At 39.4% G+C, this 58,006-nt stretch overlaps 1 protein-coding gene across 1 annotated transcript; it reads right to left on the minus strand.

The window, feature by feature from the left end:
• Positions 1-671: 671 nt before the first annotated feature.
• LOC149828425 (glutathione S-transferase zeta class-like) lies at positions 672-54,323 on the minus strand. Its single transcript, XM_090017048.1, has 8 exons — positions 54,267-54,323; positions 54,024-54,066; positions 53,716-53,801; positions 38,743-38,796; positions 38,573-38,645; positions 3,919-3,980; positions 3,569-3,625; positions 672-984 (listed from the first exon to the last, which is right to left on the minus strand). Exons 1-8 carry the CDS (start codon positions 54,321-54,323, stop codon positions 883-885), a joined length of 534 nt encoding a protein of 177 aa, XP_089873174.1. The 3' UTR covers positions 672-882.
• Between the last annotated feature and the right edge of the window lie 3,683 nt (positions 54,324-58,006).

Genomic DNA, 58,006 nt, shown 5'->3' on the forward strand with positions numbered 1-58,006 from the left:
ACGAGCTATTCTTCTAGAGACCAAGCTCTGATACCATGTAAAAATGTCTTCAAAAAGACTGTGAACAAAGGCACTAGATTCTCAATATGAAATATGTGCACAAAGGCATAAAATAAAGAGAACTTTTATTGAATAAGTGAAAGAGCTTTACCATTTACAAAGGGGGGAATCCCCTATTTATATACAAATGAGGACCCTTAGAGGGGCTCCCTCATATAGACGTTGGACCCCTCCAACGGTCATATTATTGACCATTGGAGGGGCCCAACATCTATATGATGTGGGCCCCTCTATGGCTAAAAGACAAAAAGTAAAGAATAAAAAATAAAAAGAAGAGAAATAAAGAAATACAAAAAAGAAAAGAGCATATTCAAAAGGAATATGCGAGAAATAAAGAAAATACTGTTTTACCCCTAGTGGGTATTACAAAAATTATATATATATATATATATATATATATATGTATGTATCTCTCTCTCTATATATATATAGAGAGAGAGATATATATAGATTACATTTTAACAAACATTATCCAGAGACCTTCCATTCTTTAACTAGTTGTAATACCTAACGAAGAATTAAAAGGTCTATGCTTGTTTTGTGCAACCTGCTGAAAAATGAGGCATTATTCACAATTTATTTCAAAATCCCATATTGGAGCAAGAGAGGAATTTGAAAATGATCAAATACTCCAACCTTTTAAAGATGAAGGAAAACACCTGATTCTTTTCGAATCACAGTTTAGTAATCTTCTAGGAATGCATAGAACATAAAATCTATTGATCAATATTTTAGCATTCATATTTTCCTGACATCATCATTCCAGCATACAACTGCAAATGCAAAGACTCCATCTAGAGTAGAAAGGAGAGAAGAATTGGCTCATATCATTGTAGCATCAGGTTGTCTTTCCGGTAAAGCAGCTTGAAAGGCTGGCAGCTCTCTATACGCATCATTGATCCGACTTAGAGTTGGAAATCTGGACTGTACATGCAAAAGTTTTAAACAATGCCCTCAGTGCAAAGCCTATCATCAGTAGTTGAGAAATAAAAGATAAATAATGTATTTCCTTTTAGTTCCAATGGTCTATTTTGGCAACTGAACAGCAAGACCTTCAAGAATTCAGAAATACAAAGTCCAACAAACATATCAATTGATGAGAATTACCTCCGACTCCTTTATAGTATCACCAGTAGAAATTAATAAATTAGTTACAATTTTCTGCCATCCTGTTACATGAATAACAAACTGTTGCTCGTATCTGTCAACACAAGCTAGAAGAATACATTTTAAGAGTAAAAGATGCCTTAATCACCAATTCACCAACTTAGAGTTCCTCTAAAAGTTCGAGTGAGCTAGCCATGTGGAAGCGAAGTATCTCTAGATAGACAAGCTGTGGGTTCTCAAAAGTATCTCGGTGAATGCTGAATGGAATGAAGACAGAGAAGCAGCAAATCTAGTGGATCATGACTTGGATAAGCTATCAGGATTAAAACAATGTTCACCGACTTAACTCACAAAAACAGGAGAAAAGAAACCATGAGGTTTCTTGGAACCAAAAGTGGATAGATTATGCCTCCCTTCCAGATTTACTAACTTGGAATATCTTCCACTATGTAACATGAACACTCCATTTAGGGTGCTGTACCCGTGTCGACATGGGTACCGCCACAGACGCAGTGCGGGTACGCCGCAGATCAGGTCCCGCACTGCATCAGGTCGGTCCAAAAAACCCGACCCGTGTCAAGTTTTTTTAAAGAACCCCCCCCCCCCCTCTCTCTCTCTCTCTCTCTCTGCCCTAACCCCCTGACTTGCTGTCTCTCTCTCTCTCAGCTCTCTCCACCCCTCGCAGCACCGCCCCTTCGCAGCTGTTACTCTCTCTGCGCAGCTCAGGTACTCTCTCCCTCTCTCTCTTCCCCCTCCTTGTTTCCCTCTCTCTTGTACTTGTCTTCCCCATCTCTTTCCCCCTCTCAATTTCCCTCTTTCAGTTTTTTTTTTTTAAGTTGTTTTTCAATTTTTTTTGTTTTAAGGTGTTTTCCAGTTATACTTATATATATTATTAGATATTCAAACCGAATATAAATTGTCTATTTTCAGACAGTATAGTTATTTAGATGTTTTCTATTGAATATATTTAATAATCTAGATATTTTCAGACTACATATAAATTATTTAGATATTTCAGACTGAATATATTTTGATATGGGTGATGAAGAAACAGACAAACCTCGATGTTTTTGTTATGGACTTTTGGATTTTTGGACCTTTTTGTCTTTTTGGTAAGCGTTCTATTTGTTAACTTGATAGTTGATACTTGATACTATGTTTATGAATGTTTTTCTATAGTTCTGTTTGCTAAGTGCTAATTGTTAGGTATTAATGTCTAATATCTATTTATCTGAAATTGTTATTAGCTTGCTATAAATTGTTTCTTAAATGTTAATTTGTTAGTTATAGTTGTAGCTTTACTTGTTATTGAATTTTGATTCTTTGAATAAAAGTTGTTTACTAGTTTAGTTGGTTGTTAAATGTTAATTGTTTAAATGTTAAATTAATTTATGTTGTCTTGTTAGAATAATAGATTTTGATTTTTGAAATTTATTTTATATTTATGTAATATTTAATATATATATATATATTATACATATATATATATATATATATATATATATATATATTATACATATATCGCTGTGTCCCCGTACCCACATTTTTAGGAATTGTCGTGTTGTACCCGCACCCTTACCTGTATCCATGTGACATAGATCTTCCATGAAAGACAAATAATATAAGGGCATCTTAAGTTGTGGATACATGGAATTAATACATGTGAAGCATTAGATTTTAAAGAAACTCAAGAAACCAAGTAGAAAGTTGAATGAAGTAAGATGATCCAATCGCATAGGGAGGTCAACATACAAACTACCGAGATGATGATTACCTCTAAGTGTGTTTTGGAGGAGAGGAGCATTCATAGTAAATCTACTAAAAAACTACTAGTCTGCCAGCATTTAGCTCTATTTAACCATAGTAATTATATGGTAAATTCTTGTACACAAAGCTTTATCAGTTAGGCCAAAAGTGTTATTGAATAAAATACTTTATAAATGAAAATTAACCAAAAAAGCAGCATGATTAGGTTACTACTAATCAAAAGTAGCTGCATGAATAGAAAATACCCACCATTTATGCATCATCAGGTGATCAATGTACTTCAAAGAAACAAGGCACTGACCATGGCAACTAGTCAACTTCGAATTTTTAGAGACAAGGGGATGTTTAACGCCCTTGGAAGAGAGAAATATTATAGAAGAAATAAATGATGCATATTTCAAAAGATCACACAAATAGGAAGAATTAAACCCTTAACTGACAAAACTGTGAGAAACCTACATCATTAACTTAATTCCCATAGTTTGAAGTGCACGTCATTTTTTTCTTCATCCTTTAGGTTTTAGGAGTATTATTAGCAAGTTAGCACCTTCCATCTTCCTCCAGCTACAATCTTATAGTATAGTTAAAGATTTTAATATTGAAGAAATACTAGGTTGAAGGAAGAGAAACTAACCATATCAATGCCAAAACGCTCTGCATTACTGATCTGTGGGGCCAAAAATATATCCGCCTGTATAAAACAACATTAATTCAAAACCATAACCCTCCATTAAGTTATATAATACCAAAAATGTGGTTAAAACAAGTTGAACGTTTGCTCTCATGAGCACGTAAAAGAAATGAGGAATATCATAGTCAAGTAAAAGGAATGAGCATCATAGTCAATGACTATGGGAAATTAATTACTTTTCCAGAAAAGCAACAAAACAGGCAGAACACAATCATTGCAAGAACATTTCATATTCATGGAGAAGAAGCATTTAGAGGATCAACATGTTAACCAGGAAAACAATGAAAACTAACCAGATAAACATCATCACCAGTGGCATATCTACCAGAAAGTTTCTCAAGCAGCTTCTCAATGGCTTCAGAAGTAAAAAACAACTTTAGATAAAATTGTGAACTAAAAAATATCATTGCAACTTTACTCCATCTTACTGATAGAAAAAAACTAAAGCATAAGCAATCAAAAGAAAATCCGACAACAACCAATTTCAATATACTCCATTAATTCAGGTGGATACATAGGAAGATGTGTCGGTATGTATGTAGTACATGCATGCTGAATACAAGTAATCACCTGAGCAGAAGGAATGCTACTAATCAATCATTCAATACAACTATCAGTGCTATGTATAATAGAACAGCAGAATAGTTTGTTACAATCATCCATGCTTTCACATCAACTTACAAACTGTAGTTCTATTGATGCAAAAAAAAACGCTTCCCCTCTCCTTGTCTTGCATCCTAATTGCTCAACCTTTTTTATCTTTCACATCAAGGAGCATGGTCCCAGCATTTCAGAAAAAAAAAACACATCCTTCAAATAAAAAAAGAGAAAAAAATGTTTTGTTGCACAAAGTTACGTACACTAAGCTGTAGAGGAAACAGAAGGCACCAACAAGGTCCACCAAAAGCCACAAATGGGCTTACTCACAAAACACACCAAAAGCCACAAATGGGCTTACTTACAAAACCCACACAAGGGGCAAGACAAGAAGCTAAAAATAAATAATATTTTATTGATAACCTTCATGCAAGAAGCATTCCAAAACGTGGGGGTTTTGCCCCATATTTATACACAAAAGAGGGGGGCTCCATAGAGAGTCGTTGGGACCCCAAAGACTTATGTTGTTGACTAGTCAACATGTGTTGACTAGTTCAATTACAAAAAGAAAAAAGAAAAAAGGAAGAATAAAGAAAGAGATAAATATATATTTATATAAATAAATATACATAATAATATATATAAATATATATTTTTACAATTTTTAACTCTCCCTCAAACTTACAGTACAATATCTAAAAGTTTGTCTAATAGAAAGTGGAAACGAGGAGCAACGAGAGGTTTGGTGAAGAAATTTGCTAACTGGTATTTTGATGTAACATAAGGCATCATGGTCTCATGTAAATAGTCCTCTCGAACATAGCAACAATCAATTTCGATATGTTTAGTACGTTCATGAAAAATATGATTAGTGGCAATGTAGATCGCACTCTTGTTGTCACAACACATGTGGGAGGCTCCTATCACTTGAGCTCTCATATCAGCCAACAACCTTCTGAGCTAAACTACCTCTATCGTTGTAATTGCCATGGCCCGATATTCAGCCTCTGATGATGAAAGTGAAACCTTCTGTTGCTTCTTGCATTGCCATAAAATCAGAGATTCACCTAAAAAACACAAAAAACCGTGGTTGAGTGTCTGTTATTGGGATCAACTCCCCAGTCATCATCAATATAAGCAATTAAATCTAAAGAAGATGAAACAGACCTAAAGAGGCCTCGAGAAAGAGAAATCTTAATATATCTAATAATACGCAAAACTGCATCCATGTGAATAGAAGTGAAAGTATGCTGAAATTGACTAGATGTGTGTACAACGTGTGTTATGTTAGGTATAGTAATTGAAAGGTAAAAGAGTGCTTCAATAAGTTATCTGTAAGAAGTAGAATCTTCGAAAAGTTCTCCATCATCAATTTGCATCTTGGTGTTGGCAATATCAGGGGTATCAACTATTTTATCATTTGTGATGTCAGACCTAGAGACAATGTCAAAAGCAAATTTAGATTGAGATAATAAATATCCAATAGGAGAGTAAGCAACTTTGATTCCTAAGAAATATTTTAAGAAGCTTAAATCAGTCATTTCAAAATGTTTTTTGAGAAGTTTTTTAATATTTTTAACTCCCGATTTATCTTCCCTGGTGATGATCATGTAGTCCACATAGACAAGAATAATAATAATACCTGTATTAGAAATCTTAACAAACAATGCAGTGTCAGTCAAACAAGTTCTAAATTCAATATCAAGCATAACTGGACTAAACTGGTCATACCAAACCTTTGGGGCTTGTTTAAGTCTATAGAGAGCCTTTTTCAAAGCGAAGAACTTTACCCTTAGAAACACTTATACTTGGTGGTGCCTCCATATAAACTTCTTATACTAGGTTTCTATTAAAAAAATCACTTTTAACATCCATTTGAAATATAGGTCATGTTGAAGATGTACCTACCACTCAAATCGAGAGAGAAGAGAGGGAGAGAGAGAGAGAGAGAGAGAGAGAGATGGCTGCACAAAGGAAAAGGAGAACCCGTACTTTCAATTAGGGCTAATCTCTATATTAAATAGAGATAGTCCAAAGAGCAAAATTACACCCAGGTCCCTCATTAAAGAATAAGTTTCAAATAACCTCTAGTTTAGAAAAACTTATTTACTAAAAACATCTTAGTCTCAACACTCCCCCTCAAGCTGGAGCATAGATATCAATCATGCTTAGCTTGTCACAACACTTTGAGAAATTTGGTCTTGCCAGGGCTTTGGTAAAAACATCAGCTACTTGATGTTCGGAAGATACATGATCGGTGCAGATATACCCAGCCTGAACCAAGTCGCGAACATAGTGACAGTCAACTTCAATATGTTTAGTTCTTTCATGAAACACTGGATTGTTGGCAATATATGTAGCCGCCCTATTGTCACACATCATCAACATAGGTAGGGATACTTTCTCCTGAAGCTCAGTCAAGATTGATTTTACCCACATAATCTCAGCTGCAGTCTGGGCCATTGCTCGGTATTCAGATTCAGCACTTGACCTGGCTACAACGGTTTGTTTCTTACTCCTCCAGGTAACAAGATTTCCTCCCACAAACGCACAAAATCCAGATGTTGACTTCCTATCTTCAACAGATCCTGCATAATCTGCGTCAGTGTAAGCAACAACGTCCAAAGATGGATTTCGTTTAAACAACAAACCTTTACCAGGAGATGCCTTTAAGTACCGGAGAACCATCATAGCTGCATCCCAGTGAACTTTTGTAGGTTTGTCCATGAACTGACTGATTTTACTCACAGCTAATGAAATGTCAGGTCTAGTAACAGTCACATATAGCAACTTACCCACCAAGGATCTAAAGCTGGCACTGTCCACATACTCAGACTTCTCATCGAACATGTGAGTTTTGGGATCCATTGGAATATTAGCTGGCTTGGCTCCTAGCATTCCAGTCTCTTTTAATAAGTCCAACACATACTTTCTTTGAGACAACACTAAGCCCTCTTTGTTTCTTGCAACTTCGATACCCAGAAAATATCGAAGGTGACCAAGATCTTTAGTAACAAAGTGTTTCTGAAGATGATCTTTTGTGGCAGAAATATCTTGGGCATTGCTCCCTGTTAATATGATGTCATCGACATATACCACCATAACCATTATTCCAACATTGGTTTTCTTGATAAACAAGGAGTGATCTGAGGCTGACCTGACAAAGCCAAAACTCGACATTACCTCAAATAATTTGTGAAACCATGCCCTTGGACTCTGCTTCAGGCCATAAATAGCCTTCTTCAACTTGCACACCTTCTTACACTCCCCCTGAACCTCGAAGCCTGGGGGTTGTTGCATGTAAACAGTCTCATGCAAATCCCCATACAAAAAGGCATTCTTGACACCCAACTGAAACAAGGGCCATCCATGGTGCACAACAACAGAAAGAACAAGACGAATAGTGCCAAGTCGAGCAACTGGGGAGAAAGTTTCAAAAAAGTCAACACCATAAGTCTGAGTATATCCTTTTGCAACCAACCGGGCTTTGTACCGTTCAATTGACCCATCCGAGTTATATTTAATGGTATATACCCATTTGCAGCCAACAATATCTGCATCAGTTGGAGGATCAACCAAATTCCAAGTGCCCCTAGAACATAGGGCATCCATCTCATCCTGCATAGCCTGCATCCATTTGGGGTCGAATCGAGCCTGACTGTGATGAAGCGGAACAGAGGAGGCAGACAAAGCCGAAATAAAATTCTTCATAGAAGCCCCAAGATTAACTTCAGAAACAAATTGAGAAATGGGATGAAGGGTGCACTGTCTTTTCCCTTTTCGCAGAGCAATAGGAAGATCCTCATCAATAGCAGAAATTTCAGGATCCTCAGAGTTACTTGCCTCAGGAGAAGGAGATAATGGGGGCATGGAGGTAGGTGGTAACCTGTGAGTATACACTATAGGAGGGTTTTTGTATCGAGACTCCCCAGAGGATGGAGCCACAGGCTTTGGAGTGAACGACTCTAAAGGAAAAGGGGGAATTGGCAGAGGAAAAACATCACCCTGACTCTCTTGTAACCTTGGAGTAATACTCGAAAAATAAGGAATAGACTCAAAGAAGGTAACGTCCGCACTGACATACTCTTTATGAGATATAGGATCATAGCAACGATATCCTTTTTTATTCTTAGGATACCCAAGGAAAACACATTTAATAGACTACGCAGCAAGTTTATCTCGATCAGGACCCAGCTTATGCACAAAACACACACATCCAAAAACTTTAGGGGGAATAGGAAAGAGAGGAGTCTCTGGACGGAGAATTTGAATTGGGATCTGGTCTTCTACAGAACTTGACGGCATGCGATTTATAAGAAACCCGGCTGTCAAAACCGCATCGCCCCAGTATGTAGCAGGCATATTGGATTGAATCATAAGGCACCGAGCAACATTAAGGATTTGTCTATGTTTCCTCTCAGCCACCCCATTTTGCTGGGAGGTATGGGGACATGTAAATTGAGGTTGAATCCCATTAACAGAATAGAATTGAAGTAAGTCTTTGGATTTGAACTCAATAGCATTATCAGTGCAAACAGTTTTAACACATATGTCAAATTGAGTTTTTATCTCTGCAATTAAAGATTTAAGAATGACAGGACCTTGAGACCGATCTTTTAATAAGAACACCCACGATAGTCTCGAGAAGTCATCAACAATAACTAGATAATAACGACACTGAGACCTATTCGGAATCCTACTCGGACCCCACACATCTACATGAAGAAGATCAAACAATCCTTGACTTGATGGACTCTGACTGGAAGGAAAAGAGCTTCGACAATGTTTTCCTAATTGACATGTTTCACACTGAAAAGAAAATGAAGAAGGTACATGAGGGATGACACGACGAAGTTTTGTCACTGGAAGGTGACCCAAACGATGATGCCACAATAGAGTACTTGAGGATGATGTAACAGCAGAATAGGCCGAAACTTCTGGTTGGTGTAGGTAATACAGACCACCTTCCTCATAGCCACCACCAATCCTTCTCCCCGTCAACAAGTCCTGAAAGGTGCATCCCATAGGATCAAAAATCACTCTACAATTCAACTCTTTTGTCATTCGACTGACTGATAATAAATTCTGTGGAAACGAAGGAGCATGAAGAACATGTGACAATTGAAGAGTAGGGGTAATAGACATGTTTCCCTGCCCTACAATTGGGGAAGAACTACCATCAGCAAGACGTACCCCTTTTTGACCTGTCACAGGTTTTAAACTCAAAAAATTGCTCGAGTTTCCGCACAAGTGACCAGAGGCTCCAGAATCAATGACCCACCTACCACCTTGAGCCGATTGGCCATTACCTGCCGAGCACACAACCTCCGCAACAGAAGACTTCGAATTGGATGATCGTAAAGAAAGGAGTTCGTCATATTCAGCCCTGCTAAGAGTTACACAATCATTGGAGGAATCTACATCTGATTTAACCATTTGAGCCATAATATAAACTGATGTGCTTGATTCACAAAATGCAGGAGCAACCACGACCGCGCATACCCACAATCAACTGTAAGCCCGACTATATCAAATTTTGACTTCACCAATGAAATCTCAACCAAGGATGGCACCAGGTTGCAAATCAAGATCACACATCCAACACAACCTAGTGTGTTTTACCATCACATCAGCCTCTACGACAACCAGTAGCAATACCCAACACAGAATCCCACTCCAAAAGACAAGGTTCCCACAAATAGAATAAATATTTTTTTTTCCCAACACCGCAGGGAATCACGCCTGCTGATTAAAAAAAATTTATTAACATGCTGTTTAAAAGAAAACAGCTAAGTTAAATGGATCACGACACAGCACCCAGCTGCTTGCTGAGTCAAAAGAATCACGATAGCTGCTCACTAAATAGAATCTGAGCACAACCAGTGATAACATAAAAAAATTTTAACTCCCGACCATCTCCCAGCCATATACATCATGACAGCAAAAAGCAATCAGATTCACGACTTTTAAATAGAGCACACAGAGTACAGAATCACCAACAACAATCCACTTCCAGCGTAGGTAGTCACGAAAACTCACAGCGAAATGACAACCAATCATTTTCAGAATCACCAACAGCAACCACACTTTTGAAGGATCACGGCAGGACAATCATTTTCAGAATCACCAACAACAACCAAACTTTTTAAGGATCACGGCAGGAACTACCAACTCGGCAGTAGGTAATCACAAAAAAAACAGCACCAAGGGGCTACGAAACCCACAACTAGCATCCACGACCAGATCTGTCATCAGATCTTAAAAAAAATTTAATCACTGACCTGATTGAAAAATATTCATTGAATCAACGTTTTTTTTTTCTACACGATCACGAAAGCCTCCACGATCGATTGTGCTTTGATCACACTCGATCACGCTCCCACGATCGGCTATTGCTCTGATACCATGTTGAAGATGTACCTACCACTCAGATCGAGAGAGAAGAGAGAGAGAGAGAGAGAGAGAGAGAGAGAGAGAGAGAGAGAGAGAGAGAGAGAGAGAGAGAGAGAGAGATGGCTGCACAAAGGAAAAGGAGAACCCGTACTTTCAATTAGGGCTAATCTCTATATTAAATAAAGATAGTCCAAAGAGCAAAATTACACCCAGGTCCCTCATTAAAGAATAAGTTTCAAATAACCTCTAGTTTAGAAAAACTTATTTACTAAAAACATCTTAGTCTCAACAGGTCATTTTCGAAAAGTGGCTAATGCTACTAGAGTTCGAACAGTGGTCATTCTAGCAACTAGAGCAAAGGTTTCCCCATAATCTATGTCATATTCTTGAGAATATCTCTAGGCAACTATTTGACTTTATATCTTTCAAGAGTTTCATCAATCTTTGTTTTAATTTTGTATACTCACCTACAACCTATAGGTTTTTTTCCTTTTGGAACATCATGAATGGTCCGAGTATTAGCCTTTTCTAAAACTTCTAACTTTATTCTCATGGCTTTTACCCATTCAAAATGTTCTTTAGCTTGAGTATAGTTTGAAGGTTCTACATATGAATGAATTGATGCAATAAATGCCATGTATTTTGGAGAAAAAGAATTATAAGATACAAACTTTTCAGGTGGTTTGGAAATCCTAGATGACCTTCTAGTAGGAACTTCAGGTTGTTCAACATATTTCTCCAATGCACATGGTTTTTCTAAGGTCCCTACGCCTAGAATATTGTAAATAGTTTTTGTTCCTATGAGGTTGCTCTTCAGTAATTATATCATCATGACCATTATCAAGAACACTTACATCTATTATATGAAGACCACTATCCAGATCACATTCATAATCACATTTTTCATGACTTGAACTTAAATCAAATAAAAAGTACTCATCTACTTTCTTCACCTTTTCAAAGTTAAAAAAGCTTTCTTTTTCTAAGGTCATAATACGTGAGCCATAAGTTTTTATTTTTAGGATCAAAGCACCAATAGCCTTTTTGGTTATCTGCATAACCCAAGAAGGCACAAGGAATAGCACGAGAAGAGAGTTTATCATTTTTGTTAGTAAAAACAAAACATTTGCACCAAAAAATTCTCAGTGTAGCACAATCAGGAGATACTTTAAAGAGTTTTTCAACTAGTGTTATATTTTGTAAAGAAGAAGAAGGCATTCTATTGATGAGATATATTGTAAAACCCACGTTTTAAAAAAAAACATCCGGACCCAGGTCACATCCGGACCCGGACCCAAACCCGAACCGAGTCCAGGGAAAACCCTAAGGGTTTTCCCTTTAAACATTTTACGCTTGCCTCTCTCTCTCCCCTCGCAGCCGCGGGTCTGCGTTTTTTCCCCCTCTGCTAAAAAGGGAAACCCCCGATCTGCACCCTCCCGCGCCCTTAAAATCACGCAAAGGGTGAGGGGGAAGCCCTCACCCCTGCGCTCCTCCTCCTCTCCCTCTCGATTGTGCTCTCTCTCTCTCGCTCCCGGTGTGCGACTGAACCCCGGAGCCGCCGCCGCCGCCGACGACGACAACTCTCTCTCAGGTACACACTTTCTCTTCCCTTCTTTTTCTTCTTCTTCCCCTTCTTCTCCTTCTTCTTATGTTTGCCGGAGGGCCGACAGGAGGCCGACGGCTCCCTATCGTACCCTCCCCCATTCTTTCTGCGTTCGCTGAAAAACCGGCAGGAGGCCGACGGCCCCCTGCCGCGCCCTCCCCCTCTCTGTGGCCTGTTTTAGAAGGATCGGCAGGGGCCTATGCCCCTGTCCCTTTGTTTCTCGATAGGACGACGAGGGGAAACACCCCCCTACCGCTTGTGCATGGCTTAAGCAGGGGTTGTGCCCCTGCCATTTTGGGTATTCGGTTGGCAGGGGCGATCGCCCCTGCTGCCGTGCGTATCCCGACAAGCAGGGGCACGCCCTTGCTGCCGTGGGTCTTTCGGCAGTCAGGGGCACGCCCCTGCTGCTGTGTGTTCTCGATAAGCAGGGGCAAGGCCCCTGCCATCCCTTCTAACTTCAGCAAGCAGGGAGGAGAATCCCTGCTATTCTAGAATATCGTCAGGCAGGGGCCTTCTGTAATGAAGTGCCAAACGAGAGAGGCGAAATCTCCAAGAGTAAGCACGGAAGCACGCACATACACAAAAGGCCACTAATAGGCAAAATAAACCACAAAAGGTGGTCAAACACACAAAAAGGTAAAAAAATATATTTCACTCATAAAATGCTTCATAAGAAGCTTAAAGAATACATGGGGCCAAGCCCCTTATTTATACACACTAAGGGACCCAAGGAGGGGCTCCCATAGAGTCGTTGGAGGGGTCCAACGACTCTATGGGGACCACTCTCAATCAAATAAAAAAAGGAAAAACAAAAAAGTAAAAATGAAAAAGAATAAAAGAGGAAAAATACAAAAGAAGCATATCTAGGATATGCGTGTACAAGTGAAAAGACAGAATAACCCCTATTGGGTATTACAAAATAAATATATATATTTATATATGTAGATAGACATATATATGTTAATATATATGTGTACGTGTCATAATCTCTCTCTCTCTCTCTATATATATATATATACATCATATTTTAACACCCCCCCTCAAACACACGATGAAATCACCGAGAGTTAGCTAAGGAAAAAGTAGAAGCGAGGCGATGGCAAAGCTTTGGTGAAGAAGTCCGCCAACTGATATTCGGTAGGAACATATGGGAGTTGAATGGTGCCCCGTAAGAACTCATCACGAATATAATGATAGTCCATCTCAATGTGTTTTGTTCGTTCATGAAAGGTGTAATTGCTAGCAATATAGATAGAACTCTTGTTGTCGCAACACAACTTTGAAGGAGTTGAGAATGAGACACCCATATCTTTAAGCAAGCTTCTTAACCATACAATCTCTCACCAAGAAACACACAATAACCTGTGGTAGAAATACGATCATCGGGGTTACCCCCCCAATCGGAGTCAGTATACGCAAGTAAAGTAAGAGGTGAAGAAGAGGGTAAGAATAATCCTTTAGTTATGGTATTTTTCAAGTATCTGATAATCCTCATTACTGCTGCCATGTGAATAGTAGAAAGAACAGTCTGAAATTGACTTGCACTATGAACTGCATGTGAAATGTCAGGCCTCGTAATAGATAAATATGTCAGTGATCCAATCAACTGACGGTAAGGCGTGGGGTCTGCTAATGGAGTGCCATCACTGGCTCTCATCTTGGCGTTGATCACTTCTGGAGTCTCCACCCTTTTATCATCTGTCAGCCCAGACCGGGCAATAATGTCGGAGGCAAGCTTCATCTGAGATAGGACATACCCTTTGGGGGAGTATGCAACTTCAATTCCTAAGGAATACCTTAGAAAACCCAGGTCAGACATATCAAAATTTTTCTTAAGAATATTTTTAATAAGGTCAATACCTTTCTTATCATTACCTGTGATAATCATGTCATCAACATATAACAACAAAATTGTTATGTATTCATTAGAAGATTTAATAAACAAAGCAGTATCTGTGTAACATGAGGAAAAACCATTATCAAGAACTACTTTGCTAAAAAGATCATACCAAGCTTTTGGTGTTTGTTTAAGACCATAGAGAGCTTTATTCAACTTTAGAATATATACTTTCCTAATTTCAAGACCTGGCGGAGGGTCCATGAGAACTTCTTCACATAGAGTTTCATTTAGAAAAGCATTTTTAACATCAAGTTGATATATCGGCCATTGCTTGATGGAGGCTAAAGCAATTAATGTTCGTACACTAGTCATTCTGTCTACAGGAGCAAAGGTTTCTTCATAATCAATCCCATATTCCTGGGTGTAGCCTTTTGCAACCAAGCGAGCTTTGTATCTTTCTAGAGACCCATCACATTTGGTTTTGACTTTATATACTCATCTACACCCAATTGCCTTTTTTCCTAATGGTTGACGAATAATGCTCCAAGTTTGGGCTTTGTTAAGAGTCTCTAATTCGATTTTCATAACTTCAATCCAATGTGGATGATCTTTAGCTTCTTTGAATGAGGTAGGCTCATGATACAAATGTATTAACATGAGACAAGTCCTATAATTCGGAGAAAAGGATTCATAAGACACAAATTTTTGAGGTGGCCTACTAGTACGAGAAGATCTCCTAGGTGGATTGTTATCAATAGATTCTTCTAAAGAGAAGTCTTGAGAGTATCTGTCAATAGCAGGTTGATGTTCATTTCCTAACTGTCGGGTATATACATTTATATCATTAAGGTTTTCATTTTGAGAAACATTATCATGTTGTGGTATATCATTATAATGTAAGATGTCATCACAAGTAGTATCACAAATAATTGCATCAGGGGACTCAATTCTAGGAGCTAAGTCAAATAGAAAGGAATAATCGATGTCTTCTCTAGATGTGTGAATATCAAAACCATTTTGTTCTTCAAGAAAGTTTACATTTCTTGACACATACAGTTTATTGTTTCGAATATCATAGCATCTATAGCCTTTTTTATTCTCACCATAGCCAATGAACATACATTCAAGAGCTATGGGTGACAATTTATCTTGTCCTTGAATAAGTACAAAGCATTTGCATCCAAAGATTCTTAGTCTATTAAAATCTGGAGTAATTTTAAATAATTTTTTAAAAGGTGAAACATTTTTTAAAGAAAAAGAGGGCATACGATTTATAAAATATGTTGCGGTAAGAAGAGCTTCGACCCAAAAGTTTTTAGGAACATTTTTAGACACAAGAAGAGTTCTTGTGGTTTCGATTAAATGTCTATGTTTTCTTTCCGCAAGACCATTTTGTTGCGGAGTTTTAGGACAAGATCGTTGGTGCAAAATTCCATTTATTTTAAAATAATTTTGAAAATCTTTAGACATGTACTCACCTCCAGAGTCAGATCTAAATATGGCTATATTGTTTTGAAATTGATTTTGAATAAGAACATGAAATTCTTTAAAATTAGTGAAGACATCGGATTTATTTTTAATAATGTAAACCCATGTATATCTAGTAAAGTCATCAATAAAAGAAACATAGTAAGAATAGCTCCCTTTGGACATAACGGGTGTCGGTCCCCATACATCGGAATGCACAAGTTCAAAAGGTCTTTTTGACACAAAATTACTATGTGAATATGGAAGAGAATGAATCTTCCCAAGAATACAATCATTGCATGTAAATGTATTTGTATTACAAAATTTTTTCAAAAACGGAAAGAGGTACAACTTGGAAATACTAGGGTGTCCAAGCCTCTTATGCCAAGTCTCAATATCTTTAGATTGAACATGATTACAAAATGATTTGGATGGCAAAGACAAAAAATTCATATAATAAAGGTCCCCTCTTCTATGGCCTTGCCCAATCCGCTTCCCGAACCGAAGATCCTGCACATAACAATGGGTTGGTGAAAAAGAGACATTACACTCAAAATCGGTAATTTGAGAAACTGAAAAAAGATTTAGATTAAGTTTTGGAATAATTCGTATTTTGGGAACAAAACATTCTTTGTTTGGGTCATAAGTTTTCTCAAGATTTCCAATGCCTTTAACATTCAAGGATGTTCCATCGGCAGTGGATACATATGATTTGAATTTATTGAGACTTTGTTTTGACAAAAATGATGCATTTGGAGTCATATGGAAGGAGGCACCCGAGTCAAGAATCCAAGAAGTCATACCTGGAAAAGAGATGGCGGCACCGGAAGTGGAAGGTGAAGAGGATGATGTAGAGGAGTTCATCTTTATAAATTGTTGAAGAGTTTTGGTTAGATGAGCGATGGACTCCTTTATGTCTCCATCCTTCTTTGAATCTTCATTTGTGTTTGGAGGAGTTTCAACCAAGGAAGCCACCTTCTTTTTGAATTTAGGGCAATCCGGACGAATATGGCCCGGTTCATTACAATTATGACAAATGATTTTTCTTCCTCCACCACCATTATTCTTCCAAAAATGTGGTGGTTTATATGATCTTACATTGTTGCCGGGTCTAGACACGGCATGTACTTCATCAACATCTCTTTTCAAGGCCAAACGAGTTTCTTCTTGACATAAGTCAGCCAAAATGTCACTTAAAGGGGTAGAGGCCCTATGAAGAAGGGATCCTCTAAGTTGCTCAAATTCGGGACGAAGCCCATGAATAAATTGAAAGAACCTCTCTTTTTTCATTTGCTCTTGTCGCATGGCAATAGCACTACCTTCACATTGAGGTTCGAGAAGAACAAGCCCATCCCATAAAGAAGATAGGGCACTATAATAGTCCATAATACTCATATCACCTTGCTTGGTAGCTCTTACCTTTTCTTATAGAAAAAAATGCCTAGCAAGGTCTCTTTGAGTGTAGATGCCTTTCATAAAAAACCAAACTTCATTAGCCTTCTTGAATTTTGCAAGATTTGCACAAATCTTTAATTCGACATTATTCGTGAACCATGCTAGAATTTTAGCATGCTCACTTTCCCAATCTTCCATTTTAGAAGAGTAGTCAAGAATAGCCTTCTCTTTTTCTTCTTCGTTCAATGCTTTTTCTGCATCTCCTTCAAACTTAGTTAACTTCAATTGTGGTTCTGGAATGGTTCCACATACATAACCCCAAAGTTTTTTACCTTTGAGATTATTTTCCATAGCGGCCGCCCACATGCGGTAATTGGTCCCATCCAATTTGAATGAGAGATCGATTTTTACATCTTTGTTGGCCATTTATATAAAAAGAATTTTGAAGACAAGAGAGAGGAGAGATATTACTTGTCAAGAGAGGATCCGATGAAACCTTCTCAACCAAGGCTTTGATACCATGTAATGAAGTGCCAAACGAGAGAGGCAAAATCTCCAAGAGTAAGCACGGAAGCACGCACATACACAAGAGGCCACTAATAGGCAAAATAAACCACAAAAGGTGGTCAAACACACAAAAAGGTAAAAAAATATATTTCACTCATAAAATGCTTCATAAGAAGCTTAAAGAATACATGGGGCCAAGCCCCTTATTTATACACACTAAGGGACCCAAGGAGGGGCTCCAATAGAGTCGTTGGAGCCCCTCCAACGGTCATATTTATGACCGTTGGAGGGGTCCAACGACTCTATGGGGACCACTCTCAATCAAATAAAAAAAGGAAAAACAAAAAAGTAAAAAAGAAAAAGAATAAAAGAGGAAAAATAAAAAAGAAGCATATCTAGGATATGCGTGTACAAATGAAAAGATAGAATTACCCCTATTGGGTATTACAAAATAAATATATATATTTATATATGTAGATAGACACATAGACATATATATATGTTAATATATATGTGTATGTGTCATAATATATATATATATATATACATCATATTTTAACACCTTCCCCCTTGTCTCCCTTCTGTTTGTAGGGCAAGGTCCAAGCCCCTGCAACCGTGACCTGTTGATAGGCAGGGGCCGGATCCCCACCTGCGCGCTTAGTTCGAAAGGCAGGGGCGCAGCCCGACCGCTGTCCTTTTTCTGCAAGCAGGAGCTTTGTCCATGTCGATGTTTTCTTTCTAGCAGGAAGTCTCTGTCGTCCGACAGAGAGCCCCTGCCGTCTCTAGTCCTTTTTGACAGACCGGCAGTGGCGATGCCCCTACCGCCAAGGCCTGCTCTTTCAGGCAGGGGTTCGACCCTTACCTCTTGCGTACTAATCAATTAGGGAGGGTACGCCACCCTCCCATCGTTCCTGTTTTAGCGAAAGGGTGCTATGGCACCCTCTCCTGTTCGCTTGGGCCGACGACCGGTGAACAGGGAAGTACCCCTGCTCCCTGCCTCTTCTTTTGTCGCTTTTATATTAACATTGTACTTTTCATAGATTACACGATGGACCCCGCTCGTGCCTCGCGGCTCGAGCCCTTCATCACCTACACTCGTAGGCGTACACAGCGACGTAACCTCCCGAGGTAGGGGAAAGTTGCACGAGGACTTTGGATGAATTAAATAAAGTATTTGGATATTGAGATAATGACAAGTGATATTTACATCCATATGACTTTGTGATCTCCTGTTATTTACTTGTCTTTATTTTTCTGAAATTTACATGTTTTTCGTATTCTACATGCATAGGCTTGTTCTATAGTAAATTCCTGTTACTATGTACTTGCTTTCTGTTGACGTTGCACCGTAGATACTTAGTATTGCTAGTACATGTTTGTTCCTTTACCGCCCTCAGGCAAGCTTCGCAGGGTGTGCTGGTGCACGTACAATAATTTTCACATTTCAAAAGGGGTGCAAAATTGAGTACAAACACTGTAGTGTTGAGAAAAGGACCTTGGTGCAAGGTTCAATTTCTCGAGCATGAAAGCCTACTTTTAAAGCTAGTGTTCTCTCTGTGAGTAGCTAGATGCAATTATCTGCACCCTGAGTCGGTTACTCGAGAGAGATACTCGGATCCACGACGATCCTAAGACTTGTGTTCTTGTTTCATAGAAACTAAGTTTGCTAATTGAAATCACTTATACTATATCCTACGGAACACAATGTTGGGTTATCCTTCGAGAAACCCATGATCTACTATCGTAGCCGGACCTTTAGACAGGTACAGTACGCACACTACAATGAGAAGTATGAGAGGTCGTTGAGCACCTCGAACTGTGCAATGAGCACTCTGTTAAAATAAATAAAGGTAATGATGTTCGCCTTCATAGGCCAAACACTCAAAGAGCAATACATGTCAAATTGTATTAATTGTTACCCTCTTATCGTAGTCGTGCCTTTAGACAGGTACGGTCATACTTTTGGACAAGTACGTCGCGTTGGTGTTACGATGTTTGGATGATGAGGTTGTGGCAACCTCGAAGCGTGCATAGAGCACAATGCTGAGATCACATAATAGTGATAATTCGCCTTCACAGGCAAGATGCTCGAGTGAGTCTAGCAAACCAAAGCACGTAGAATGAGGCGATGGTTAAGAAACCCTCGTCGTGACAATTCGACTCTCACGGTTCATCAAGAGAGAGGATGGATGGTACAAAAACTCTGATAGACAGGTTGTTAACAACCACTCTACGAGCAAAAGACTTGGCTTCCTGAGTCATCAGAGTTAGGGAAAATGAGACTACCATAAATTATCATAGGTAGTAGCTCCCAGGTACTTATGTAGAAGTTGGATGCATTCATAGGCTACGAATGCCTTTGGGGATTTACTCTCTGTCATTGACCGTTTCCTTAGAAGTGGACTCAGTCAGCCATCCGGGTTAATGAAAACACTTGACATAATAAACCCCCGGATCGGTCTCGGCTATTTCTACGCTTCGTGTTTGTGCATACCCACAAACCAACTAATATCAGAACTTAAAGAATACCCTGTTCACAATAGTTGTAGATTAATGAAATTCATACTGCTTATGATGTTGCTTATATCTTGTGATAAATACCTCTTTCAGTACAGTAGTTCTTTGCATATGTTGCACATGCTAGAATAAAATTACTTTCTCGCATTTCAATTACACATTTTAATTACTGCTTCTAATGAAATAAATTACTTATCTTGTGAATGTCCTACTTTATTTTATTCTTCCTTGTCTATTCCTGCACCTACCAGTTTGTTATGGAACTGACCTATTGATGCAGGGCAGGACCCGAGTGGACCCATAGTGCCACCCGATCTACCACAAAGGACAGATGAGCTGCCTCGCGTGTATGATCCACTTGCAGGGACGGAGCCACGACGCAGGGAGGTACCCCTGCGCACCTACTCCAGGTGTGGTGGAGTTCGCACGACCCAGAACCAGCAGCAGATGGAAGATCACCCGGATCGCGGGTCGGATCCAATTCTGGACCCGCGACCCGGGTCCACTAATTAGCCTTTAAAAGGCTCACGCCTAGGGTTGCATGGGCAGAGAATTTGGAAAAAAGGCTCAGCCGTCACTTTCTTTCAGCATTCTTGCTTTCCTCATTTATTATTTTTGCATTCTGCTTCTTTTCCTTTCAGTTCTTTACTGTTGATTGCTTCCCCATTGATTATTGAACCTTATTGAGATTAATAAAGAGTTGGAGCCACACCGATTCACGGTGGGTTGCTGTTTTTTCACTCCTCCACTTGGACTGCATCAAAGTGGTATCAGAGCTTGTGTTCCACCTTCATCAGCAGTATGGCTCTTGAGGCTGGAACCGATCCGGTACAAGGCGAAGCGCGTGAGGAGGCGAGCAGCGAAGATCCAATGTTGCGTGTCATGGAGGTGTTGACGAAGATACAGGAGAATATGTTGCGCATGAGTCGGGATATCGCCGGCCTATCGAAAAGGCTGGATGGGATGGATAATCGTATGGCGGCATTCGAGTCGCGCAAGGGGTCGCACACAGTACCAAATGCAGGCTTCGCTGAGGGTGCGTCTGCAAATTTTCCACAGGTTGTCGAGTCGTCTCAGCCGACGCCCCTACAACAAGGACCTACCGCTGCCTTCCCAGCAGTTCCAGCGTCCATGCCTGGCCCGGACATTCTTCAACAGCACCAGGGGATCTCGGCGAACAGCGAATCCCTGGTAAGAGTGCCTCATTCCCGGCAACGAGTAGTTGCGTCTGTATCGCAGGTGGACCCGAACCCGCAGGGCCCCAACAGTACGCTGGGTCCACCTGCAGGCCAGAGTTCGTGGCCAGGCGTAACAGCGATTGCGCAGAAGGTCAGCCCGAGCCTGCAGGGTCCCAGCGTTGCGCTGGGTCCACCTGCAGGCCCGGGATCGTGGCAGGGTTTCACGCGGGCTGCGTCGCAGGGGGAGTTTAGTCGACAGGGGCCCAGCGTCACGCTGGACCCTGCTGCTGGCCCGGTTTTATCAGCCCGGCTTGGGAGGGACTTACCTTTCTCCCCCGACCCCACACGGGGAGGCTCTGTAGTCGTATCCCTATGAGCTGGAGTTGGCGAACCCTTGTTGATCGGGCCAGACCGAAGAGGAATCAATATAGTTTTTAATGCAACAGGACCCAGGCCTGTTTCGCTGGGACCAACCATTGAGTCTCAGGGAACAGGTTTGGGTCTAGACACCCCTTACCCAGCCTACCTAGTTGGTTCCGGTTCGCGGGCAGCCCCGAACCAGAACCAACCCATTAATTCCGACCCTCAAAATATACCCCATGCCGACCATAACCCATATCGGACCCGGACGGAGCTCCAGTTTGGATTTGAGCCGGGTCAAAACCAAACCCATAATCTAATGGATCGGGGATCGAGTTCAAACCAAGCCTATTATCCCCACAACGCGAACCCCGATCCAGCCCACCCCTATCTGGGTCCGACGAGTAGTGTAGGAATCGGCCCGATCCATATCCCATCGGGCGAGTCAACCCATCCATATACCCATCAAGCCCCATACCCATACCCATACCCATACCCAAACCCAAACCCAAACCCAAACCCACCTGTTTACCCAACCCTGGCCCAGAACCCAACACAACATCCGACCCAACACCATACTCCTAACCCACAACCATATTATACCAATTCTACCCGCCAGGAACCCGAACCCTCCCCCCTACCTTGGACTTCCCGTCATTCCAGTACCACAATACCGACCACAGGTGGTGCCCGCCCACGGGCAAACCAGACCGAGGCAATGTCAGCAGGAACCGGCGCGCCCTGACCACCGACCCCCCATCGGGCGAGTTCGACAGCACCAGCATTCCGGCGAGCAATACCGTACTACGGACAATGAAGCAGTATGGGACGACGATATTTTCTGGAACGAGCATCCTGCAGGAATGGTGGAGTCGCGACAACAACGAGCACCAGAACACTCCTCCACTTATGGCGTGAAACTGGATCTTCCGGAGTTTGCGGGGCGATTCGACACAGAGCAGTTTTTCGACTGGTCTTACGCAGTGCAGTTCTTCTTCGACTACCACGCCGTCGCTGAACATCGTCGTGTCTCGCTAGCGTCTACGCGATTGAGAGGCCTAGCACAGATATGTTGGGTGGAGCTACAACGATCGAGGGAGCGTCAGGGATTAGAGCGCGTACAGTCGTGGGAGGAAATGCAAAGACTGATGCAGTCAAAGTTCGTGCCTTCGGATCACGCCGAGCGAACCTACAAGGAATACCTGACCCTGCGCCAAGGTTCCCGAACTGTAGCAGAGTACACCGCGGAGTTCCATCGTCTTTCCCTGCGTGTGCAGATTGAGGAAACAACTCGTCAGCAGGTCACGATGTACATTTCGGGTCTCCGTCCTGCTATCTCTGATGATTTTAGTTGTGTCACAGTTGAGACATTAGATCAGGCCAGCAGTTACGCCATGAACATCGAGGACAAGCTGAAGAGGAGAGAAGAATATAGGACATCCCGTAGTGAACCCACCAGTCGACCTAAGTCGGGTGTCTCCCAACCAGGGGAGCAAGCTCCCCTAGTGATTCCAAGCCTAGAGCAGACCTTAGCAAAATTGACCAGTCAGGCCCATCTTTCAACACCCGGTCCAAAGCCAAACCTAGTGAGTCGACCCTTCGTTGTTTTAGATGTCAAGAGTTAGGGCATGTCGCGTCCAAGTGTCCCACCGTGAGCAGGAACACCCATCTTGTTGAAGGAATTGTAGAGTCTACATCCACAAGTGAGAGTGATAGTGATGACAAGTCATTAGTTGACGACGAGGATGAGAGGGGGATTATAGAGTTCGACGGTAACGTCGAAAGCTTGTTGTCCATCCGTCATGTGTTGACCACACCCCGAGAATCGGCCCCATCAAAGTGGTTAAGAAATAACATCTTCAGGACCCGATGCAACTGTGAGGGTCACGCTTGTGATGTCATCATTGACACCGGAGCATGTGAGAACATGGTGTCTGAGAGTGTGGTGTCTGTAAATTTTCCCTTTTGTTCCTGTATTGAGAAAGAGAAGAGAAAGAGAGAGGGAAAGAAAGGGAGAGATCGACTGCGGCTGTCACGATTTCAGTAAAAGAAATCGTGACCTAAACATGTATTTAAGTTTACATTACACTATGGGTCGGGTCTGGTATATCCAGACCCGCTAACTAAATACATGATCTTTACATACATGGACGGTGACATGGATCGGGTCGGATCCTGCACCTTTTTCACCTCCCCTCAAGTTGATCATGGTTTTGGACCATGAACAACTTGCTTTTAAGCATCCAAAAGCGATCCTTGGTTAACCCTTTGGTAAATATGTCTGCAACCTGTCTTTCAGTACTGACAAACTCAGGTTCAATCTCTTTTTCTTCAACATTCTGCCTCACAAAGTGTTGGTCGATCTCAATGTGCTTGGCACGACTGTGATGTACTGGATTGAATGACATATTGATAGCACTTTGATTGTCACAGAGCAAGGTAGTGTGGGAGATCTTTTCTCCTACTTCAGTTAGAAGATGCCTGATCCATGTGACTTCGGCAGTGGCAGCAGCCATGAATCTATATTCAGCCTCAGTGCTTGATCTAGCGATAGCTTTTTGTTTTCTACTGCTCCAAGAGACTAAATTTCTTCCAATGAAGGCACAATATCCTGATGTAGATCTTCTTTCGTCGGGATCTCCTGCCCAGTCTGTATCACAATATACAGTAATTTCGTGCTCGTTTTGGCCATGAGACTCTGGTAAATATATCAATCTATCCCCAATAGTCCCTTTCAGATTTCTAATGATCCTCTTGACTGCTTCCATATGTCCAGTACGTGGCGCATGCATAAATTGAGACACTTGATTGACTGAATAAACAATATCAGGTCTAGTGAATGTGAGATATTGTAACATTCCTATTATGCTGCGATACCTGGTGGGGTCATCACACAGATCTCCATCATGAGCGCTAAGTTTTTGATGAAGTACACTCGGAGTTACTAGAGGTTTGCAGTCTTTCATGCCTGCCTTGCTGAGAACATCTACGGTGTACTTGTGTTGAGTGAGTGTCAAACCATGAGCCTGGTTGTCAACTTCTACACCAAGAAAATGGCGTAGAACTCCAAGGTCTTTCATTTTGAACCTTTGACCTAATAAGTCTTTTATTTCTTGGATGTGGTCTGCAAGGTTTCCTATGATGATAATATCATCGACATAAATTAATAATAGAGTAGTCACAGACTGGATTTTAAAGATAAATAATGAGTGGTCCAGCATGGAACGTGAAAATCCATGTTTCTGAATCTCTGATGAGAAGCTATCAAACCAAGAGCGAGATGCTTGCTTCAGGCCATAGATGACTCTTTTTAACCTGCATACATGGGTTTTACAATTTTGTTCTTGATATCCAGGGGGTTGTTCCATGTATACCTCCTCCTTCAAATCCCCATGTAAGAATGCATTTTTTACATCAAGCTGACTCAACTTCCATCCATGTTCAACAGCCAGGGAAATGATAATTCGAATCGTTCCCATTCTTACAACCGGACTAAAAGTCTCATCATAGTCTTGCCCTGCTTCTTGAGTGAATCCTTTTGCTACAAGCCTTGCTTTATATCGTTCAATGGTTTCATCTGGCTTGTACTTGATTTTGTAGACCCATTTGCATCCGACAACATTTTTGTCAGGTGGTTTGGGAACAACTTCCCATGTTTCACATTCATGCAAGGCTTGCATTTCATCATTCATGGCTTCTACCCATTTCATAGAAGCTGCTGCCTGATAATACATGATGGGCTCTTCATCCTTATTGATGGCAGTTAAAAATAGTTGAAAATCCAAGGAGAAGTTGTTATAACTAACCCACCTGTCAATAGGATGCCGTATGCGGTTTGATTTTCTGACTGTGAGGGTATGAGAAGGAGTAGGATTGGCGACTGAGACATGATCTAAATGGCTTGATGTTGTCTGTTTCTGTCTGGAATAGACAATGCCTTTGTATCTGCCCGGTACTTCCTCTGCATTCTGTGACCCCGACGTCCCAGTGTCCTCAAATACCTCTTCTTCTTGTTACACGCAATCTGAGGAACATGTTTCATTGGAGCCAGCAAAAAGTTCTGAGCTTAGCCAAGGATAGTAAATTTCAGTTGACATATTCGTTGTGTCAGCTCCGTGATCAAAATGTTGTTCATCAAAGACAACATTTCTTGAGGTTCTGATACGTTTGTTGGTGGGATCATAACACCTATATCCTTTGTAGTCATGTACATATCCCACAAATCTGCACTTTTGGGCTTTGTCTTAAAACTTGTTTCTCAGGGACTGATCGATATGCACATAGCAAACACATCCAAAAACACGCAGATCATAATAACTAGGACAAGTTCCAAAAATACAGTGATAAGGAGACTTATTTTCCAGAATAACCATAGGCAGTCTGTTTATCACATGCACGGCAGAATGTAAAGCTTCTGTCCATAAGTTGATGGGAAGATTGTTGTCATGAAGCATACTCATGGCACTTTCAACGATATGCCGGTGTTTTCGTTCAGCAATTCCATTTTGTTGAGGGGTGTGAGGACAAGACACCCTCCTTCCTATTCTGTTACTTTGAAGAAAAGAGATAAAATCACGGGATGAGAATTCCCCACCTCCATCACATTGAAAAAATTGAATGGACTCAGAAAATTGATTTTTGACAAGGGAAAGAAAATTTTGAAACAAAGAGAAGACTTCCGACTTATTTTTTATGAAATATATCCAAGTGTATCGAGTATAGCTATCAACAAAGATTAGATAGTATTTGCTCCCCGATCCAGAGGCAACTGGGGCGGGTCCCCATACATCAGAACAAATTATCTCAAAAGGTTTTCAAGCTCTCTTATTAATGGAATGAAAAGGCAATACATGACTCTTGCAGGAAAGACAACTGGAACAATTGTGACTGTTCTCATCCCTATTTAGGCTTTCTTTTGGAATGAGATTATTAGATACAAGTTTCTCAATGAAATGACCCCCACAATGTCCTAATCGACTATGCCATAAGAATGGCTTATTACATTCAGAAATACTAAAAACATTAGCAGAAGAGGATGAACACGACTCTAATGAAGGCTCTGAATTCAGGTGGACAAGGCGGACAACATGACAAGGAGCTTCTTCAAAGACATACATATTGCCTCGTCTCTTTCCTTCAACGAATGTTTTCCTCGTGCGAAGGTCCTTGACCTGCACAGAGAAGGGAGTGAATTCAACTGAAGCATTATTATCATCAATAAGTTTGGAAACAGAGAATATTTTTCTTAATGTTAGGAGCATGAAGAACGTCAGAAAGAGTAAGAGTGGAATGTGACATGGGAATGACAGTTTTTCCAACATGAGAAACAGGATGGTGGGATCCATCTCCAGTGACAATCTTACTTTTTCCAAAATAAGGAATGGGATTAGAAATCTTACCTGCATCACCTGTTACATGAGTCGCTGCCCCTGAGTCGACAAACCAGGTGCCTTCATCGCTCTGCTTTAATTTCAACTCTGACAAGGCAGATATCAGCAGATCTTTAATCTCTCCACTGCTTGTGAACTTCCTTTTGTTTTCTGTCTGTGGACCCTTTCCTTTATTCTTTGGATTATGTCAACAATTCGCCTTGATATGCCCCTTTTTGTTACAAAGGAAGCAGGTAGGAATGGATCTTGACCCCTGCGCATGAGCTAACATATTTGGAGTGGGAAGCAAACCACGCCCTCCGTGTCCACTTCGCCCTTGTCCTCCTCGTCCGCGTCCTCTACCATAAGTCACCCCTGTGGCAAAAACTTCATGAGAATTTGTGTGAACGTGAGATTCCTCAGAGAACCCTTTCAGAGTCATCTCATATTGAATTAATTTTGCTCGCAACTCATCAAAGGTAGGAAGGGCAGGGAGACACAATAGAGAAGTGACGATCATGTTGTAGTCGAATCCCAATCCACTCAGAGTCTATTGTACCATATCGCTGTCACTCACCGCGCATCCTATAACTGCAAGTTGGTCTGTGATAGTCTTCATCTTGTTCAGATATTCCATGATGGTCATGGAATCTTTTCTCAACATCTGGAATTCCCTCTTGAGAAAAACCATTCTCGCCTGCGAAACTTGTGAATATGTTTAAACCAATTTTTCCCAAAGTTGCAGAGCAGTACAATTGTCGGGAATGCCACAAGGACCTCTTGGGACAAGGTGAAAGTGATGTATGCAACCACTGATTGATCTTTTCTTTCCCAGTTGAGGTACTCAACATTCTTGACATACACAATTGAACTTACTCCTTTGTCGTCTTTTTCTTCTCTCGTAACAAATTCGAGTGGGACGGGAGTGGTTCCATCAAGGTGACCTAAGAGACCTTGACTCCTTATAAAAGGAATGATTTGTCTCTTCCAAATCAAGAAGTTTGAGGTAGTTAACTTTTCAGAAACGAGTTGAGTGAGAAAACTTGAGGAAAGATTGGATGAAGAGGAATGAAGATCCATGAAAAAGGAGTTTTAACAAGAAAGGGAACCCACCTTTTTTTTTTGGAGTATTCACAGAGTGCTCAGTCTGCAGTCAGAGAGGTTTGCTGATCGCCCTTTTTTTTTTGCCCTGAGTAACTCAAAGATAGACGACCAGAATTTGTCAGAAGAAAGACTGAGTTTTCAATGTGAATCTCACTCGTAACAGTCAGAACAAAAATGATACGAGAAAAGGTAAATGAGAGCAAAGAAATGAACAGATTTTCTGTCGCACAGCAGGCTGGACAGCAAATTTTTTTTTTTTGGAATCCCAGATTATATGTCAACTGGGGTTATGCAGGAAAAGAGATCTGAATAAAGAAAGAATGTTCACGTGAAGTAGATTCACGTGAAATTCACGACCTTTTGATGTACAACGTTCACGTGAATCAAGATTCACGTGAATCCTGCGTGAACAGATTAGGGATTCACGTGAGATGTGAATCCACTAAAGGAAGATTTGAAAATGGGAAAACGAGAGGTGGGAAAACAGAAAAGGTGGGAAAACAGAAAAGGGAAAACGAGAGGTGGAGATTGAAATCGTGGTAGAGGAAAAAAAATCTGAAGGAAATGAAGAAAAGAATAGGCGAAACCTCAAACCTTGATATGCCGCACCTTCGGAATCCACTTCAACCCTTAGCTGGATCTTGGCTCTGATACCATGTAAATTTTCCCTTTTGTTCCTGTATTGAGAAAGAGAGAGGGAGAGAAAGGGAGAGATCGACTGCGGCTGTCACGATTTCAGTAAAAGAAATCGTGACCTAAACATGTATTTAAGTTTACATTACACTATGGGTCGGGTCTGGTATATCCAGACCCGATAACTAAATACATGATCTTTACATACATGGGCGGTGACATGGATCGGGTCGGATCCTGCACCTTTTTCAGTGTCTACCTTGAAACTCAACACCGAGAAGTTGTCCCAACCCTATAAAATGACCTGGTTCAAGAAGGGAAACGAGGTTCCCATCACTCAGCGATGTCTAGTCCGGTTTTCCATGGGAGAACACTACCACGATGAGGTGTGGTGTGATGTAGCCCCTATGCACGCGTGTCACATTCTTTTAGGACGTCCCTGGCAGTTTGATCGCCATACAACTCACGATGGCTGCAAGAACACATACTCTTTTATCTTTAAAGGCCATAAGATAGTCCTTCTACCTATCAAGGAGACCGGCTTTCCCACCGTGGACAAACCTGAGCGCGTCCCCCGTCTCGCAGGCCTCTCGTACCGGCTTTTCCTGAACCATTGTCAGGAAGAGGGTTATTGTTATGCCCTAGTGGCAAAGCCAGTGACGAGTTCGTTAGTGTCCATTCCCGCGGACGTTGCCCCTCTTCTAGAGGAGTTCCGCGACATTATGCCGGATGACCTACCTGATGGATTACCTTCGACAAGGGTAGTTCAACATGCCATTGACTTTGTGCCAGGGTCGAGTCTACCCAACCCTCCCGCATATCGCATGAACCCCTCTGAGCACACTGAATTATTAAGACAGGTTCAGGAATTACTGAAAAAGGGTTTCATTCGCGAGAGTGTTAGCCCTTGTGTCGTACCCGCCTTACTCACTCCTAAGAAAGATGGGTCCATGCGCATGTGTGTCGATAGCCATGCGATCAATCGCATCACAGTCAAATATTGTTTTCCCATTCCCCGTTTGGATGATATGTTTGATATGTTATCTGGTGCCTCCATTTTCTCTAAAATAGATCTAAAAAGCGGGTATCACCAGATTCGTATACGCGAAGGGGATGAGTGGAAAACGGCATTCAAGACACGTGATGGATTGTACGAGTGGTTAGTCATGCCGTTTGGGTTATCTAATGCCCCAAGTACCTTCATGAACATGATGACCCAAGTCTTGCGTCCGTGTATTGGGAAGTTTGTTGTTGTCTACTTTGACGACATTTTGATCTATAGTTCATCATTGCCCGATCATTTGAGTCACTTGCGTCAAGTCTTAGGTATTTTGAGGAAGGAAAAATTGTATGCCAATGCAAAAAAGTGTGAGTTTATGACGTCCAGTGTCGTGTTCTTAGGTTTTATTGTGTCAGCTGATGGCGTCAAGGCCGACCCCGCCAAAGTCCGCGCGATTGTCGATTGGCCTACCCCAAAGACTATCGGAGAGATCCGTAGCTTCCACGGGTTAGCCACTTTTTACCGACGTTTCGTGAGAAATTTTAGTACCCTCATGGCCCCCATCACGGAGTGCCTAAAAGGTACTAGTTTTCATTGGACGCTCGCGGCTGGAAAAGCCTTTACGCTCATCAAAGAAAAAATGACCAGTGCTCCTGTCTTAGCTCTCCCTGATTTTAGTGCAGTCTTTGAGGTTGAGTGTGATGCCTCCAAAGTAGGGATTGGCGCTGTCCTGAGTCAGAATCGTAGACCCGTTGCCTTCTTTAGTGAGAAGCTGACTCAAGCCAGGTGCCAATACTCCACTTACGATGTTGAGTTTTATGCCGTGGTACAAGCCCTTCGTTATTGGAGACATTATCTCATTTATAAGGAATTTGTCTTGTACACGGACCATGAGGCCTTGAAGTATCTGAATAGTTAAAGGAAGTTGAGTGCTCGTCATGCCAAGTGGGTCAGCTTCTTGCAAGAGTACACCTTTTCGCTTCGCCATCAATCTGGTATCCTGAACAAGGTGGCTGACGCTCTTAGTAGAAAGAACAACCTTATGATGACTATGTCAGTGCAGGTCATTGGCTTTGAACAATGCAAGGAATTATACCTCACGGACCCTGATTTTCACAAAGTCTGGGAAGGGTGCATTTCTTCAGATCACACCCTCGACCCCCGTTTTTGTATTCATAATGGTTACCTCTTCCGTGGGAACAAATTGTGTGTGCCCGACTTCTCCCTTAGGCTCCAGTTGATTTCTGAATTACATGAAGGAGGGTTAGCCGGGCATTTTGGGCATGATAAGACGCTCGCTCTCTTAGATGAACGATACTTTTGGCCCAAAATGCGCAAAGATGTTGTCAAGTTCATCCAAGGGTGTCATGTGTGTCAAGTGTCCAAGGGTCATCGTCAGAATAGTGGTCTGTACACTCCGTTACCCATTCCTGAACGGTCGTGGGAGCACGTATCCATGGATTTTATCGTGGGCCTTCCCCGAACACCACGTCGTGTTGATTCAATTTTAGTAGTTGTTGACCGGTTCTTCAAAATGGCTATCTTTGTCCCGTGTAAGCGAACCACCAATGCCTCTTTAGTCGCCTCCTATTATTTCAAGGACGTTGCCCGTTTCCATGGCCTACCCCACACAATCACTTCTGATCGTGACACGCGTTTTATGAGTCACTTTTAGAAATCGTTATGGGCCCTGTTAAAGACTAAGCTTCAATTCAGTAGTGCGTATCACCCCCAGACCGATGGCCAAACCGAAGTTGTGAATCGCACCTTAGGAAATTTGTTACGGAGCCTAGTGGGGGAAAATGTCAAAACTTGGGATCTCGTATTGCCCCAAGCCGAGTTCGCATATAACAACTCCATTAACCGTTCTACTGGTAAATCTCCGTTCCAAGTTGTGTATGGTCGGTCACCCACCCATGTCGTTGACCTAGCCCCTGTGTCAGATCTCTCAGCTCCAGCTCCAGATGCCTTTGATGTCGTCGAATATATGCTTGACATTCACATACAAGTCCGTGCCAAACTTGTTGAAAGCTACGAGGCCTACAAAGCTTTCGTAGATCAGGGTCGTCGTGATGTCCACTTCTAGGTCGGTCAACTCGTTTGGGTGTATCTGCGTCCAGAGCGTTTTCCTGTAGGCACCTATAGCAAATTAAGTCCTAAAAAGTATGGCCCTTTTAGGATCCTTCAGTGGTTGGGTTCGAATGTCTACCTCCTTGAGTTGCCCGATGATTGGCATATTTCCCCTATTTTCAACGTGGCTGATCTATATACTTACTGTGGCAACAACAAGTCGTCAGAGCCGACTTCTTCCCAACCAGGGGAGAATGATGCAGGGCAGGACCCGAGTGGACCCATAGTGTCGCCCGATCTACCACAAAGGACAGATGAGCTGCCTCGCGTGTATGATCCACTTGCAGGGACGGAGCCACGACGCAGGGAGGTACCCCTGCGCACCTACTCCAGGCGTGGTGGAGTTCGCACGACCCAGAACCAGCAGCAGATGGAAGATCACCCGGATCGCGGGTCGGATCCAATTCTGGACTCGCGACCCGGGTCCACTAATTAGCCTTTAAAAGGCTCACGCCTAGGGTTGCGTGGGCAGAGAATTTGGAAAAAAAGGCTCAGCCGTCACTTTCTTTCAGCGTTCTTGCTTTCCTCATTTATTATTTTTGCATTCTGCTTCTTTTCCTTTCAGTTCTTTATTGTTGATTGCTTTCCCATTGATTATTGAACCTTATTGAGATTAATAAAGAGTTGGAGCCACACTGATTCATGGTGGGCTGCTGTTTTTTCACTCCTCCTCCACTTGGACTGCATCACCTATTTCATGGGCAGGTGACGAGTAGGACCTTACAGGCGGTCGATGGCGCAATGCAACTTAGCTCGAGATTTCCTACTTACTGCTGGCGTCCTAGCTCTGTGTTTTGGGTTTTCTTTAGATTTTGGGGATTGTGGGAATAATGCTTATTTTTGTAATAAACTACAAATTCTATTAATAATTTATGGTTTTGTTCCTCACTTCCTTTGAGTAACTTTTTTATGGATGATGATGACTTTAAAACTAACGTGCCCAGAATTTGTCAACTTATTTTCTTTTCTAAATTGTTTTCGCTGAAAATTTTTAAAAGTAAAAATCCTAAACTTTGAAAGGTTTTTATCAATGTTTTCGAAATCACAAGTTAAAATTTTGGGGCGTTACATATATAGCAGTTAGGGCTGTTTCTGCCCAAAATTCTTTTGGCACTTGATTTGCTATTCGTAGAATTCTGGTTGTTTCCATAATATGTCAGTGTTTTTGTTCAGCCAAACCATTTTGTTGTGGTGTATGAGGGCAAAATCTTTTATGTGTGATACCATGCAAATTTAGATAATCTTCAAATTCCTTTCATAAAAATTCTCTCCCTGAATTTGTACGAAAAATAGAAATATCCTTTTCAAACTTATTTTTGACTAAGTGAAATATTTGAAAATGTGAGAAGACCTCATATTTATGTTTGAGAAAGTAGATCCAAGTATACCTAGAAAAATTACATAATATGCATATTCACCGTTTGATATAACTGGTGTTGCCCCCCAAACATTTGAATGTATTAGCTCAAGCAGTCTAGAAGAAAAGAAAGTTCTTTCATAAAATGGTAATTTCTTCATTTTTTCAAGAATACAATCTTTACATGTAAAATTTTCAGTTACAATTTTTTTTCAAATTTGAAAAATGTTGAATTTTAGATTCATTAGGATGACCAAGTCATTTGTGTCATATATCAAACTCTAATTTCTTAACATTATAACAAAAGACATCTTTGGGTATTTCCAAAAGATCCATGCAAGCTTCCCTGACAGGTGATCATGTACTCAACATCCATCAGAAGAGAAGGAGACATTATATTCATGGTCAGATATTTGTGAAACTGATAAGAGATTTAAATTTAATTTGGGAATATATATAACTTTTGAAATGATAAAATTTTTTGAGTTTTATAAAATCTTTTCAAAATTTCCTATTCCTTCTATTTCAAGATATGTACCTTCGGTTGTAAAAACATTTGACATGCTTGGGTTGGTATGACATTTAGATAAAATTTTACTATTAGGGGTCATATGAAAGGAAGTACTATAATCAAGAAGCCAAGGAGTTTTATCGGGATCGAAGAAGGATGAAAGTGATGCTCCAGTTGAGGCTTCATTTGAAGAAGATACCCCCTTGAGAAGTGGTTGGAGAATCACCATAAGTTTTGACATTGATACAGGTGCATCATTAGTTTCTTATGAAGATCCAACTGAAGCCACCTTTTTTCCTCCCTTCTAAACTTTGAACATTGAGGCTTAGTGTATCCAGGTTCATGACAGTTATAACAAGTTTTTTTTTGTCATAATCATTGCCTTGTTTCCAATAAGGCTTGTTATCATGCTCATTTCCTTATTTTCAATAAGGTGGTTTGTAGGGGCGCATGTAGTTTCTTGGTCTAGAAACGGCCAAAACAAAATCTTCATTACTCAATTCTTCAACAGTGTCAATAATAGAGGGTATTTTTTCTCTATGAAGAAGAGCGGATTTGGTGCTTTCAAACTCTAGTCTCAAGCTATTTATAAATTGATAGAAATGTTTTGCATCAAGTTGCTTTTGTCGGAGCTCTATATCTTCCGCGCAATGCCACTTAGGCTCAAGAATGGATAATTCTTCCCAAAGTTCGGACAATTCATTGTAGTATTCCCTAATACTTTTGTCTTTTTGAGTCATTGTTCGAACTTTATTTTGAAAATTGCACACATGAGCAATATCCTTAAGATATTCTTAAGGTATTCTCAAGCTTTGTTAGCATGCTCAAATTTTGCGGGACATAGAGCATTTGTTAATATCAACGCTATTGATTAAGACATGATCTTAGCATGCCCCATTCTCCGCTCTTTCCACTTTTTTTCATAAGTGACTAGTGCCTTAGTCTTCTCACCATCCACAAGAGGCACCTCTTTTTCGTTCTCTACCCTTGTGAGAACTAGTTTAAGTTGCGGATCGGAACACTTAATTAATCCCTATAATCCTTTTTCCCATATGTGGTGATTCATTATTGAATATGAAATTAGTATCATTGAGTTTCATGAGTACGATGGTGACTTTCTCGTTGTCATCCATCCTTACAAAGTAGAGAGAAAGAAAAGAAAAGAAAAAAGAACAAGACAATAGATGAGAAAGGAGAGAGTAGTAGTATGAGCACACCACCACGAATACGCGAGCACTTGAATTACCAAAAAATTCTTTCTTTCTCCCACGAGCACGGAGAACGAGGCAATACACAATCCTCAAGAGTCAAGAGCGAACCTTGCTTTTATACCATGTAAAGAGAAAAGAAGCCACCAACAAGATCCACCACAATGCTAAACACCAAAAACCATAAATGGGCTCACTCACAAAACACACCAAAAGCCACAAATGGGCTTGCTCACAAAACCTACACAAGGGGCAAGACAAGAAACAAAAAATAAATAATATTTTATTGATAACCTTCATGCAAGAAGCATTCCAAAATGTGGGGGGCTTTGCCCCATATTTATACACAAAGGAGGGGGAATCCATAGAGAGTCGTTGGAGTCCCAACGGCTCAAAATAAGTTGTTGGAGACCCAACGGCTGAAAATAGAGTCGTTGGGACCCCAACGACTCTTATGTTGTTGACTAGTCAACATGTGTTGACTAGTTCAATTACAAAAAGAAAAAAGGAAAAATAAAGAAAGAGATAAATATATATTTATATAAATAAATATACATAATATATATATATAAATATATATATATATATATATATTTACAATTTTTAACATAAGCTACCATACTCGGGAACTCCAGAAAACTGCACATCTATTTGTGATGTTGATCTTAAATTCACAAAATCAAAGTTAACTTGATGCACATGGAAATGACAAAATGCTTTCAACAACATTATCATTAGAAGATGTGGATGAAACATCGATCTCGTGTGTATCTTTGTGTTGTAATTGAACTATATCAAGATAAGGATGATAAATTAGGATTCAAAGAGCTTTTAGATAAGTATTTTACATAAATTTTCTGACATTTTACACATAATTAGAATGTAAATTGGAAAGTTTTCCAACTTTTGTGGAATTATAATCAAAAGAAAAGTATCCAAATATTAAAAACTAAGGTTGCACCTATGTCACATAGGTGCGGGTGCGGATACAGGTGTGGATACGGCGATGCGGCACTTTAAAAAAAATTGGGTGCGGGAGTATGGGGAGGGTATATATATAATTTTTAACAGTTTTAAGTTAACACTATGTGTATGTGTGTGCATTTATGTATTTATATATATAATATAGATAAACTAGACTTGGTTAGGGTTAACTGAATCTACTTTTGGACATAAATGGACCTCGGTGTGGTTGACTTTACCAAACACAAAAGAAGTCATGTCCAAGTGTCTCACTCGCATGGGTGCGGGTGCGGGTGCGGGTACGATGCGGGTGCAGTGCCCTGTTAGAAGAGTCCGTGTTACATAGGGTTGTACAGTGCAAAGATGAGCACCACATCAATAGTATCATCCAGATATGACAACACTAACCCATTAAAAAATATAATAAGAGATTTGTTTTTCATTAATGCCTTTATGAATTCATCATTTGCAAAACATGTGTCCTTGTCATATATAGAACATTCTAAGTTTCTATTTCAAGGATAATTATTTTTTTAACTTACCATGTAACCCTACTTATATTAGTTTCTCACAATTGTACCATGGATATGTCTTCTACTCTTAGTTGTGTGTTGGACAGTTGAATTTAACTGCTCGATCCATCAATCTTCAACTTCCATTCCATAACCATACAAATACTACTAATATAGCAAAAATATCATCATAAAGGGAATTCGTCAAATCTAAGTTTTGATATTTTCTAGATAAGCACAAATTCGTGAAAGAAATTCATTATTTAAGTTACTTCAACTTCAGTCTTGAAATCACTTCACAAAACTAAGTGTTGCCTATGGCTCCACTAATGTTCATCTTTTCATTTTACGTTTCACTCCCTTCTGTTGATGACTTTGAACATGTTTTTATTTTTCCAGTAAAGTACCTAGATTCCGAAATTCCAAATTATTTAATCCTCATTCTTATTTCAGATCTGCAAGAAAATCCATGTCTCCAGCTGATTAGATAGGAAATAAAGGGCATCAAATATCATTAGCGCACAATCAGTGCATAGTTAAGGTTAAATGAAGAACGGAGGGATAATCTCCTTGACTTTGACTACAAAGCAAACAAGGCCAAGAGCTTTAAAATTCCATATAGTTATGGTTTTCAGAAGGTGAAATTCTCATCAATATTTGCTCATATATCATTAATAGCAAATCAAATGAGATCTCAAACTTGAGAATTATTTGTTACACAATGTTTTTGTAAGGTTTCAACAGTGCTTTGCATTGTTACCTTTTCCAAGAATTCACTTCTTCAAGAATTCACTTCTTCAAGTATTCCCTTCATTCTTGAAGAATTCTAGTTTACCTTTTTTCCAACTCTTTCGTAACTTGCCAAGGTTTTTTGATAAAAAGAATTTTCTAGCAAGAAATTTCGGTTTTCCAGATGCATTAGCATGCGGCCATTACCTGAAGGTATATCTGAGAATATATCCCACACAAAAAGGAAAGAGAAACTAAGAAAGAGACAATTGGAATATAGAAATAGAGAAGATAGTTGCATGACAATTAGATATGATACATACTCCTCTATGCAACTCAACTGGTGCATAAATAAACTGGAAAAAACTAGCAAGTAGCAAGCCCACTGCTATTCCTTAGCTGGCTTTACATTTTGCAAGTATTGCAACTTAGAAGCACTTGAGAATACATGTTTTGTTTATGTAAACAAATCAGAATGGAAGTTATTTCAGATAAAAATGCATGATGAAATTGCAAAAATTATAACAGCCCATTCTTGTCCATTATGTGCAGCTTATCACATGCCTTTCATGCTATGTCACATGGGTGCGGGTGCGGGTGCGACACAGGTGCGGCACAATTTCAAAAAATTTGGACACGGGGACACGGCTATATATTTATCCAGTGTGTGCATATATGTGGATATTTTCCTCTAAATTTGAACAATTTGATTTGACTTTGGAGATTTGTAAAGATATATTAATTTCAGGAATTGCTCTCTGTTTTTTGTGGTCTCTTATTGTTTCATGGTACATGATGCCTCTTAGTATTTAATAGTTATTTGTGATATTTTATCATTGTTTACTATTTAATGTATTATTTTATTTTTGTGTGGATGCAAGAAAAATGATTTATATAATGAAGAGATTATACAGCATCTTAGATAGCAAGATACCATTAAGCCAGGAAAGCGAGAGATATGATGCACCTATAGTTACTTAGGTGAGGACATCCAGATGGATAGTCTCATGGATTATGTCAGAGGGATTCTCCAATTCACTCCCATGTCAGTTCCTATTACATACTTCTCATGGAAAATTACACCAACATGGCATGTTCCATGTGTTTTTAGGCATGTCCATGTGTTTTTAGGCATGTCCATGTGAGATAGCTCATTCACGCAGCACAATATCGTGCCATGGATCCTTTAAGGCGCCTTGTTGTGCCATGGAATTTTTTTTTTCTGGGGCTTATGTTTGAGACTCATGCTATATATATATATATATATATATATATTTTTTTTTTAAATATATAAAAAAGTCATTTTTTTTGTTTTTTGCCCTAAAATGGATATTTTTGGACTCAGTCAACGTTGACCGAGTCCAAAACAAGGATGGACTCAACCTCGACTCGTTGACCGAGTCCGAGCAGTGTCTGAAGCCGCACCCGTGTCGGGGCATGTCGACTCGGGTGCGGCGCCTCCCTAGCCGAGTCCGTGTGACTTAGCTTTCATGACTTATCCTGTTCACGGCACAACTCTACTCTTTAAAAATTTCAGAATATAAATCAAGATGGACAAAATTTACAAGTTATACCAGCAAATCCTTTTCCTATATGATCTTGGGCACATAAGAGTCCTTCTCCACTGATTTTATCTTCGATGTATTTCTACAGAGTGAAGAAGAAAGCAATCAAAACTTATGGTCTCAAATACTAATAACAAGTACACAAGTATACAATGTACATGATAAATCAAGTGATGTACCAGAACAGCCCTCATTTGAAGCGGTTGTATGCTTGAACTGATAATGCACGCTACCTATTTGAAAAAATGTTACAACTTACAACCTTCAATTATATGATCGACTGATGAAGAAAATCAAGAGAAACTTTTTGGAGCAATTCATTAAGAAACATAAACATACTTGGTTGTGAATGTTAAAATGTATTGGTCTTTTTATATATATTCATATATATATGTATGTATCTATCTATCTATCTATCTATCTATCTATATATATATATATATATATATATATATATATATATATATATATATATATATATATTCAAAGCCGTTAAGGGTGTTTCGGTCATTTCATACATTTTACGCATATTCCCATTTGAGAATATGATTGTATTCCTTTTTTATCTTTTATTTCTTTCTTTTTACCTTTTTTTATTTTTGTTTTTTACATTGTATTATGGGGGGGGGGGGGCACAACATATAGGTTGGAGCCCCCCCTCCAATGCTTATATTTATAACTGTTGGAGGGACTCCAACGTGTATGTTGGAGCCCCCCCCTTCTCATTTGTGTATATATAAGGGTGATCCCCCTCTAGCCCTTTTATGCTTTTGTAAAGCCCTTCTTGGGACCCAATATATTGAAGTTGATATTTTTTATGCTCTTGTGCATTTTTATCCGTGCCTTTCTGCACTTGTGAGAGTTCTCCTTTGTGCCTTTGTGCACACTTCGTGTTTTTAGCATTGTGTTTATACACAAAATCTCTTTTTATAGAGATTTTCACAGTGAATTGCTAAGAAGAGGACAGATTAATCAACTGTTACACCAATATTAGTGGCTTGACATTGAAAATAATTCGATGATGATTTAACATTGCCCATTGCCCGAGGCCTATATATTTAAACTTATCAAAGCATTGGCACCATGGAAAAAAGAAAAAGAAAAAGCACATAAGTCCATAAATGAAAAAGTGAGAAGCATAGCACCATTATGTGCCCATTCATACCAATAATCTGAGAGAGTCACAGAGAAAAATGACTCAAAATTATGAAAAATTGCCATCCTCCATATTATAATGTCAATCATGACACGAATTTGAAACAAAAAAAAAAGAAAAAAACAAATTTGTCATGAATGGAACAAGCACTTTATTGACTGTCAAACTACAACAATACATAACGATAGGTTTTAAACCAGCAAAAACTTGCTACTTTCAACAATTATATAACCAAAACAAAATGAATGTGTCCGAAAAGGTGCCTTCTTGTCTCTGTGTCAATTGATGGGAGAATAATATACCACAAATACAAATATAAAATATTCAAGACAAACAAATGATGAGACAAGATTGTTATGTGAGAAACCTTCCTAGATCGGCGAAAAGGTCATGATGCAGGCTGAAAAAATCCAAGTAAAATAAGATGGAGTGCAGTAGGTCATCTCAAGCTGATGAGTCATAGCTCAAGGATACAATGGATAAAAGAAGAATTGCTAGAGGTAAGGTGCCTCTAAAAGGAGATCATCAGATTAGTCCTTATCTTGATGTGGAGCACTAACAAAAGATATTGTGAATCCAAAGCCGACACCACATACACTGGAGGGCTTTCCAAAACCCTTTGTATGTTGTTTCTGTTAAAATGTATCTCCTAAAATCATTATTGTAAATATAAATATATATATTTATATACATAGAGATACATTTACATATAATATATTATATGTACATATATCTCTCTATATATAAATATATATATATATTTATATACCTTTTTTTATTTTCTTACCCGAAAAGGGTATTCTTGTAATTTCCTATCTTGAGCATATTCCATTTGGAATATGTTGTAATTTTCTTATTTATTTTTTTAATTCTCTTTTTATTTTTTCTCATTTTATTTTTTATTTTATTTAAAGTGCATTGGGGGTCCCCCAATAGAGTCGTTGGGGGCCCCCAACGGTCACAAATGTGACCGTTGGGGGCTCCCCAACGACTCCTTTGGGAGCCCCCCCTTTGCACCTTTTGGCACTTGTATAAATAGGGGTGTTCCCCCTTTGTAATGCTCAAGCTTGAGAGTCTCAAGCATTTGTTCTTTTTATCAAATACATGCATTATTGCATGTTTGCTACTTTTACGCTTTTGCGTATTTTGTTCAAGTATTGTGAGAGTGTTTTCGTACACTTCTTTTATAAAGTATTTATGCTTGTATGCGTATTGTCTCTTCATAGACAATTTGACATGGTATCAGAGCTTGGTTGGTGATAGAGGATTGTGGGATTCTCTTCTTTTCAAGTGCCTCGAAAAGCGTGCCTTCGGATTTTTTGAGGTTGAAGTGGTGGATCTTGCTTCTCAAATATTTTAAAAGAATCTTGCGCAAGCTAGCATTTGGAATATTGTGTTGGTACGTCATTTCTCTCTTTCTCTCTACTTCATAATGGCGAAAAAGAGTCTCACTTTACTCTTGGCTTCAAATTGAATGGGTCTAATTATCATATTTGGGCCGGAAACATGGAGGCTCACATAAAAGGGAAGGGGCTATGGGGTTATGTACAAGGCACAATTCCGAAACCGGAACCCAAAATAACCGTGGTAAACGGAAGTGAAATCAAGATTCTTGAAGGAGAAGAAAGGGTTAGAGCTCTTGAAGAGTACTCTAAGAAGCACGATGAGTGGAAAATAAAAAATTTCAAGATTCTTTCTTGGTTCTTTTCATCCGTTGAAACTAAGATTAATGCTAACATTATTAAGTTCAAAAAGGCATCGGAAGCTTGGCATTATCTTGAAAAAATGTACACATCAAGGGACCTATCTCATAAGTATTATCTTCAAAAGAAGGCTCTCTCTCTTACTCAAGGTGAAATGACTATTAGGGAATATTTTGCCGACCTTTCCTCCATTTGGGATGAGCTTGCCATGCTTGAACCAAAATGGAGTGGAGAAGCAATTGAACTCTGTCACAAGCAACTTGAAGAAGATCGGTTCTTCAATTTTTTGAATGGGCTAAGGCCCGAATTTGAGCAAATAAGGTCTTCTCTTATATCCTCTTTTTCTCCTCCCTCTCTTGAAGATGTACTCACCAAATTAAGTGGTGAGGAGACTCGTATGAGTTTATGTAAACAAGGATAAAGTGTTCTTGTGGTTCTTTGTAATCATGAAGAAAGTAATGAGGTTAATGCCGTATCAAGACCCGGGAACAATGTAAAAACTTATCGTCCCCCTCATTTTAAACCACAAAATCAAGGTGAAAATGGTGGGCCAAGAGGAAAAAGGGACTATAGCAAAATTATTTGTCATTTTTGTAAAGAACCCGGACATATCAAACCCATATGTCCTAAATGGAAAAAGCTTCTCACAATGGCTACCACCGGTGTACCACAAAAGGAGGAGGCATCATCAAGTGGGTCACTCTCTTTAAATCAAATAGTGGAAGCCCTTCAACCTCTACTCAAGAGAGCTACCTCCGGTGCCGCCGTGCCTACTTCATCTCTTTCAGGTAAAGTCTCTTGGCTTTTGGACTCCGGTGCATCATTTCATATGTCCCCAAACATGTTTTCACTTTCCGATTTCTCAAAAAATGTTTCTCCCTCTTTTGTTTCCACTGCGGATGAAACCTCTCTTGAAATTAAAGGTATAGGTAATTTTGAAACTCAAGATTTTTTTATTCCAAAAATTATATTTATACCTAAACTAAACTTAAATTTTCACTCTGTTTCTCAACTCTCGGACCATGGTTGCGATATTAAGTTCTCTTGTGATAAATGTTTAATACAGGATCGTCGGTCCGAGAAATCGATTGAGGAAGGCTTTAGAAAAGGAGACTTATACTATATGGAATCTCTTCAAGTTCCAAAATCTTTTTGTAATGTGGTCCAAAACAAAGATATAAATGTATGGCACAAAAGACTTGGTCATCCTAATATCACCAAGTTGTCTTATTTACATTTTGCAAAAGACCTATGTAAAAGTTCATTTTCTTGTAATGATTGTATTCTCGAAAAAATGCAAAGTTTACCTTTTGAGCAAAGAACTATGTTCTCTTCTAAAACTTTCGAAATTGTTCATTCCGATGTTTGGGGACCCGCACCTGTTTCTTCAAAAGGAGGCTTTTCTTATTATGTCATTTTTGTGGATGATTTTTCCAGATATTCGTGGATCTATTTTCTTAAGTTCAAACATGAAGTTTTTTCGTGTTTTAGAACCTTCCATTCAATGATCAAGAATCAATTCAACAGTAATATAAAGATATTTAGAAGTGATTCTGGAGGGGAATATCTCTCCAATCAATTTAAAGTATATCTTGAGGATCATGGAATCGTCCATCAAAGGTCTTGTCCTAAAACTCCTCAACAGAATGGGTTGGCCGAAAGAAAACATAGGCACATCATTGAGACTACTAGGACCCTTCTTATTTCCCAAAACATTCCTAAAATTTTTGGGCAGAAGCAGCTCTTGCTTCTGTTTATCTGATAAATCGTTTGTCATCTAGGATATTAGGAAAAATAACCCCTTTTGAGATTTTATATAAGCTTGAACCTGATTATAATAGGTTACGAGTTTTTGGGTGTAAGTGTTTTATACTTACGGATAAGAATGACAAACTATCTCCCAAGGCTATCCCTTGCGCCTTTCTTGGATATTCCGAAACTCAAAAAGGGTTTCGTTGTTATGATCTTCGAGATGATAAGTTATATGTCTCTAGAAATGTAACTTTTTTGGAAAATGAAAGTGGCTTTGAAAAAAATGTTTCTCAACAAGAAAATTTTGATTATTCCTTCCTATTTGACCTATTGTCTAGTAATGATGATATATCTAGTGATGATGATGTATCATCAAATCATGATGAGGAAAATAATGGTGACATTGGTGAACATAACTCACTCAATGAACAAGAAAGTAGATTCTCAAGTGATTGAATAACCTACTCTCGTAGAAACCAAGACACCTTTAGAAGTGCTATTGACCAATATAGTGAGCTTGTTCCTACTATCGATCACCGAAGATCTGAAAGGAATAGAAGACCTCCAACTCGTTTTGTTTCTTTTGATTCTTTCTCACCCCGATATAGGGTTTGTCTTAGTGCCATCCACTCTTATTTTGAACCAAAAAATTTTGAAGAAGTTAAAAAATGTATAGAATGGCAAGAAGCTATGCAAAATGAACTTAATGTCCTTAAAAAGGCTGAAACTTGGGATTTCCAAACTCTACCCATAGGAAAGAAAACTATAGGTTGTCGATGGGTTTTTAAGGTTAAAACTAAGAGCGATGGATCTTTGGAAAGGTATAAGGCTCGTTTAGCTGCAAAAGGGTATGGGCAAGAGTATGAAATTGATTATGAGGAAACTTTTTCCCCTGTAGCCCGAATGGTTACAGTTAGATGCCTTATTACTATTGCATCTATTAAAAATTGGAACATTTTTCAAATGGATGTGAAAAATGTTTTTTTAAATGATGATCTTAATGAAGAAGTGTATATGGATGCTCCACCAGGCATGAAGATTCCTAAAGATAAAGTTCTTCGTCTTCGTAAGGCCCTCTATGGTTTGAAACAGGCCCCTAAAGCCTGGTATGACAGGTTTACCAGTGTAATGCTGGAAAATGGTTTTTCCTCATGTTATACTGACACTGCTCTATTTACTAGAAGATCTAATGCAGAAATTGTGATTCTATTACTCTATGTTGATGACATGTTAATGTTAAAATGTAAACTGTAATATATATATATATATATATATATATTATTTAATATTATTATATTTTCTTTTATTATTTTTCTTTATTTTCTTTTTTAGCATCTAGTTCAATAGAAACTAGATATTTGATCCAGTCAAGTTCCTGTTGGAACTTGACTGTGCAAATAGCTGTTGGACTGTAGTCCAACAGCTATAATAAATGTTGTTGGACTATAGTCCAACAGCTATAATAATAAATGTTGTTGGATTGTAGTCCAACAACTATATTAAGAGACGTTGGAATCCAACGTCTCTTTTGGAGAGCTCAAAATGAACTCTCCTCTCTCTTCCACTTTTTTGTATATATAGGGGTGAACCCCTTCAATGTAAATAACCATGCTTCTTAAGCATTTTGTTCATGAATAAAGTATTATTTATTTTTCAAGTGTTCTTCCTTTTATACCCTTTCAAGGGTCATGCTTGTAGTGTCTCCAATAGACACTTGTTTGTGCATTTGTTGAAGACCACCATTTCATTACATGGTATCAGAGCTACGAAATCCTTAGATCTTGAAGTGCTTCCGCCTCGATTTCCGTGCCACATTTACAAAAGGTGTTCATCACCTTGTTCTTGGCTCAAGAAGATTTGTTTGAAGAAAGGCGAACTTGTGCTACAAAAAAATTTGGTTTTGTATCCTCTCTTATTCCTTTGTCTACTCTTTTTCTACTCTTTTTCTTTTCTTTTTATTTTTCTCTCTCTCTCCTCCTATTTATTCCTCTCTTACCCTTGTAAAAGATGGATGACAATGATAAGATCACCATCATTCCTATGAAGCTAAATGATACTAACTATGTAATGTGGGCTTCGATTATGAAGCACCACATTTGGGGAAAAGGTTTATGGTGTATAGTGGATGGTTCCGATTTGGAACCTAAACTATCTCTTACCAAGAAAGAGGGTGATAAAGAGGTTCCTCTAACAGAAGAAGAGAAGAGTAAGGTGTTAGCCACTTATGAAAAGAAATAAAAAGAATGGAGGATAGGGCATGCAAAAATTATGTCATGGCTCATCAATAGCATAGACATTAATAAATGCTCTAGTCTAGTTAAGTTTGAGCATGCTGATAAGGCTTGGGAATACCTCAAAAACATGTATTCCCTTAAAGATGTTGCATATGTATGCAATTCACAAGATAAAGTTCGGACAATAAGTCAAAAAGATAAAACTATTCGAGAATATTATAATGAGTTGTCCGAACTTTGGGAAGAGTAGGCTCTTCTTGAGCCCAAATGGCATTGTGCCGAAGACATCGAGCTTCGCCAAAAGCAACTCGATATGGAACATTTCTATCAATTTGTGAATGGTCTAAGGCCGGAGTTTGAATCCACCAAATCGGCCCTTTTACATCGTGGAAAAATTCCTTCTATTGTTGATACTATAGAAGAGCTCACTATGGAGGAAAATAGACTTAGAAAAAGTACTCCAAAAGTTGATGATGACTCCGTTTTAGCTGTATTTAGACCGAGGAATCATACTCGTACTTACAAGCCGCCTCATTTTGGAAGGCAAAATGGCGACTTTGATAAAAGAAAAGTTATTTGTCATCATTGTCATGAACCGAGGCACTATAGGCCTCAATGTCCAAAGTTAAAAAGAAGAGAAGAAAAAAGAGTTGCATCTGTTGAATCTGAGTCAAAAGATCAAGATGCACCTGTGTCTATGGCTCAACTGATGGAAATCCTTCAACCTCTTCTCAAAGGGGTATCCTCCTCAACCGAAGCCTCAACTGGAGCGGCAGTTGCATATTTCTCCGGTCCAGGTAACTTTCCTTGGCTTTTAAATTTTGGTGCTTCTTTTCATATGACCCCAAATGTTAATAGTTTATCTGAATGTCTTAAAAATAACTCAAGTGTGTCAAAGGTTTTTACAGCCGATGGCACATCTCTTGAAGTAAAAGGAATACGATGTTTTGAAAAACTTCAAAAATCCAAAAGATTTTTTATCCCAGAAGTTAGATATATCCCTAAACTTAATTTGAATCTCTTATCTGTCTCGCAAATATCTGATTATGGATGTAATATCTCCTCTTCTCATGGTTGTTGGGTACAAGATCGCCAGTCAGGGAAGCTGATTGGGGAAGGCCATAGAGAAGGAGGACTTTATTACATGGACTTTTTGGAATTACCCAAGAATGCATTTTGTTATAATATTCAGAAATTAGAATTGGATTTATGGCACAAAAGGCTTGGCCATCCTCATATGTCTAAAATTCAATATTTTCCAAGTTTCGAAAAATTTTGTAATTCTGAAAATTTTTCTTGTAAAGACTACATTCTAGGCAAAATGAAAAGGTTACCATTTCTTAGTAGAACTTTTGTTTCCTCACGACCACTTGAGTTAATACATTCGGATGTTTGGGGCCCCGCACCAGTTATTTCCAAAGGTGGTTATACATATTATGTCATTTTTGTTGATGACTTTTCTAGACATACTTGGATTTATTTTCTTAAACATAAATCTGATGTCTTTGCTAACTTCCAAATATTTCATAAAATGGTTAAAAATAAGTTTCAAAATGATATTTCTGTTTTTCGCACTGATTCAGGGGGAGAATTTATGTCCAACGAATTCAAAGACTATCTCAATTTACATGGTATTACACATCAAAGATCATGTCCACATACTCCACAACAGAATGGCCTAGTTGAACGCAAACATCGGCACATTATGGAAACTACCAGGACATTGCTAATTGCAAATCAAGTTCCAAAAAGTTTTTGGGCTGAAGCGGTCCTAACTGCCACCTACCTCATTAATAGGATGCCATCTTCCTCATTAAAGAATACAACTCCAATAGAAAAGCTTGTTAATTTAACTCCAGATTATTCTAGATTAAGAGTCTTTGGATGCAAATGTTTTGTTTTCACCAACAGAAATGACAAACTCTCTCCTCGTGCAATCTCATGTGCCTTTTTAGGATATGCTGATAATAAAAAAGGCTACAGGTGTTTCGATTTTCAAAATGACAAATTATGTGTCAAGAAATGTATCTTTTTTGGAAAAAGAAAGCTTCTTTGAATTTGAAAAATCCAAGGATGTCACTGAATACTCGTTTTTAATTGATCCAACTTCAAAATCCAATGAATGTGATGTTGGATGTGACCTTGACAATGATCAAAGTCCTATTGTTGTTGAAAATGATGATAATGAAGAGCAAATCCATAGGGATGTTAGTCTACAATATTCAAGACGTAGAGAGCAAAATCTTCCATGTGCATTACAAAAATACTCTAAAGTCTCACCTAGAAGAACGTCTAGAATCTCTAAACCTCCAGAAAAAATTGTGTCTTATGAATCTTTTTCACCCACGTATAGGGCCGCCATTACATTAATACAATCATATGTTGAACCATCATCCTATTCTCAAGCAAAAAATCATATAGAATGGATAGAAGCTATGAAAATAGAATTGGATGCACTAGAAAAGGCCAATACTTGGACGATACAAGATATCCCTCCGGGTAAGAAACCTATAGGTTGTAGGTGGGTATACAAAGTCAAAACCAAAAGTGATGCGACCCTGGAAAGATATAAGGCCCGTTTAGTAGCAAAAGGATATGCCCAAGAGTATGACATCGATTATGAAAAAACATTTGCTCCTGTGGCCCGTATGACCACTGTTAGAACTTTAATAGCCTTGGCCTCCATTAGAACATGGCCTATCTTTCAATTAGATGTCAAAAATGATTTCCTGAATGGGAATCTCGTTGAAGAAGTATACATGGAAGCCCCACCTGGTATTAGTATCCCTAAGGGTAAAGCTCTTCGTCTAGAAAAAGCTCTTTATGGTCTTAAACAGGCTCCAAAAGCCTGGTATGACCGATTTAGTCATGTTATGCTTGATATTGGTTTTCAACCTTGTTTAACTGACACTGCTTTGTTTGTCAAGAAATCTGATGCAGGCATCATTATTCTTCTTCTCTATGTGGACGATATGATCATCACCGGAGGCGGCAAACAGGGAGTTGCAAATATCAAATCTCTTCTTAAAACTCACTTTAAAATGACTGACTTAGGTTTATTAAGATATTTTTTAGGCATTGAAGTTGCTTATTCCCCTCAGGGGTATTTGATATCTCAATCTAAATTTGCTCTTGATATCGTTTCCAGGTCTGGAATTACAGATGATAAGAAAGTAGACACTCCAGAAGTTGTCAATGTTAAAATGAAAATTGATGATGGAGAACTTCTTGATGATCCTACTCCTTATAGACAGCTTGTTGGAGCTCTTTCTTATCTTTCCATTACTAGGCCAGATATAACTCATGTAGTTCATACAGTCAGTCAGTTTCAGCATGCTCCCACCTCCGTACACATGGGAGCGATTTTGCGTATTATTAGATACTTAAAATCCTCTCTTTCACGAGGACTCTTCTTGTCTGCTTCATCTTCATTAAATTTAATTGCATATACTGATGCTGACTGGGGAGGTGATCCCAATAATAGACACTCAACTACTGGTTTTTGTGTGTTCCTAGGTGAAACCTTAATTTCGTGGAGGTGCAAGAAGCAACAGAAAGTCTCTCTTTCCTCCACCGAAGCTGAATACAGAGCCATGGCAACCACTACTATGGAGGTTGTTTGGCTCAGAAGATTGCTAGCGGATATGGGAGCTAAAGAAACGCAAGCTTCAAAGATGTGCTGTGACAACAAAAGTGTGATCTACATTGCAAGCAACCAGACATTTCATGAGCGCACTAAACACATTGAGATGGACTGTCACTATGTCAGAGAGGAATACTTACATGGAACCATTGATCTGCCATATGTTACATCAGAATATCAATTAGCAGACTTCTTCACCAAGCCTCTCGCTGCTCCCAGATTTCACTTCCTCTTAGACAAACTTTCGCTCATTGTACCGTAAGTTTAAGGGGGAGTGTTAAAATGTAAACTGTAATATATATATATATATATATATATATATATTATTTAATATTATTATATTTTCTTTTATTATTTTCTTTTATTATTTTTCTTTATTTTCTTTTTTAGCATCTAGTTCAATAGAAACTAGATATTTGATCCAGTCAAGTTCCTGTTGGAACTTGACTGTGCAAATAGCTGTTGGACTGTAGTCCAACAACTATAATAAATGTTGTTGGACTATAGTCCAACAGCTATAATAATAAATGTTGTTGGATTGTAGTCCAACAGCTATATTAAGAGACGTTGGAATCCAGCGTCTCTTTTGGAGAGCTCAAAATGAACTCTCCTCTCTCTTCCACTTTTTTGTATATATAGGGGTGAACCCCTTCAATGTAAATAACCATGTTTCTTAAGCATTTTGTTCATGAATAAAGTATTATTTATTTTTCAAGTGTTCTTCCTTTTATACCCTTTCAAGGGTCATGCTTGTAGTGTCTCCAATAGACACTTGTTTGTGAGTTATTTGTGCATTTGTTGAAGACCACCATTTCATTACAGTTAATTACAGGTGATGATGTTCAAGGAGTCAAGGGTATTAAGTCTGTCTTGACTTCAAAATTTGAGATGTCATACTTGGGTTTTCTGACATATTTTCTTGGAATTGAGGTTGCCTATTCGCAACGTGGTTATTTTATATCTCAGTCTAAACTTGCTTGTGAGATTATTGACAGATCAGGAATTTCTGATGACAAAGTATGCGAAACTCCTGAAGTCGTGGGATCAAAAATAAAGATTGACGACGGTGTTCCCCTAACCGATCATACTCCTTACAAGCAGTTGGTAGGCTCTTTAATGTACCTTAGCATTACTCGACCCAACTTGTCACATGCTATTCACATCGCCAGTCAGTTCCAGCACTCTTCTACAACCGTTCATATGAGTGCTGTCATTCGCATCATCAGATATTTGAAGGGAACAATAAATAAGGGAGTATTTCTATCTTCTTCTTCTGAATTAAAATTACTTGCTTATACTGACTCAGATTGGGGAGGTGACCCTAGTAACCGTCACTCCACCACTGGTTTTTGTGTTTTCTTAGGTGAATCTTTGATCTTATGGCGATGTAAAAAGCAACAAAAGGTCTCTTTGTCATCCACTGAAGCCGAATATAGAGCCATGGCATCTACCACCATGGAAATTGTATGGATTCGACGCCTTTTGAAAGATATGTGAGTGGTTGTCGAAGAACCAACAAAGCTATGCTGTGACAATAAAAGTGCAATCTATATTGTCAAGAACCACACCTTTCACGAGCGAACAAAGCATATAGAGATGGACTGTCATTATGTCAGAGAAGAATACTTGAAGAAGGTCATTGATCTACCATACGTGACGTCTGAGTATCAACTTGCCAACTTCTTCACAAAAGCTCTATGTTCGCCCAGATTTCATTTCCTTCTTGGCAAACTTGCGGTTATCACACCGTAAGTTTGAGGGGGGGTGTTAAAATGTATCTCCTAAAATCATTATTGTAAATATAAATATATATATTTATATACATAGAGATACATTTACATATAATATATTATATGTACATATATCTCTATATATATAAATATATATATTTATATACCTTTTTTTATTTTCTTACCCGAAAAAGGTATTCTTGTAATTTCCTATCTTGTGCATATTCCATTTGGAATATGCTGTAATTTTCTTATTTATTTTTTTAATTCTCTTTTTACTTTTTTTCTTTTTATTTTTTATTTTATTTAAAGTGCATTGGGGGTCCCCCAATAGAGTCGTTGGGGGCCCCCAACGGTCACAAATGTGACCGTTGGGGGCTCCCCAACGACTCCTTTGGGAGCCCCCCCCCCTTTGCACCTTTTGGCACATGTATAAATAGGGGTGTTCCCCCTTTGTAATGCTCAAGCTTGAGAGTCTCAAGCATTTGTTCTTTTTATCAAATACATGCATTATTGCATGTTTGCTACTTTTACGCTTTTTGCGTATTTTGTTCAAGTATTGTGAGAGTGTTTTCGTACACTTCTTTTATAAAGTATTTATGCTTGTATGCGTATTGTCTCTTCATAGACAATTTGACAATTTCCACCTGTTTCTCATGATATACTAGGTCATAATTAAAAGGATAAAGATTATATTTTTGCCTTTAAATATTTGTAAGAGGCAACTATCAAGGGCTACAACTTACCCAAAGCAGGTTTCTGATAGGTGCAACATTTATATCAGTTGAAACAGAATGAGTTACATTGTTAATTATTGTTCATTTTTTTGTTTCAGTTCTGTTACTTGGTGGCCATCTGACCTGTGGATGGCTCCAATGAAGTCATGCATGATAAATAGTTGGAATAAAGATCAAGAGGGGCATTTGGTATTCTGAGCCTTGTTTTGGGAATTATTTCCTCTTCTTTCTTCTGGAAGGCTTGGAAACCCTTGAATCTTTCCATCACGTCAACGACCCACGCTCGGAGCCAAGCTGGTATTCCAGCTTACCATGGTTTTGAACTAATCCCTCACAAGAAACCTATCAAATTAGTGTCTGACCCCCCTCTGAGCACCATTCCACCCTTCATGTCGCCAGATGAATTGGAAACTCTGAAAGCAGAGCTTAAGGTGGATCTGCAAGCTGAATTTCAAAGTGCCAGAAACCAGAAAGAAGGGGACTTCATCCTTGATGGCACAACCACTATGCAGCAAATGAAATTTGATTTTCCAAAGTATGATGGAAGTGATGATCTGGAGTGGATTTACAAAGCTGATCAATATTATTTTCTCCTTTTATCAAACGCTGAATGGCCATAAGGTAACTACTGCCTACTTCAGTTTAACGGGTTAGGTGTTGCAATGGTATTGGTGGTACTGGTATACCAGTACCAAATCCTTTCTTACATGGGTAGATCTAACAGAGGGACTCCACAAGCAGTTTGGAACCACTCTATTCAATGATCCTTAGGGAGCATGGAGCTTCTCAAACAAACAGGCTCTCTAGAGGCATCTCAAAGAGGGTTTGAGCAATTATCAAACCGTGGTCAAGGTGTTTCTGAACATTTGTTGGGAATGTTATTGAGTGGGTTACATCATGATTTAGAATTTGTGGTACAATCTTTCCAACCTACAACTTTAGTTGATGCTATAGAATTGGCTAGATCTCAAGAGTCACGATTCTTGGCTGCCAAGAGCATTTTCCTTCTACATCTACTAATATGTCTACATCTATTTTACCCACTCCAAAGAAACCAACATTATCTGTCAAACAATTAACACAGACAGAACATGATAATCGGTTTAAAAAAGGCCTATGCTTCAAATGTGGAGACAAATGGAGCCACACTTATAGATATAAATCATTGTCCATTATCTCATTTGAAAAGAAAACATGGTGACCACTCTGTTTCAGTATGCTCACTACTTGGACCTCATCATACTTACACAAAGTATCCACAGAAAATTTTCCCAAAAAGAATAGTGAAGAGGGACAATAGAGCTATTTTGCAACTCTTTGTAGAATGGGTGGGGCAACCAGTAGAAGATGCAACTTGGATGGACTATTCTGAATTCGTTGTCACCTTCCCTGATTTTGATATTGGGGACAAGGCCTGAGCTAAAAACAGGGGAGTTGATAGGTGCCATGTTTATATCAGTTGAAACAGAGTGAGTTACATTGTTAATTCTGTTAGTTTTTTGTTTCAGTTTTTTTACTTGGTGACCATCTAACCTGTGGATGGCTCCAATGAAGTCATACATGATAAATAGTTGGAATAAAGATCAAGAGCCTTTTTTTAGGAATTCTTTCTTCTTTCCTCTTCTTTCTTCTGGGAGGCTTGGCAAGCCTCGAATCTTGGCGACAACACGCGCTCGGAGCCAAGCTGGTGTTGTTCCACTTTAACCAGGTTTGGATCTAATTCCTAACAAGAAACCTGTTAGTTTCTAGTAGGAGCCATCCACGGTCCAGAAACCTAGGTAGAGTCCCACTTTTGTGAGGAACCCCAAAAATTCGCAGAATGTTGATGTAGACAATGGAGAGGAATATTTTATTACTATATAAAATTGTTGATAAGTATGCAAGGCCATGTTCAAATGTGGATATAATCAGAATGCTGGACATGAGGAAACTCAACCAAATCTAACATTCAACAGACGAGGTCAAACTACATATGAAAGAAATGTACCTGCATATTAAGAGCCTTCTTTACAGTATCAGAAGGCAAAAGAGCATTTTGAGGGTACTTCTCTTCCAGAAACTGGAATGAAGCCGAGATTTTACATGGAAAATCAGGGAAAAAAGTTAAGCAACACCGAAAACACGCAGTCCTCAAGAGAAGTAACCGTTTCAGAATGTTTTCAGCGGTATAATTCACCACAATATAAAGAACACTAACCAGTATGATCGCCAATGAGTCGGAGACTACAATGCCGTCATCCACGAGAACAGGAAGAAACTGAAGTGGATTTAGTTTGGCGAATTCTGGAGGAAAAATAAAAATTGCTAACCACAATTTCAGCTACATAATAATAACAGGGTGCATAGCGGATACCAGCTTTTGGGTACCCAAAAAAAGGACGATGGCTAGCCTGAAAATCTACTTTTCAAGACTATGAAAAAGCTATGAGCTAAAAATGGCGGACTTGATGATGATGATGATAGAGTATAGAACCCAAATAGGATATGCACATTCTGATAGTTCACCTTCAGTAAACTGCTCTCCTCTTGAAAGGTCGACAGCTTTGTACTAGTAAGACAATCCTGATGAACATTTTTAATCCAGATGAGCAGCCGGAATGAGAAGACGGAGGTAAAGAGAAGATGTTCAGAAAACACATTTGGAATAACACCCTTCTGTTCTGCCCCGCTAAATAGCCAGTATGGACTAAGAATAGAAAGAAAGACATTGCTGACCTTTTAAGTTTAGTGCGATCCGGACGCGCCAACAGCAAGAGCTTTGCCAATAAGAATATAACTGAAGCTTTGTAGTAGCACAAGTAGCATTTCCAGATGATGCCTGTTCAAATTAAGAAGAAGAAGGAAAACGAGACTCGTTTTGGTTATTCAGAAATTAAGAAGAAGGAAATACTGAAAGCGAAGAAAATAACGGAAAAGGAAAACTGTGATAAGAGAATAAAATCGTCGACTTAGAAGGAAGTAACAATGAGGCAGGCAGACCTGAGGATTGGGAGAGCAACTCATAATGACAGGGAGAGATGGTGGATTCGTGTCGTGCCCGCTGTCGCACAAATCCAGTGAATGATCCAATGATGCTTCTGGTTTGGTGAGTTGCCACCAAACCCCAATTGGGGTTCCACAGTTGCCACCAACTACCGCGTGGCACCATTTGGCACATTACGGAGGCTTCTACCGGTGGAATAGGTTTTATCGGTAAAGGCTATTATGCCCAGCCTCTCTCTCTCTCTCTCTCTCTCGAGTTGGAGGAAATTTAAACAAAAAAGATACCTCTCTTTCTATTGCAACTACGTGCGGTAATACAACCGAGGTGGTATTCCATGTGGTAAGCGGGGTCCGGTGTTAAGCTGATGGCCATCCTCTGTCACATGGGGCCGTTACGATTGGAGTCCACCCATAAAAAAAAACTATGTTTGGTGAAACAGAGGGAGAGAGTTTCACTGTGGTAAAAGCTTTTAGGTAGGGATGGCAGTGGACCGGGGGAAAGCGGGGGCCCGCCCCGTTTGGACCGGGGATGAAGGGTATGAAACGGGGATGGAGGCGGGGACGAAGGTTAAAATCCATCCCCGTCCGGGGGTGAAGGCGGGGATGGACGTGCACTTTTCCCCGCCCCGCCCCGTCCCCACCACAATCCCGGCCCCAACCACTTTTCCCCGCAATATCCCCGCCCCGCCTCTTCCCCGTTTGGACCGGGGATGGAGGACATGAAACGGGGATGGAGGATAAAATTCATTCCCCGCCGGAGGTGGAGGATAAAATCTTGAGGCGGGGCGGGGGTGGAGACCTTGTCCCCGCCCCGCCCCACTGCCATCCCTACTTTTAGGGCCTGTTTGAAATCTGGTAACTGAGATGGGGCATTTATGCATATGGTGGTCTGGAGGTAAAATCTTGGTCAAACTACCTTGGTGGTCCCGGCCCTTTCTCATTTGTATTTACATTAAAGAATGAAAGGATTTGGCATAAATTCACATCGATTTCGTCCAGCTACCAGCTTCCAAACAAGGCCTTATTGTTCTCGTAGTCCCTTCAAGGGGGGAGAGAGAGAGAGAGAGAGAGAGAGAGTTTTACTGTGGTAAAGAATAGAGAGTTTGTTCTATTATGCTAAAAGCTTTCGAGGTCTTCGTATTCCCTCTAAGGAGAGAGAGTGTGTCTTTCACTTAAGATGCAAACAGAGTGGATCCTATTAGATCTAAATTCAAATCCAAAATTTAAACAATTGATTCAAATCCGAATAAGATCCAAAATGGTTAGATTGAATCTAAATCTGAAATACATGCGGTAATGCTGAACCCAGCAAAAATAAAACAAAACAAGCTATTTACATATAAAAAATGCATAGGTAGGTGCGAATAATTTTTTAATCCTATGGCATCCCATCTTTATTTTTTATGATGCAAGTTGTTTTGATCAAATCCAAACCTATTTATGGATTCAGCATGGTAGATTTACTGAGAATCTGCCCTTGGATCATATTTTTTAACAAAAAAAAAGCTATGATTTTTAATATCACAAAATTTATGTTTTGTCAACCGTTGTTTTTTGAATCGCTAAAAAATTCAAAAAATGTTCTTCTTCACTGAATAAATGATATAAATCACATCATTAAAGTGATTTGATCAAAACAACTTGCATCAATGAAATCCCAAAGAAAAATACGAAGACAGAGATGATTGAAAGAATGAATAAACCATCGGCCAAAGAGGACTTGGTCATGTAGCATGCAAGTAGGATGTTGGTGGTATGTTAGTAGTACAGTCGATTTGTTGTGCCAAGGCATGAAACGCATAATTGTGTGGCCATGGCAGGGTGCATTCACCCTCATTTCCCACCATATCTCACATCTTCATTCTTTGCCGCAATGCCGAGAGGTTGAAGTTGTCCTTCTTCCACACCAAATTGAATAAATATAGCAATTTATTGATTTTATCATCTTTTTTCTTTGGTTGTTTGCCGACGATGTTGAGTTCTGGTTGCCCGAACCTTGGAAAGAAGTCATTTGTGGGGTGTTAATCATTCTCTGACTCGGGGAGTTGCGGCATTGATTGTCAACTATTCTTAAAAAAACAAAAATGATGAGATTTTTGTCCCTACTAATTGATAAGTAATTGCAGGGACATAAATATATCAATGTTATTACTCTACTACGGCTATAAATCTAACCGCTATCAACTTCATCAATAGAAGTGAGTTGGATATCTCCTAGAATGCCTTGCTTCTACACACATCTTGTTATTAAAGACGTGTATAATGGCGAGATTCATTGGACGTTAGATATTATCGTTAAAACACTTTAACAGTTATATTTAATGGCCAAAAAATCTCACTGTTATATGTCAATAATGGTGAGACCTGACTCTCACAGTTATAGGGATGTCTATCGATGAGCTCTCATATGTTCTGAGGCGTATGCTTCAAGGCAAGGCGTGCCTCAGGCATGAGGTGTGTGCCTCATGCATATCAGGTCAAATGGGGTCAAAGATCCCATTTGACCCAATTTTGGGGATTAAAAGAGGAGGCCTCGATTAAGGTCAAGGTCTCCTCTTTTTCTCCTCTAATCTCTTCCTGCTCTCCCTACTCTATCGCTGCTCTCTTGCTCTCCCTGCTCTCGTCTCTCTTCTTGCTCTCTTTTTCTCTTCTGAAGAAGAAGAAGGCTCTTTTTGCTGTTGTTTGATCTCTCATCGACTGGAATTAAAATTTTAAAATTGGGATTTCTTCTCCTTCTTCCTTCACTGGTTTTGGAAAACCAGAGAGCTTGATAGCTTGAGCAACCACCATTCCTCACCATTTTCTAGTAAGGAACAAGCATTTTTGGGCTTGCCATGAAAAAGTGATCATGTTTTCGGCAAGAGGCGCACGTCCAATGAGCGTGATCCCCTTTCCAGGATCATGAAGGCTAGATTGAGTCATCTGCATGCCCTTGGAGGTGATCTGAAATGGGTAGATCATTCGAAGCTCTTCAAAAATCCATTCCCCTTCTAACATTGGTGAACTTCTCTTAAATCTCCAAATTCGTGCGAATTTGATGTTTATTGATGCATGGATTAGGGATAGATCGTGTCATTTTAGGATTGTGAATGTATGTTGAATCCAATCGAAATGCACGATTAAATGGAGTGATCAGACGCGGTTTTCTTTATTTTTTGTGCTTTTACTGTTCATGGCAAAAAATTGAGTTTTATAAGATTTTTGGGGCATTTTCCGACCACCTGAGTTTTGATCTGATGGATCCGGCCATGGATCTGTGTTGTATGACATCTAAAGATCTTGCCTGAGTCTTTTTGCCATCATCAGAGCATTTTGGTGTTTGTGTAGCTCCCACACAATTGAAATGCCTTCCCATGGTGATATGATGAATGACCATTACAACCATTATCATGACTACGCTTTCGTTAGTGCGCACTTAGGCAAATGCACCCTCACTTTCGATGAGCTTTTAGTCGATCCAAAACTAGTTCCACTAGATATATATATATATATATATATATATATAT

This window comes from Nuphar pumila, chromosome 9, assembly GCF_984573655.1.
Source record: "Nuphar pumila chromosome 9, dmNupPumi1.hap1.1, whole genome shotgun sequence".
NCBI lineage: Eukaryota > Viridiplantae > Streptophyta > Magnoliopsida > Nymphaeales > Nymphaeaceae > Nuphar > Nuphar pumila.

Excerpts from the sequence above, each read along its gene's own strand:
- LOC149828425 (XM_090017048.1), bottom strand. The coding sequence starts at position 54,323 with ATGCTACTTGTGCTACTACAAAGCTTCAGTTATATTCTTATTGGCAAA. Across the intron at positions 38,646-38,742 it reads TTCAAATGAGGGCTGTTCTG|AAATACATCGAAGATAAAAT; the intron begins GTACATCACTTG and ends TTCACTCTGTAG. Across the intron at positions 985-3,568 it reads AGCGTTTTGGCATTGATATG|TCCAGATTTCCAACTCTAAG; the intron begins GTTAGTTTCTCT and ends TTGCATGTACAG.